We start from the raw sequence: 72,089 nt of genomic DNA, 5'->3' as shown, positions 1-72,089 counted from the left end.
AGGTTTCATAACCAGTGCAGAACTCAAACTCATGACCCTGAGAACAAGACCTGAGCTGATTTCAACAGTCAGACGCTTAACTGACAGAGCCATCCAAGTACCCCCAGAAGGTTTTTTTTCTTTAATAAAATTTGAGAAGTTGAGTATATACTGCTAATGTCCATAGTAGCACTATTCACAATAGCCAGAAGGTGGAAATATTCCACATTTCCCAACATCAGAATGGATAAACAAAAATGTGGTATATACGTACCATGGAATATTATTCAGCCTTAAAAATAAAGGAAATTCTGACATGTGCTGTAACATGGATGAACCTTGAAGATATTACATTAAATAAGTCAGACACGAAAGGACAAATGTCATGTAATTCCACTAATGTGAAGTACCTAGAGTGAGCAATTCATAAAGACAGAAAACAGAATGGAATGGTTGTAGCCAGAGGGTGGGGGGAAGAAGAGTTGGGGAGTTATTATTTAATGGGTACATACTTTCAGTTTGGGACGATGAAAAAGATGGATGGTGGTGATGGCTGTACAACAGTATGAATGTACTTAATGCCACTGAACAATGCATCTAAAATTGGGTAAAATTCGAAGTTGTGTTATATATATTTTACTGCAACAAAATGCTGTTGATTCCAAAATTCACAGTAATATGGAAGGCATAGAACAGTGGGGGAAAACTCTGAGTCAGACTATAACTGGAGGGCAGAGCTGCAGTAATTGAAACAATGCAGTACTGGAGTAAGGACAGATGCAGAAACAATGGAACTGAAAAGGAATTATAGAGATAGGCCCCTACGGATATGGCCAACTGATTTTCAACAAACTTGCAAAGGTAACTTGCTAGAGAAAGTTGGTCTTTACAACAAATGGCGCTAACATAATGTACGTGCAAATGCTAAAAAACAAAACAAAACAAAAACCCACTTCAATCCGTATCCTGTACTATAAAAAAATTAACTCAAAATGGACCATAGGGACACCTCCCAATTCATCTTATGAGGCTGGTTTTACCCTGATCTTAGAACCAGACAGACATCACAAGAAAAAACATTACACCCAGGGTGCCTGGGTGGCTCAGTCCGTTAAGCATCTGACTCTTGGTTTCAGCTCAGGTCATGATATCACTATTCATAAGTTTGAGCCCCACATTGGGCTCTGTCTGCACTGACAGTGTGAAACCTGCTTGGGATTCTCTCTTTCCCCTTCTCTCTGCCCCTCCCCTGCTGTCTCAAAATAAATAAATAAACTTAAACAAACAAACAATTACACCCAACATCCCTTATAGATGAAAAATATTCCTAAGTAAAAATTCACACAGAAGTAATTATATACCATGACCAGTTGGGATCTCAGTAATGCAAAGTTGGTCTACTCTATGAACATAAATCAATGTAATACACCATTATTGAATAAAATACAAAAACCACAGGATCACCCCAATAGACATGGAAAATGCATTTGACCAAGTTCAACACCCTTGGACTTGGTGAATCAGGGACACTCAATAAACTAGCAATAGAAGGAAGCTCCCTCAACCTGGTAAAAGTTATTTATGAACAACTCAGTGCTTGATCATGAAAGCCTGACTGCTTTTCCCCTAACAGCAGAACATGACAAGAATGCTTCCTCTTGCCACTTCTATTCAACATTGACAGAATAATCAGGCATCAAAGACAAACCAAAAATAAGGGCTCCAAATTGGAGAGGAAGAACAAGTACCAACCACTCTTTCCAGATGGCATGACCTTACATACAGAAAATCCCAAAGAACTCCACCCAAAACTGTTAGAACTAATGAAAGGCTCAGTAAGTTTGCAGAATATGAGATCAATACGTAAAAATCAACTGTAGTTTTATACACTATTGATGAATAATAAAAAAGCAAATTAAGAAAGCAAATCAATTTATAATAACATTAAAAAGCATAAACTTCCTAGGAATAAACTTGTCCAAGAATGCACAAAATTTGTACACTGAAAACAACAAAACGTTGCTGAACAAAATTAAAGATTTACATAAGGGGAAAGATACCCTGTGTTTATGGACTAGAAGATTAATATTAGTCTAATATTAAGATGGCAATGGCACCCAAAGAGATCACCGTAATCCCTATCAAAATCCCAGATATCTTTTTCTTTTTTCCAGAAATGGACAATCCAACCCTAAAATCCATATGGGAATGCAAGGGAATAGCCTATATACGTAGATTTTAAAAGAAGTTGGAAGATTCATACTTCTCAATTTAAAATTTTACATATAAAGATGCAGTGTGGTACTGGCTTAACGATGAGCATATATATCAACAGAATAGAATTAAGAATCCATATATAAAGCCTTACGTTTATGGCCAATTGATTTTGGAGAAGGTACCAAGATTCAGTGGGGAAGCAAGTTTTCCAGCCAATGGTGCCAGGACAGGCGAGCATCCATATACACAATAGAATAAAAGTGGATCACTTTTATTCTACCTCCTATCATATGTACTCAGAATGTATCAAAGACATAAGTGTAAGGGCTAAAATAATAAAATCCTTGGAATGCAGAAGTAGGTCTTCATGACCTTGGACTAGGCAATGTTTTCTGAGATGTGACACCAGGGCACAAGTGACAAAAGGAAAACATAAGCTAAATTAGATGTCACCAAAATTTAAAACCTTTGCTTCAAAAGATATCATACAGGAAGTAAAAAGACAGTCCATAGAATGGGGGAAAATATTTGCAAATCATGTATCTGATAAGTGACTTGTATTGAGACTATATAAGAACTCTGGCAAGTCAACAATTAAAAGACAAATAGCCCAAGTGAAAAATCGGCAGAGGATTTGAATTTGAATGGACATTTCTGCCAAAAAAAAAAAAAAAAGAGAGATATGCAAATGGCCATTAAGCACATGAAAAGATGTTTAACATCATCAGTTTTGAGAAACACAAGTCCAAACCACAATGAAATATCACTTTACACCCACCAGCATACCTATAAACAAGATGAACAATTGGTGAGAATGTGGAGAAATTGAAACTCTTTGTACACTATTGGTGAGAATATAAAATGGTAGAGTTGGAACGCCTGGCTGGCTCAGTCAGTAAAGCATGTGATTCTTGATCTTGGGGTCTGTGAGTTCAAGCCCTACATTGGGCACGAAGCCTCTACTTGAAAAAAAAAAAAGGTAGATGGGCCACCTGGGTGGCTCAGTTGGTTAAGCATTCTGACTTCGGCTCAGGTCATGATCTTGTGGTTCGTGGGTTTGAGCCCTGCATCAGGCTCTGTGCTGACAGCTCAGAGCCTGGAGTCTGCTTCAGATTCGGTTTCTCCCTCTCCCTCCGTCCCTCCCCTACTTGCTCTGTCTCTGTCTCTGTCTCTCTCTCTCTCTCTCAAAAATAAACAAACATTAAAAAAAAAAGTCAGAGCTACTTTGGAAACCATTTGGCATGTGATCCAGCAATTCTACTTATAGGACTGAAAACTGAAAATACATATCCACAGGAAAACTTGTACGTGAATGTACATAGGTACATTGTTCATTAGAGCCGAAAAGGAGAAACAAGTCAAATGCTCATCAAGTGATGGTAGAGTCTCAGTGGATTATTGCTCAGTCACAGAAGGGAATGGAGTACTGACACACACAAACCCTGAAAACGTTATGCTCAGTGAAAGAAGCCAGACACAGACGGCCACATACTGTATGATTCAATATATATGAAATGTCCATAAAAGCAAATCCATGGAGGCAGAAAGTAGATCAGTAGTTGCCAGGAGCTGAGGCGAGGAGGGAATGGGGAATGACTGATGGGTAAAGGGTTCCTTTTCAGGGTTATGAGAGTGTTCTAATTAGACGGTGGTAATAATCGTACAACTCCGTGAATATACTCAAAGTCACTGAACTGTATACAACAAAGGGGTAAAGTTTATGGTATGTGAAATAGATCTCACTAAAGCTGGTATTAAAAACTGGATCATCAATCTAAGTGCAAACCCAAAGTTATAAAGTTTTTAGAAGAAAACATGGGAGAAGCTTTTTGAATTTGGGTTAGAACACAGATTTATTAGAAATAGTGCCAGAGCAGGGGCGCTTGAGTGGCTCAGTTTGTTGAGCGCCTGACTCCTGGTTTCAGCTCAGGTCATGATTTCAAGGTTCATGAGGTCCAGCCCTGTATCAGTTTCTGCACTGGTAGTTCAGAGCTTGCTTGGGATTCTCTCTCTCTGCTCCTCCCCCACTTGTTCTATCTCTCAAATTAAATAAATAAACTTAAAAAAAAAGAAAAAAAATACTGCCAAAGGGGTACCTGGCTCTTGATTTCAGCTCAGGTCTTGATCTCAGGGTTGAGTTTGAGCCCCACATTGGGCTCTGCACTGAGTGTGGAGCCAGAAAGCAAGCAAGCAAGCAAGCAAGTAAGAAGGAGGGAGGAGGGAGGATGGAGGAGGGAGGGAGACAGTACACCACCAGAAGCATGGTCTTTAAAAGACTGAATAAATACATAGGTGGACTCCAACAAAATAAAAAACTCTGGGCTTCAAAAAGCAATGTTAACTGGGATGCCTGGGTGGCTCAGTCGGTAGAAAGTCCAACTCTTGGCTCAGCTCATGATCTCATGGTTCATGGGTTCAAGCCCCATGTCAAGACCCAAGTCGAGACTCTAGTGGGGCTCAGCGCTGATAGCACAGAGTCTGGTTGGGATCCTCTCTTTCCTTCTCTCTCTGCCCCTCCACTGCTTGTGTTCTCTCTCTCCCTCCCTCTCCCTCACCCTCTCCCTCTCTCTCTCAAAATAGATAAACTTAAAAAAAAATGTTAAGTGAATGAAAAGCTAGCCATAGCATAGGAAAATGTATTTGTGTATCACATATTTGATAAAGGATTTGTACCTAGAATGTAGTCTCAAAATATAATAATTAAATTTAAAAATGGGTGAAATATATGTTTTCACTTATAATTGGAACAGGAGAAACTTAACAGAGGAACATGGGGGAGGAGAAGGGGACAAAATAGTTGAGGTGAAGGAGGGAGGCAAACCATGAGAGACTCTTGAATGCTGAGAACAAACTGAGGGCTGATGGGGGTGGGGGAGGGGGGAGATGGGCATGGAGGAGGGCACTTGTGGGGATGAGCACTGGGTGTTATACGGAATCCAACTTGACAATAAACTATTAAAGAAAAAAATGGGTGAAAGAGTAGAATAGACACTTCACTAAAGAAGATGTATGAATGTCGGGGTGCCTGGGTGGCTCAGTTGGTTAAGGGCCTGACTTCAGCTCAGGTCAGGACCTCATGGTTGGTGAGTTTGAGCCCCACATCAGGTTTTCTGCTGTCAGCACAGAGCCTGCTTTGGATCCTCTGTCCCCATCTCCTTCTGCCCCTCTGCTGCTTGCATTCTCTCTCAGTCTCTCTCAAAAAGTAAATAAGTAAACTTTTTTTAAAAAAAGGAGATATATAGATGGAAAAATAGCACATGAAAAAGTGCTCAACAGGAAATGTAACTTAAGATGTACAATGAGATGCTTCTTCCCAGAATGGCTAAATAATGAAGATTGGCCACGTGTCGGCAAGGATATATGGAAGAAGTTGAACTCTCATATACTGCTGATGCAAATGAAAAATGGCTTAGAAAACCATTGGAAACACTTTAGAAAACAGTTTGGAAATTTCTTAAGGTATTAAATAGACATATACTACATGATCCAGTAACCTCATTCCTAGGTACTTAACCATGAGGAACAAAAGTATATATACTAAAAAAGACTGGTACCCAAATGCTCATCACAGCTTGTTTTTAATATTCAAACATTGGAAACAACCCAAATATCCGTCAGTAGTTGAATAGATAAACAGAAATAAATTTTATTTATTTTTTGTTTTTTTATTTTTTAAAATTTTATTTATTTTTTTTAAATTAAAAAAAATTTTTTTTTAATGCTTTTTATTTATTTCTAGGAGAGAGAGAGACAGCGTGAGCAGGGGAGGGTCAGAGAGAGAGGGAGTCACAGACTGAAACAGGCTCCAGGCTCTGAGCTGGCAGTCAGTAAAGAGCCCTACTCGGGGCTCGAAGCCACGAACCGCGAGATCATGACCTGAGCGAAAGTTGGACGCCCAACCGACTAAGCCACCCAGGTGCCCCTTTTTTTAAATTTTTAAAATGTTTTATTTATTTCTAGGAGAGAGAGAGAGAGAGAGACAGCGTGAGCAGGGAGGGTCAGAGAGAGAGGGAGTGACAGATTCTGAAACAGGCTCCAGGCTCTGAGCTGTCAGTCAGCACAGAGCCCGACGCGGGGCTCGAACCCACTAACCGCGAGATCATGACCTAAGCGAAAGTCGGATGCTTAACCAAGCCACCCAGGCGCCCCTAAATTTTATTTATTTTTGAGAGAGAGATAGAGACAGCATGAGCAGGGGAGGGTCAGAGAGAGAGGGAGACACAGAATCTGAAGCAGGCTCCAGGCTCTGAGCTAGCTGTCAGCACAGAACCCGATGCGGGGCTCGAACCCACAAACCTTGAGATCATGATCTGAGCTGAAGTCGGACGCTCAACCGACTGAGCCACCCAGGTGCCCCAACAGAAATAAATTTTAAAAACCACACTCAGCAGGAAAAGGAACGATACATGGCATGGCAGGGATGAATCTCAAAATAATAATGTCGAGTGAAGGGAGCCAGACAAAAAAAGAGTACATACTGTAGGATTCCACATATATGAATGTCTAGACAATTCAAATTAATTTACGCTGTCAGAAAGCATATCAGTGGTTGCTTGGGGGCTGAGAATGGGGAAGGGGAAAAGGGAGGCTTACAAAGGGCACAAGAAAATATTTAAGGGTGACAGATATGCTCATCATCTTGATTGTAGTGATGGTTGATGGTTTTACATGTATACACATATGTTAACATTTATCAAATTTGGTAGTTTAAATACGTGCAGTTTATTGTGTGATTAAAACTCAGTAAAAATGTTTAAGATAAAAGAAAAATTGTCTGAGTATTTGAAACAATAATTAGACTAAGAGAAAAGCATTACTGAATTCAATATTAGTGTACTTAACACTATGTAATAGCAAAAGTTGACAATCTAAATGATCAATCAGTGACCAATTAAATGCTGTTATGTCTATACACAATGGAATATTATGCAGCTATAAAAAAGAATAGGGCCATTTTCTATGTATTGATAAAGAAAGATGTCCAAGTGTATCAGTTAAGTGAAAAATGCAAAGGGCAAAATGGTGTCCTTAGTACTGTTTTGTTCTAAAACTGTTTGTATAATAAGGAAAATAAAAGAGAGAGAGAGAGAGTGTGTGTGTGTGTGTGTGTGTGCGTGTGTGCACGCACGTGCGTGCACTCGCATATACGTATAAAGATACTCTGGAATGGATATACAAGCACCTAATAACAGTGTTAACTTGGAGTGGGATATAGACAGAAGCTATACAAAAAGCTGCTAGAACTTCTTCATATTCATACATGCACATAAATATATGCATCATAATGTCAAAGGGCAAGCCACAAGCACATATTTTAATGCTTTTATTGATCACAGAGAGGATTGAGGGATTCCAGTCAAACATGGTGGAGTGCATATATTTACCTCTGTTCTTTCCCAAAAGTGCACTGTGATGAAAATAAAGAGAGGGAAAGGCATGAAGGAACAAGAACAAGAACAGGAAATGACAGTTTGGGCAGGTGATATTCATCTGGAGAAGTGGCAGCTGACCCGGAGGACCAGAAAACCAGAGGTCTAAATCGGAGGCCCAAAGCCAGGTTATTCATAACACAGAGGCCCAGGAAGAACCAGAATATATTGACAGCAAGTACAACTGAAATCCAGAATGCAGATTGAGCCAAAAGGGAGAATACAAAGCTGCTCTCTCTGTGGCAGAAGAATGGAGGGTAGCTTTCTGGAGAGGTTCAAATAGAGCAGTGGTTCCCAACTTTGGCTGCATGTTGGAATCATCTGGGAAATCTAAGAGGCCTGATGTTCATGTCACACCCAGATGTATTAAGTCAGAAGCTCTGGGGATGGCATCCACTCTTCAGTATCTGTAAAAGCTCCCCAGGTAATTCCAGGATGCAGCCCTTGTGAGAACCACTGAACAGAAAAGTCTCTGGATTTGAGGACATCAGGCATAGCTGTAAGTAGGGGCCCTGTAATGAAAATAGGGAGGTCAACTGTAAGCCTTTATATGTAACAGAGCCTACTTATCTCCCAAAAAGTTGCTGGTAGTCAGGTTTGTAATTATATTGCATCTCCTCTAGCCCATTCTAAAGAGTAAAGAATTCCTTTCTGGGAAAATCAGCCCAAGATGAGCACTGAATAATGTATGGACCTCCTGAATCACTATATTGTACACCTGAAACTAATATAACTCTGTATGTTAACTATACTGGAATTAGAATTTAAAACATTATTTTTTAAAAAAAGGAAAATGCTTGGAAGATATTGACAGCTGGGAATCCCTCAATGAAATGATCTAATAAGATCAGCCTACAGGGTTAAGGTGAGGGTTAACCCATTTGACAAACCTTGAATAGTTTCTAATGCAAGGAGCATAAGAAAACTCCTATCACATCATCACCAACCCTACTATATCCATGAAAAAAGAACAGGAAGTTATGAAAAGGGAATAAGAAAACAAAAAAGAATTTTGAGAGATAAATATGCTACAAGAAATAAAAACTAGAAAATGTTGAGGAAACTTCACCAAAAAAACAGGGATGGAAAATAGAAGAGGGGTAAGAAAATCAGAGAAATTGATCCAGGAAATCTAACTCTAAATAATACATCCCAGAAAAAAATGGAATGGAAAACATTATCCTACAAGTAATAAAAGATAGTTTCTAGAACTGAAAGACCAGCACCTCCAGATCAAAAGGGCTCACGGAACACTCAGCAAGGTGAAATTTAAAAGACTCACATCAATACCCATCATCATATTTTTAATGCATTCAGAATAAAAGGAAGTTCCTGAAAGTACCTTGGGTGAGGGAAAAAAGTCATAAAATGGACCAGGAATCATAATGGCTTTGAACTCCTTCTCAGCAATGCTGGAAGCTAGATTATGAGAAATGCCTGCAAGTATGAGTGAAGATAACTTCCAACCTACAATTCTATATTCAACCCATAAATCAGGTGTGGGAGTGGAGTAAGAACATTCTTGATGTTATAGGGTCTCAAACAACTTACTTTTCCATGCAGCCTTTCTCAAGAATCTACTAGGGCATGTGCCTTTCACCACAAACAAGGCAGAAAACCTGGAAAGAGAAAGAGACAGGATGGAAGACACAAAGATCCACTGAGGGGAGAGGGTCAAGCTATGCAGGCTCATAGCTGGGTGGCTGGCCTAGAGGACAACCAATTTTTGCAGGACAGGTGTCACAAGAAAAAAGATAAAAACTGAATAACCACTTGATTTATTTGAATATACTGAGGAAGAGATTTACATTTTTGGAGTAATCTTTAGGAAATGAAACACTTTAAAATAAACCACTTATTAATTCTGGGGAACCAAAATTTTACAAGAAAAAGAATCCTGATAGACCAAATGACTTGATTTTGAACTACAGATATAAAGGCGTAAGAATGTCCACAGCATTTCAGTTCAGCCCAGGTGAGAACATTTATTTGGAGGGTGGGAGAAGAGACGTGTGGGGGGAGGGGAGGGGCTTGGAGAGGGGCTAGAGTCAGTAGTAGCTAATACTTGAAACTGAAAAATCAAGGGGCGCCTGGGTGGCTTAGTCGGTTAAGCGTCCGACTTTCGCTTAGGTCATGATCTCGCGGTTCGTGGGTTCGGGCCCCGCGTCGGGCTCTGTGCTGACTGCCAGCTCAGAGCCTGGAGCCTGTTTCAGTCTGTGACTCCCTCTCTCTCTGACCCTCCCCTGCTCACACTGTCTCTCTCTCTCTCCTAGAAATAAATAAAAGCATTAAAAAAAAAATTAAAGAAAAAAAAACTGAAAAATCGAGACGAGTACACTTTTTATGTTCAATAAGTGTTTCCTGTTTTGTTTTTAAAGAAAGAACTGGAAGAGTTGGAGCGGACTGCATCTGAAGAGCTGGAGCCAGGATGCAGTGGGTTGAGGCAGGAGACTCATGTATTTTATTTAGGTCTTGAGGAACTTTAAGACTTTTAAAAACTATGCAAGGGCTTTGTCAGAAATAAAAACAGAAAAGAATTTAAAAGCCTGCAAACTGAGGATGTGTATTATGATCTGAGCAAACTGAGTGAAACATTAACCATCAGACAAATGCTGGTGGAAATGCCAAGGGGGTGGGAGGAGGCAGAAATCAGGTCGGTTTTGGACTCGCAGGTAACTAAATGCCCGAAGGCACAGAAACTTCATCTTACTGGTGTTTTTATTGCCAGTGACATTTAGCCTTTGCAAATGTCAACTGGCCATTTGTATTTCTGTACAACAGTTGAGTTTGTAATTTTTAAAAATTGTATAGGGAAGAAAGGTGTTGCTATTTTAAAGAACTGCCTGCAGCATCCTCTCTTCTCTAATGGCATAATTCATCACAGGGGATGGTTGCTTGGCTCAGAAAAATATCTTAAAAGATGAAGGACTGATAGTGTAAGAGACAAAAGAAGGGATGACATTGGACACAGGGAAATAAGAGGGTGCAATGTATTCTGAGGGAACTGTCATAAAACTTATGAAGACTTGATACTCTACTGTAGTGAGATGTGAAGAGAAGCATCAGCAGCAGGAATAGACATCAGGGAATCAGAAAGGAGCCAATTATGATAAACCACATCTCACGAGTATTAACAGAAATATTAGGGAAGATCTTGGGTTTCCAGAGACTGATCAGTTTGAAAAATAAAGACCTAAACTATCAAAGACCCTAGAAAAAGGAAAACTGATCAACACTCGGGTTGGGTAGGAAAATAAAATCTTGGATAAAAATATTGAATCCATCTAGAATTTTAAAATGTGAAAAAAATTTCTCAAAATGGTAATCTAGTTCTTTCAAAGCTACTCACTGAAAAATTGATCTTTTTCACATTTATTTATGCCACAACTGTTATTACTTTTTTGTGTGAGTCTATTTCTGGAGTTTTACTGATGGGTCTACCTATTCCAGTACCAATACTATCATGATTTGAAAACTGTGTATCTTTGGTTTTTAACCCCAACCTGTAATAGCCACGGGAATGAAGCCTCTATGGCCTAACCCCCTTCCTGGCAATGAGCCCATATACAGCAAATCTGGTTTTGGTTGGAATCTTCTATCCCCATCAACATTGCAGCCTATGTTCAGGGTTCCTTTGTGCAATTCCCATCATATTAAAATGACCACAGAGGGAGTAGTCCTCATTTGCTCCATAACATACCATTATCCCTCCCGATTATGAAGCATTCATAATGCTCAAGATCTTCTATTTGCACTTCCCAAGAGGCCATCTGCTTTCTCAAGGAAGAGAATTCTGGGCATCTGTCTTTAGTTCATAAAACAAAAACAAAAACAAAAACAAAAACACAACTTTTAAAATGTGGCATTGCGGCAAAATTCCTCATTTCTGGCTGTCTATCCCTCCCATCCTTTTCCTGGGTTCTAGCACAATTTTCTCCTATGTTCACTTTTCATCCAATTTGTTTTTAAGTTTTATTTATTTTTAAGTAATCTCTACACCCAACGTGACGCTCGAACTCAACCCAGAGATCAAGTTGCATGATCCAATTGAGTTAGCCAGGTGCTCCTCTTCCAATTTATTAGTTTTAAGTTTTAGGACATGAAAAGGAATTGGTCTACCATATTTACTTGTATGTTAGTAAGTCTAGGTTAAAAATGTATTTATAAATAATTATTTAAACTTTACAGTGTCAATGATTGTACAAAAAGAAACTCTTTTGAGTTCTCAATGAATGTCCACTCTTTTACTATAGTATCTTTTACTACTGAAGACTTTAAAAAACTAAATTGAAAAAGATCCACACTGGAGCACCTGAGGGCTCAGTTGACTGAGCGTCCAATTCTGGCTCAGGTCATGATCTCACAGTTTATGAGTTCAAGCCATGTGTCGGGCTCTGTGCTGACAGCTCAGAGCCTGGAGCCTGCTTTCGATTCTGTGCCTCCCTCTCTCTCTGCCGCTCCTCCGCTCATGCTCTTTCTCCCTCCCTCTCTCTCAAAATAAACAAACATTAAAAATTAAAAAAAGAAAAAGAAAAAGATTCACCCTGGCAAAGCCAACTTCACAGCAAAGGGGTAAGAGACTACATTTGAGTGGAAAAGCAAGATTCATTCTGCTGTTGGTTCAAATACGGGGATCAGTTCACCAGCCATTAGTTTTTCAGAAATGCATAAATTAGCAATGGCTTTTTCCCCTTCAAACTAGCAATAGCTATTCTTTTAAAAAGTCCTTTTAACATGATCTTAAAAATAGTCTCAAAAGCCTGTAACAAAGAGAAGCCTTGATGAAGGGTTGAGACTACATTGCTGAAAAGAATTCTCATGGAATCTCTGAACACTCCTGTTAACTCCATTTTTCTTACTAGTGTGAACTGTTATTCACATATACCAGTGCCACAGTAGCCTTTGTTAAGGATTTAAGTGGCTTACTTTATTTCTTTGATGATTACAATTCTTAAAAACGTCGATGGAAAATGTTAATGCCAAAGGATGTGTTTAGGATACATAAAAAGTAGGGCACACTGTCTATACATACCTATGTATTAGTGGGGCTTTGTTAAGAGACCAGCTGAAGCTGGCTTACATAAATAGCAGTAATGTAAAAAGACTTATAGAAGAAACATGCTCCAATCAGAGGTTTTGTTCTGTGTAGTTTTGTACAGTAAAACAGCATTCATTGAAGGAGTTAAAGACAGGGAAAACTGGACAAGACAGATGGGGACACTTGCACAAATCGGAATGAATAAACCATTAACTGGCTTTCTAACTCTGAAATCTTAGGCTTGAACATTTTGGAGGGGACTTAACACACTTCATTTGGCATGCTGAGGCTAGCAAAGGAGTTATTCTTAGGCCTCTGATTGTAAGGCTTTGCAATCTCCTTGGCATGGTGAAGCAGCTGCTTATTGGAAGGCTACTATCTTCCAAATCTATAGTAGCTCAAAAATTATTTTCCTTCCTTATAAACGTTGACACATCGCTGGTTTCCAGGAAGTTTGCAAAATTTAACTTCAAGCTAAAAAAAAAAAAAAAGCTATTTTGTCTTACCAATTCAAACATTATGTGCAAGGCGTGGTTTGGCTTCTGGAATATAAACCACACATTCCTTTTGAGGCTCTCAGTGCCGTGAGGAAGACAACAGAGCCCATAAAAAACAACTGGTGTCACCACAGCACATTCATCAATGCTGCTGCATCCCAGGTGTGCCTGGGGGTGGGCGGGCAGGCACCGTGAGGGAGTAGTTCAAAAAGGGCAAGCAAACTCTTAAACAATTAGTAATAAATTGTGAGATGGGCAGAGGCGGAAGAAAATTCCAGCCAGACTAAAAAACAGCCAAGTGCGTAAGATAAGGAGATAGAATATGGCCTTTCTGGGGACCGGCAAAAATAGGGGAGTCTTCCATGTTGTCCAACTCCTTCACATGGTGGGGGTGAGTTGGACTAGTTAGGCACTGAGGCCAGAGTACCTAAGGTTGGACTGACCTTCACAGGCAGTGAAATTTCCTTCTCAGAGGGTTATCAGACATCAAAAGCCATTAGACTTTCTAAAGATCAAATAAATACAAGCACCGTAGTGTCTGGCAGTCCATTTCTTAACATTTCTTGCAAGCCTTTAATTTCGCTAAGCACCCCATTCAGCACCTTTATTTAGGTTCAGGAGATCCACTGTTTGGGTACAGGAAGATGGGGAAGGTGCAGCAGGTTTGGGGCATGTCATGTGGTGGAAACAGCAGGGCTTAGGCAATTAGAGAAAGACAGTAGAAAGAGGAGTTAAAACCTCAGGCCCAAGCAAGGCCAGTAGATGATGGAGTCGAAGACCAGGCTATGCTATCAACCGTATCAAAATACGGCTTAAACTTACGAGCAGAATGGTCCCAGATGATGAATTCTGCAAGACTGTCATGAGAGTGGACTGCAGTTAAAAGGAAGGTCAGCTGAGATTAAAATAAAAAACGAGGAGCCTACCTTGGTAAGGAAACTGGCCTCACATGATGAAATTTAGGCTGGGGTTCTGGGTGCTAAAATCCTCAATGAATGTGGGAGATATAATCGAGACCCAGGGTCCCGATTTATATTAAGAATTGAGTGTAGCTTAGCTGGAATATCTGAAAGTAGAAAACAGTAGTATGTGTTGTAGAGGGTGGGGTGGGGCTGGCAGCGGGCCGAACAGACACCCTCATCCCCAGGGATGGAGCCCTTTAAAGGCAAGTTGGGTAGAACTTATTTTAACTTAACTTTTGATAAACATCTGACAAACCTAACTCAGTTCTGAAGGACTTTCACGTTAGCAGCCTTTGTGTCAACCCACCTTCATTTCTTTAAATATTAAATGTTGCATTAAAAAACACATTCAAGGGGCACCTGGGTGGCTTAGTCGGTTAAGCGTCCGACTTTCGCTTAGGTCATGATCTCGCGGTTTGTGGGTTCGAGCCCCGCGTCGGGCTCTGTGCTGACTGCCAGCTCAGAGCCTGGAGCCTGTTTCAGTCTGTGACTCCCTCTCTCTCTGACCCTCCCCTGCTCACGCTGTTTCTCTCTCTCTCTCCTAGAAATAAATAAAAAAATTTAAAAAAAAAACCACATTCAAATAAAGTGTGTTTACACTGCTATCCACATGGCAGTCTGGAAACCATGACAAGGCATGGAGACGGGGTTAGCAGCAGCAAGTCCTTGCTACTGTGAAGCCTTTCCTGTTCCACAGTCACAGTCCAGTGGTACTGCAGGGCCACCCTGACTGGAGCTGATCTCTTCTCCTCCCTCTAGCGGCTGTCGTCTTGATCCCTGTTCATGCTGCTGTTTCTGTTCTTACCCCAACTCTCCAAACCCTTTTGTTAGCTTTTCACTGCCTATAATACTTCCTGACCCACCAACACAATGGAAGAGCCCATCGTAGTCTAACCTAGTGCTTCTGGACCGACTGCTGCTTGTTTTTTAACTGATTTTTTTTTTTAATTTATTTTGTATTGTTTTATTTCTGAGAGACAGACAGTGAGAGCAGAGGAGGGTCAGAGAGAGAGGGAATCTGAAACAGGCTCCAGGCTCGGAGCTGGCAGTCAGCACAGAGCCCGACGCGGGGCTCGAAACCACGAACTGCGAGATCATGACCTGAGCTGAAGTCGGACTGAGCCAACGAGGCACCCAGGCGCCCCTGCTGCTGCTTGCTTTTGTCACCCGGGCAAACCAGGTAGGCCATAGAGGCTCGCTGGTGTGTACTCTCTAGCTAGCAGCTCATCAATGAATTTCACACTCCTTTACCAGGGTTTCCAGAAAAATAAACGACCATAAGCAAATCACAACTCCTCACTGCTAAAATTCAAGTCCAAACTTCTAATTACTTTATATATTTAAGACTTAGATTTTTTTCCCCACCCAGATCTCCAATTAATCCGGATTTCTTATTTCTGGCCACCTACCACCAGCCTACTGACAAAGTCTATCTACCAGGTCTGCTTCCTAATTTTGTACATTCAGTTTGGCTTATACTGCAGGCTTTAAGGATATTTTAAATGAGGAAACGGGAGGAGGGAAGAGACAGGACACACTCTTCAAATAAAGCAAATATTCAACATTTGAAAAGTTTACTGAAAACTTTTATTGTAATCAAAAAGTGACATAACAGGGTTGTAATGAATTCAGCAAATCATTCTGCTGATATTTTAGAACTGATATCAGCTTTTGCCAGGTAATTAAAAAAATTCAAATGTGAAAATTTCACAGTACAGTAAACTCCACCCCAACTAATTAATGGTGGTTAAAAATAATAGGCCCTAGCAAAACCTCTCATGTTACATGGTCACAACTCACAATTCTGTACAAAAGTTCGTGTTATAAAGCTCTGATGTAAAAATCAAATAATCAAGCAGCAATATTTTAAGTGCAGCACAGGGTCTTCCATATCATTATTTACAAGGCTTGAATCTCTTTACATTATAACAAAATTTAATACAGATGACTTAGTAATTAAGTCAATTTTTGAAATCTGTCCTTTTATACGGGGACAGATTTTGCTTTTTGGTCATCTTTCTCCTTCTCCTTTTCTTTATCTTTGCTCTTCTTTGACTTCTTTTTCTTGTGTTTGTGTTTTTGGCTTTTTTCCACTTCTCCTTCAGTGCCTGCATGCTTCTTATGCTTCTTATGTTTTTTATGTTTCTTGTGCTTTTTCTTTTCCTTCTTCTTCTTCTTCTTCTTGCTATCCTGACTCTCTGCAGAGCTGGCACTACTGCTGTGGCTTCGGGTCTGGCTGCCAGAAGGGCTATGACTCCTACTTGGACTAACACTAGGGCTGCTTTGACTCTGGCTCCTGGCGGTGCCCACCTGGCTGACTGCTGCCGGGTCCTGACTGTCTTTTGCTTTCTCCACGACTTTATCTTTCAGTTCCTTAGCAATTTTTCCTGAAGTTTCCTCCTCTTTTACAGACACGTTACTTTCACTGTCACTTTCATTATAGTCTGGTTCAAAAGCAGCTTCGTCCGTTTCCCTAGTTAAGTCAGAGGAAAGTCGGGAGGAATGGCTTAACTGCGGCTTAGGCTTGACAGCACTCTTGTCAGTCTGCCCAGTAACTTGCTCCTTTTCAATCTGGGGGTCTGGTGGGTTAAGCACATACAGTTGTTTATTGCCACCTGATTCTTTATTGTTCCTTGCTTCTAACGTGTGCTTCTCACGATCTTTACAAGGATTTTTATCTACAGACTTTGTCTCTTCACTTGAGCGTTTCGTATCATAAGTGGCTTTGTGATCATGAGGTTTTTTGTCTCTGGAGGGACTAGAACTGCTCTTTTTGGAATCTCCTGTTCCTTTTTTAGGCAAATCTCTCTCCTCCCTTGGCTTAGTCTTCTGTCCAGATGCAGAATCCTTACTTCGAGAAGGAGAGTCTTTCCTTCTAGTTAATTCATTCCTTTCGTCTCTACGTTTGGAACTTGAGTGCTCTCTGTTGTCATAGTCAATTTTTTTGTCTCTATTGGGAGTAAAGTCTTTAGTTGAGGAACCTCGAACGGAATCATGTTTATCTGAAGTTCTTGTCTCTTTGGAAGATTGAGACAGACTTTTAAAATTTCCTTGTTCACTCAGACGATCCAAGTTACTCTCTTTCTCTGGCTGAGTGCTGCTTTTCCTCTTTTCAGGGTTTTCCTTCTCCAACACCAAATGATCTCGATCTTTGGCTTTCCCCTTTTCACTAGATACAGAGTTTTTTGAACTTTTGATCTCATGCTGTGTGACTTCATGGCTAACTTCCTTGGAGAGCTTTTGAATTTTCTCTGATGACTCGCTTTCTTTTTCAGTATACTTGACTGTATTTAATGGTTTAGTGCTAACACTTTTTATAACACTGGTGGGTTTTCCTACACTTGATATAGGCTGTGTGGTCTTAACATCTTCTTCTTCAGATTCAAAGTCATCTTTATCCCATTTGGACTGAGGAACCTGAATCATAATAATAACATCTTCAGCAGGAGCTGTATTGTCATTATTATACTCTTCCATAGTTTTAATGACAGTTCGTTTTGTGTCTGTTTTTTCTTCAGATTTCCGCACAGGACTGCCTCCAGTTGAGCTCGTACTAAAAAGAATTAAAATGTTATTAATTCATGAAAAATTTACTATTACTAAACACTGATAAATAGAACTTTAAAAATATTTATTTTGAGAGAGAGCACGCATGTGCGGGGCATGTGCAGGGGAGGGGCAGAGAAAAAGAATCCCAAGCAGGCTCTGAGCTGTCATGGCAGAGCCCAACACAGGGCTCGAGCTCATGAACCATGAGATATGATCTGAGTAGACTTCAAGAGTCAGACATTTAGCTGACTGAGCCACCCAGATGCCCCTAAACACTGATAAATACACAAGAAGGCTAATAACTTAAGCATAAGTATCCTTTTAACTCTCAAAACCCAATTACTCTAATAGAGATTAAATGACAGAGATTAAATGATTTAAGTACAGGATTGTATAAAAATAAATGCTGGCCCACACTATCTACTTATTTCAACTCCTTTCTTTAAAGACAGGGGTAAACCAGCCTAATCCCTTCTTTTTCTTTTTGCTTTTTTAGAGAGGGGCAGAAGGAGGGAGAGGGAGAGAGAGAGAGAAACAGAGAGAGAATCTTAAGCAGAACCCAGGCCTTCTCTTTCCCAACATGAAGCTCAATCCCACCACTCTGAAATCATGACCTGAGCTGAAATCAAGAGCTGGATGCTCAAATGAATGAGCCACCCAGGTGTCCCAAGCCTAACCCTTTGTTAATTTATATATTACATTTTAAAAGCATAAGGATGGATAAAATTAAAGAAAATTCTTTCCTAAAATGAACATGCATACCCAGCCACCCATAATCAGATACCTGGTGTAATCCACAAGAGTTGAGCTGGATCCCTCAGTTCCAGCTACTTTTCGTCTGACCTTTCCTTTGACTTTTTCTTGTTTAACTTTGCTAGATGTAGACTCCGATTTTTCAGAGGGTTCTTTCGTATTAGATACGTTTTCTGTACTTCCAATTTTTTTACCAGTTTCTCTATTGAGCTTGATTTTTTTGGCTGGGGCAGTTGATGATGAAATCTTGTCTTTCTCAGGGGTCCTATCCATCTTTTCAATATCAGGTTCCATTTTGCGCTTTGGTGATGGTTTGACCATTTCAGTTACTTCCAGTTTAGACACTTTCATTGAAGAGGACTCAAAATCTTTATCTACACTTTTTTCTTCAGTTTTTCTTTTCCTTTTTTCTCCCTTACTATCAGGTGGCTTATTACTTTTCTCACTAGGCTTCTTGGCCTTTTCTTCCTTATTAGTTGGCTTTTCTGATTTGACATCTTTGGAATAATCCTTCTTCACTTTTTCCTCTTTGACTGGTTTTGTCTCTTGGTGTTCTTTTGCTGACTTAGAGTGAGCTTTTCTGGGGGTACCAATGATCTTTTCATCTTTTTGGGAGGAAGATGATGATTTAGGATTGTCAGTCTTTGGAGTCTCCTCTTTGGCTTTTTTAAGTGGAGGTTCAGATCGAGGAGATTTCTCACGGTCTCCATCTAGTTTTTCTTGGGGTCCCTTAGCAGGTTTTGCAACATTTTCTTTTTTGGACACAGCAGACCCATCATTTTTCCTTTTGGTCTTGTCACCTTTTGCTTTTGGTTTATCTTTCTCCCTCTTGTCTTTTTCAGACACCGATTTAAAGGTGATGGATTCTGCATCCATTGGTTCGTCTCTAACAGGGGTAGCATCATCTCTACTTGGGAGAACAAACAATGAGTCTGTTTTATTTTCTTCCCCGCTTGTAGGTTCTCTTGATTTCCTGGAAGTTTCTAATAACTCAGGGTTTAGAAAGCCTTCACTTTCTTCCCCCTTTCTTCTTTTTCTATGCTTCTTATGTTTGTTTCCTTTACCATCTCCTGGAGTATTTTCGCTCTCCTTCTCTTTCGACTTTGTATTGTCCTTCTGATTGTGACTATCTCTTGTTGAAAGCTTTTCTGGATAGCTGCCACCTAAGTTTCGACTTCTATGACTTTGTCCACCAGCATAATCTTCTCTGCGGCCTCTCGTGAAGGGAGAATTCCTGATATTAAGAGGTAAAAATCTCTCAGGAGAAAAGTTCTCTCTATTTGCTGATGGTCTAGGCTGTGCTCCGGCAGCATAACCTTTATAATACTTCTCATACCACTCTCTATATTTTCTTTCCCATTCTCGGTAACGCTCTTTTTCAAATGGGTCTCTAAAGTCAACACTCCTCCCGTAATAAGCTTTCATGTCATAAGGTGGTGGAACTTCTCTGTATCTATTAAAATATTCACGTTCTGTTTCCCCTTGAGGCACATTACGTTTATTGGGAGACTGTCCCCTAAATGCTTGAGGAGATCTTGACCGTGAATGGTATCGTCTATAGGGGGGTGACCTTGACCTAGATCGATGATATCCATGGGATCTAGACCGTGATCGGTAATTTCGGCTCTTGCCTCTGCCTCTTCTGGGGTATGGAGGTGATCGGGAATAGGAACGAGAGTGTGAGCGGCTAAATGATCGAGAGTAAGAACGTGAACGTGTTGAACCAGATCTTGACTTAGAATAAGTATACGAACTTCTTGAATATGATGAACCACTATAAGGAGATTTAGACCTAGAAACAAAAAACAAAACAATGGTTGATAGTTGAGAAATATTTACAAACTAAAATACAGACTCAGATTCTAGCATGCTCTCCTCACGGTTCCATCTTTCTTTATATCAAATTTCATCTTAGATGATTAGAGAGGCACAGTGACCTCTACTGGAATGGAATAAAGTACACAAAGATCAGAGCAATCACTTGTTACAAAACAAAAGTGAAATCTTGACAATTAGAGTGAAGCGCATTAATGTACCGTGAGTTATATGAGCTAATTAACATTCAACAAAATTAATTAAATTTAAACTTTATTTCCTATCTGGTTATTGAAGTAGGAGTAATTTCTTTGTCCTACATTGGCCAATAGTCTAGCACTTTGAAAGGAACCACAAATGTAAGCTTAAAAAAATAAGTCTTTTAAACAAACTTCCAGGGAATTTTTATAATTCAGTTTTTCTGTTGATTAAGCAATTTGTATTCTACCACTACTTCATAATTACACAGGTTAATGTTCCAGCAAGAAGCTGTAGCCTTAGGTCAAAGGGTCCTCAAAATGTTCTTTGGCTAGTCCTCTGTTTCTTTCCTTCCACAAACATTTTCCCAATTATTTCACACTATAAATAACTTCAAGGGACAAGGGCAATTTAATCCCCATAACTGCTAGTTCTACACAATAGAATTTACACTGAGACAATATTTCAATAAACAAATATTGGGAAATAAGCTACATCTCCATTTCTATAAGCCTGGACCGAATCAGAAAAATTCCGTAAGTGCAATGTTATTTATATCCATAGCTAATCCCTGGATATTCAAAGTCCCATTTGTAATTCTGTTGTGAAGGCTTGCAAAACACTAACCTGGAAAATGAGCGCCTACGCTCCTTTTGAATCTTTTTGTATTCCATCAATTCCTTAGCAAAATCATTTGTAAACTCATCTAGCTTGGACTTTTTCTTTTCCCTAGTAAAATAAAGTTAAAGAGTGAAAGTTAACAAAAACCATTTAAGAAAACTAACAAGACAAATGTAATTAGATCATGAATGAAATGAATGAAATTGCCATTAGTTTTCCACTTTAAAACTATAAATAACTAGGAATCCCTAAGGAAGTTGCTTGAATGGCTTTGGTTTAATTTTTAGGTGATTTTTCTTGTACTAGCTGGAAACACTGGAAAATGTTTCCAAAGATACCTGTTTAATGTTACATCAGAAAATGAAAGTGTATGATAATTTCACACTGAAACACTCACTCTTCTTTTAGCCGTCGTTGCTCTCTATAGAATTCTTCCCTGGACAACGGTGGGGCTTGCGTTGTTGGGATGGTATTTGAATGAGCTGTCTGCACTCCTGACGATACCCAAGGTGTTGATAAATTAGTCGGAGCTGGCGGAAAGCCTGGAGGAGGGACACTATATCCAGCAGGTGGTGGCTGGCCAGGAGGAAACTGAGGAGAAAACTGTGGTGGAGGAACACCTGGAGGGAGAGGAAGTGTATGGGGAGGAGGTGGATACAAAGGAGGGGGTGGGACAGGCACAAAAACTGGAGTTGCTGGTAGTGATGGGCCTTGAGTTCTCTGTGATCTTTCGCTGTGGTGTCGTCCGCGGTTTATACTTCTGGAGAAATAAATTCCAAGATATTATTCCTTCAAACTAACAACACCCGAGACAAGTAAGCTTGTCTTTTCTATCTGTAATTATCTTCAAACTTGCAAACAATGGAATATAATCAACTATTCAAAGAACACTGATACAATTTTTAAGGCCACTTGGAGATTGAGATGACCTGAGTTTACAGGGTCTTCTCCATAAGGAGATGCTATATTCAGAAGTTCTCTTTTGTGAAGTTCAGAATCATCATCCCTTGACAATTATCTCCGGTGACTTCCTAATCTGTCATTTAAAGGAACTAACAAGGTTAATGGCTCACCAACCTAGACCTCCCCAAAATGCCTTCCAAGATTAAAACTTTAAATGAAGAAAAACCACTTCCTGTAATCTTTTGAGGTAGGAAGTGTGGAAAGATCTTTCAACGTAGAGTTAAGTACTAGGTATTTTTATAATTTTACATGATCTTATTTTTCACCTGACATTTTATAATGAGCATTTCTCTGTGCTGTTAAAATGTCTTTGGAAACATAGTTGTTAAATGGCTTCATAGTTTTGGGGGCTGTTTTATATTTAAAGTACTTTTTACTCATTATCTTTTTTAAACACTGACACATAGGTGACACATAAGGTTACATTATTAGTTGCCGGTGCGCAACACAGAAATTCAGTTAAGTCTACACGTTACGTGATGCTCACAGTGTAACTGTCATCTGTCACCGTGCCACGCCATCGCAATACCACTGATTATATTCCCTATGCTCTTTCATCCTCAAGAAAATAAGTACCCCTTTTAATGTTTGTAATCAACAACTAAAAATCTCAGTATTTTCTCTCAATGGGTTAGGTGAAAAGAACAGTGCTGGCCAAAGTTTTTCTGAATTGTTTCTCTTAAAAGAAATAGTGGCTTCTTTAAAACATGGGCTCGTTTCTGTTAAGCTAAAGGTTCTTTAAATTCTACGTAACTGATACAGAACAGCAGCAGCAGGGGGTTAGATTTTAAGCCTCTTCAGGGGCGCCTGGGTGGCTTAGTCGGTTAAGCGTCTTTCACTTAGGTCATGATCTTGCGGTTCGTGGGTTCAAGCCCTGCGTTGGGCTCTGTGCTGACTGCCAGCTCAGAGCCTGGAGCCTATTTCAGAGTCTGTATCTCCCTCCCTCTCTGACCCTCCCCTGCTCATGCTGTCTCTCTCTCTCCTAGAAATAAATAAAAATACTAAAAAAAAAAAAAAAAGATTTTTAAGCCTCTTCAGAATCTGAATTAGTAAACATTACCTTCTATTAACATGTGATCTAGTAACAAAGTTACTGAGCAATTCTCAATGGAGCACTAGAACACATCCTTAATATTTTTGTTATAAAGTTCATATGGAGGCCTTTACCCTGGTGGCGAGAATGACCTAGATAATAAGACCTACGGCTTACTGTGCAGAATAACATGGCTTTTGCCTGTTCAGGGAAGGAGCCCCGAACAATCTCCTGGTCTCTTCTTTTGGAAAAAAAAAAAAGGTGGGAGAAGACTTGGGACAATGGAGTCCAGAAGAGAGGTAAATGCAATTCTTCTTCACGGCTTGGGAGGTAAGCTAGTTAACTTTGATCTTAAATTAAACTGACATCTTAAATCCTATCTGAGCCTTAATGACTTCCTTCTACCGTCAAAAGAGTAAATGCAGGCTAATATTCTGCTCCGTGCAGGAAGAAAGTAGTCATTGGGAACAATATTAAAGATGCAGCCTAAAACCATCATTTAAAATACTAAACGTAAAAAAAATAAATAAATAAAATACTAAATGTAATCTGTTCTTCTCTAGGCCTCAAGGCTAACTACTGAGGACTTAAGTGAGATAAGAATAAACCAAGTAACCTCCCTCCCTTGCCACTGCTGTGCTTTAATTTTTTTGTCTTCTATTTTTCAGCACTGTCATTCAGCAGTGTCATTCAAAATTTTTAACAAGCATACCTGTAGCAGCTCCTCTCCCCTCTTCTAATTTGCTGCGGCGGAGAAACCAGATATCCAAGCTTATTGGAACTGTGTGGAAAGAAAGATAAAATGGGCTTGAGTATGACATACAACCTCTTAGTGTGTAGGCTTTAAAAGACACCTATTTTAACTATTCTAGAAAATTTTCCCTCTCCCTGATCCTCATTCTGAAACTTGCTCCAGACAGAGGAGAGATGAGAAAGCATTACATTTAGTAGAACTAATTTTCCTGGTTAACTACTGTGACAATAATTAAACCTCAATATACAATATTTTCCACAATATGGTATTTCATTTAGCATCCTATAAGTGACTGTGAACTTGTTACAGAAGAAAGGAAGAGCCCTTCTATCTGCTGGGCACCGTGCTGGTGAGGAACTAGCACTGCTCCAATTCTGCAGATGAGGCAATGGGGCTGAGGAGTAAAACCGCATGCTCAGCGTCATGGCGCTGCTAAATGCAGGGGCTGGGATTCCAACTCAGGCCTACCTGTCTCCAAATCCCATGTTCCTTCTACTGATATAATCTGCTAAGTCTCTCATTTAGCCTATTTGTCTAAACAGAAAATTTGATTTATCTTTAAACAAAAAAAATCATAGTTTTAGAATAAAAACCAGTTTACATAAATACGTAAGCCTGTTATATAGACTATAGATACAAATGATTCCATAGACAGAAAGACAATAAACATACTAATTTTTAATGCCATAGAACATCTTATAAAGATCATAATTCTTTGTATTTCACAGGGCAAAAAATCTTATAGATTTTAATATGCAATAAAAATCTCATTAACAGATCATTCAAAATGAGAAATTCTATTTTGGTAGCCTTTAATCTTAACATGTGTTAAATTAAAATTTGAAAATTCATTTAAGGATAGGAAAAAGGTGGGGTGCCAGGGTGGCTCGGCAGGTTAAGCGTCCAACTTTGGCTCAGGTCATGATTTTACTGTTTGTGAGTTCGAACCCCCACATTGGGCTCTGTGCTGACAGCTCACAGCCTGGAGTCTACTTCTGATTCTGTGTCTCCCTCTCTGACCCTCCCTCACATTCATGCTTACTTCTCGGTCTCTCTCAAAAATAAAGGATAGGAAAAAAGTCAATCTTTTAGTACAATAAATGATTCAGTATTTCAAATACTCCTTTCAAAGAAAATACTCCTTCAGTTAATCTTATCTATTCATGAACTGAGATACTGTCAAGATCACTCTGTTAACACATGAAAGTAAAAATGGGCTCCTAGGTGGCTTAGTTGGTTAAACATCCAACTTCAGCTCAGTCTTAACATGTCATATAAAAGGGGGGTTTATGATAAAAAACATTCAGCAACATACTAGATTATAATTCCCACTGTCTAGTTTGAAAGCAATCATCTGGAGATTATTTTAAACATATACTTACTGTTCCCAACCTGGTCGACCACCACCCGGACGAGCAGTATTTATTCTTACTGGACCTTGGAAACAAGAATAGTAGGTAAAGATGAAATTGCATATTAAATAAAGTTAAAATTATTTTTTAAAGGAGAACATGTTCAAACCAAAATGACTTTACTCACCAGTTGTGGGGATCAATTGTCCATGCAATAGTGACTGTCCAAGCAAAGATGGGGTTCCAAGTACAGGCACCTGATAACCCTTTAGGAAAAAAATATAAATAAAAAAGAAACAGTTAAAAAGAAAAAAAAAAAGAGGGAGAGTTAAAAAAAAAATCAAACCAAAATCAGAAAACTGAAAGATAAATTTTCAAATTTAAAGCCAATAAAACGTACCTTCTCTTCCATAAGAGCAGTAATCGCAATTGAAGAGGTTCCCTTTGAATGTTCTGATGCAAGGGCTGCAGCTGGCAATATTTTATTATCAGAGTCCCTAGAAGACCAGAGAATTTGCAGTATGTGAAAAATTCATCAGAAATGGAGTAAGAGTAAGCAAACTACAGTATACAATTTAGTAAGTCTGTTCACCCACCACCTGCATGAAGATAAGTTTATGAAAACTTTTGGGTTAGGTGGAGAGCTCTTTGGACAAAAAAGTGATAAGGAAAAAAGAAGGAATATCTTTAAGAAGAACCATCTATAATAGATGGGAGAGAAATTAGTTTTAAGAATAAAACTTAAAAAAAAAGAAGAAAATCAAACTGTGGGACCAAAAGAATACAGGATTAAGAGTCCATTCTATTTCCAGCCCTGCCACTAAAAAGCCAATGAATTCTGACAAGGTCTTAAACATAAATGTAAAGGTCCCAGTCCTCAAGATTTTGCTTTAGTATGTCTGCAGAGACACCTGGCATCTATTTTTTTTTTTTTTTAAGTGGTCGATTCTTTAAGGATTTATGAGCCACTGGGGCACTTGGGTGGCTCAGCTGGTTACTGTCCACCTCTTGGTTTCAGCTCCAGTTGTGATCTCAAGGTTCATGAGTTCAGGCCCCACGTTGGGCTCTGCGCTGCCAGCGTGAAGCTTGCTCACAATTCTCTTCCTCTGCCCCTCCCCCACTTGGAGTCATGTGCACTCGTGCTATCACTCAAAAATAAACAAACATTTGAAAAAAAAAAAAAAAAAAGAATTTATGAACCACTGGACTACATGTCCAAAGATCTTTTTCATGTCCAGAGTGGTAGGATTAAAGTGAGTTCTCATTAGTCTTCTAAATAATTATGCTCCAAAACAATTACTGTTTCTTACTTCTCTACCTCCACCCATGTTTTATCCCCTCTTCTCCACCTACCCAAATTGTACTTAGTTCTGCTCAAATCTACTAATACCATCAGTATGACTACAAGTGAATTTTCTCTTGTAGTATTTAATTCAACATTTAACAGGGGTTGCTGGCAACTTGTATAGATCCTGACCCTGGTATGCTTAATTTTTTGCCAAGTGAAACTCCTTCATTTGCCTGTTCTTCCAATGAGTCGTCTCTTAAAAGTACCCATTTAGCAATGGGTTACTTTATGGAGTCACCCACCTTACTGAGCACTGTGGTTCACAAGGATGATACATACTGGTCACTACGACAACTACTTAACTTAAAGTGATAAATAACAATGAAAACCCATATTCCTGATCTCACTTGTTTCCTGATAATGAGAGATATACAGACTTACCGGAAAGGTCCATCTGGTTTTTCGGAGTGCACTGAGATGGACACTGTCGCCGTTATATCAGGTACAGGAGCCGGGACAGAAGATGAATTTCCAGGCACAGGAGGGGCCAAGGAAGACTGATTAGAAGTTAATGCAGACATAGAAGGAGCTGGGTGAGCTGATGAAGATGTCACTGGAATCATGAGAGGATCCTGTTGTCTTGATATTGGAGATCTCATCAGAGGTTGTAGGTTGCGCTGAATGAGTGGTCTTGGAGGTGGTACTGGGGGTGGGGGTGGGGGTAACTGTTTTCGTAGTCTTTTTGTATAACCGGTTTCATTTTTGAAGTTATTAACAGCCTATAGATACCAAACAGAAAGATGCAGGAAAATGTAAGGTCAAATTTACTTCTACACAGTTTAAAACATCAAAAAATTTTAAAGAATTTTCCAAAAGGGATACAAAGTCAGTTACCTGCCGTAAGAACTTATTGGCAATTAAAGCGTCAGGAGAAACGTCATTCTGATGGCATGTTGGACATGTGTGATCGTCCGATTCCAAGAGTGCTGTTCTTATGCCTGTGTAAAATTTTTAAATATTACATTACTCTTTCCAAGCACACGTTACTAATCATTTCTAAGATTAAGAAACTTAGAATTACAGACTCTTGGGGGCACCTGGGTGGCGCATTCAGTTAAGCGTCCAACTCTGGCTTAGGTCATAATCTCATGGTTCGTGGGTTCAAGCCCCACGTTGGGCTCTGTGCTGACAGCCAGCTCAGAGCCTGGAGCCTGTTTCGGATTCTGTATTTCCCTTTCTCTCTGACCCTCCCTTGCTCATGCTGTCTCTTTCTCAGAACTAAATAAAACATAAAAAAAAAAAAGTATAAACTCTTGCCTGATAGCACTCCTCTGCTCTCACCTCTCTCTACCTTAAAAACAGAAGTCATGAACAGAATTTAAATAAAAATTTAAACTGAGAGAAAAAGCACTCTTTCCAAAATACTACTACTCTCTGTTTAGCTAAAAATAGTATAGGGGGAAAAAAATAGAAGATACAGTCTACAAGGGTAAAAAATGTACATGGTTAACAGGTTTTTAAAAAAGCACCAGGAGGAGGGCGCCTGGCTGGCTCCATCAGAAGAGCATGTGGCTCTTGACCTCGGCGTCGGGAGCTTGAGCCCCACATGGGGTGTTAGAGATCACATTAAATAAATAACTTAAAAAAGGGAAAAGGGCATTATAAAAAACAGAAGCATTATGCAGGCAAGGAAATCAAGAACACCTACAGCACAGTAGAGGAATAACACTAAGTTAGATTCACTGATTACGCTTCAGTGTAGTAAAAATTCAGTAATGAAGTGGTTTGTTAAATATAAGACACTCAGAAACAAATCTTAAGTGACCTCTTCTGGGTTCTGGTCTTCGCTGAAGAGGCCCCAAACTAAAGATTTATATTCCAAAGCTATGTTTAGAAATGCAAAAGGCCAGAACTGGATTAAGCTGTGCAATTTTCAGATGACGCCATTTTCATCTGGGTAAGAAATAAGTGGCAGAAAAAAACCAAGTACTAATATAAAGGATCAGGAAAAAAAGTTACAAGTAACTACATGCCAAATGTTGGGTAGTATGTTTACAGAGAGCAGTTCTCAATTACACTTAGGAATTTTAGAATAAACTATTTTCCCACAATCTGGAAAAGGGATTTAGGTACATTTAAAAATATTTCCAGAATATCTAATGCCCAAAGGGCTTTCAAAATTCTGCATGCCATTTAAAATGTGTAGGAAACAGGGGGGCACACCTGTGGCTCAGCTGGTTAAGTGTCTCACTTCTGCTCAGGTCATAATCTCAGTTTGTGAGTTCAAGCCCCCCATGGGCCTCTCTGCTGTCAGCACAGAGCCCACTTTGGATCTCTCTCTGTGCCCCCACTTTAAAAAATAAAGGAAAATAAAATGTGTGGGAAACAAAAGTTCTACATTTTATAAAACCTCAGTAGAGTCACTCTAATGAGGGTACAAGAAATGGTCAATTCTAATATTTAAAAGGACAAAGAGGCTATTGTTTAAAGGAAAAAATGTAGCGACAAAAACAGTTCTTGCTATTAAATGTGCACTGATGAACTGATCAATTATCAACATTTCATACTGATTAAAACATACAGTGTTCCTCAAGAGCCTTTCCAAATAAATACACATATTCTAAAGTGTGTATCTTTGAAGTTTCAACATTTCTTACATTCATCGCAATAACTGTTTCCACAGCAGGGAATAACAACAGCATCAGTCATAATATCTTTGCAGATGAGACATAATAATTCATCTGGGATAGGATCATCTTCTTCTGAAGAAGAAGATGGTTCCTCTGGTAAGAAAGGTGGTTTTTCTTTCTTCCCAATTGCATATGCTTCTCTGTAAAAGAAGGTTTTACTGTTTTAACATTGTTAAGAAAGCAAAGTATTACCATGATAGTACATGTTCTACTATACCATAATGGGAACTTATAATTCAGTAGGATGCCAAATTCGTTTACACAAGCATACCACCTTCCAAAATAAGGGAGTAGTTATGAACATCCTTCCCCTAAACAACAAAAAGACAAAAAACAAAATCCTAAACAAGTATAACAAAAAAAAGCAAATGCTATGAAAGTGGCCAAAAGGATCTTCAGAACCCACAACTCTAGAACTGAGGGCCAGAGAATAAAGGGACACATTCAGCGCCACAAGTTTAAGTGGCAGAGACAGGATTTGAACTTGGACATGAGAACACCCTAACCACAATTTTCTCTATCCTATCATGATGCCAGGGCAGGGCGGGGGGATAGACCAACAGTCCCCAGAACCTGTGAAGGTTTTAGACATCATGCTGTAAATGGAAACTGGTGCTGACATTATACTATCGAGGGGGACAATTCAAGGGAAATATCATACCACCAGTCACACCAGTAGCTAGAACTGACTTCAAAACCAGGGGTCTACTTCTAATTAGTATTTTTAAAGCACGATTAATCTATTTATAGACAACTAAGAAATATTAACGACTTCAATGATTAGAGTATGTGTTACAAATATATAAAGTTAACACTTCAGTCACTTGGGGTCCATTTTCTGGCAGGAAAGCATTTTGCAGAAATGCTGTATATTAAACATATTGAAAATAAAAAACCAGGGACGCCTGCATGGCTCAGTTGTGAGCGTCCAACTTTGGCTCAAGTCATGATCTCACAGTTTCTAAGTTTGAGCCCTGCATCAGGCTCTGTGCTGACAGTTCAGAACCTGGAGCCTGCTTTGGATTCTGTCTCCCTCTCTCTTTGCCCTTCCCCTTCTCGCGCTCTCAAAAATAAACATTAAAAAAAAAAAACAACCCTTTAATTTAGGGAAGTAAAAACCAAAATACACTATTCTCAGACTTGTCACCACTGCTTCCAACACCCACATCTTCTCTGTAATCAGGCAGATTTGTAAAACACAGGAATTCCTAAGTAAATTCTAGCTCGTTCAGGAACAGAGTGTGTCGATCTCAATGCTGCAAATGAAAGCATCTCAGCTGGACAGAGGAGGGTACCTTAGGTGTGTTATTTGTGTTGCAGCTGCTCCATAGACATCACCACGACTCCAGAAATAAGTATCAATTTGCTTATGCCCCATTGTTCCCAATTTGTGAAAGAGGAGTCTCCCACTGCCCAAGAGAGAAAAGAAAGAAAAAAAAAAAAAAAAAAAAGGAGAACAGAGGATAGAAAAAGAAACAGAAGAAGAGTCTAAGTTGCTTATCAGTGGTGTTAGTGGAGAGGGTGAAAGTTTCATTTTAAAATATTTGGGCTCCCATTTCCCCAGTATTTGCTGTGTGTCTGGCACAAAAGGTCTTTTTTTTTATACTTCAGCATTCAAAAACAATGAAGTTAATTATTAGTTACGGTTCACAAGAGTGATGTTAATTTTTCTGACACAAACTTCTATTATATTAAGATGAAGCGGTCTGCTCTTAAATTGTGTTCATAAAAATCATCCATTGCAACCTAAGTTGTCTGGAAGCACGTATGAAATGTCTGAATCAGAAACAGCGTTAACAGACGGCTCTAAAATGAACCACGAGACACAGGATGGTGACTGATCAAAAACAGATGGGGGTGAAACGGAGAAAGTGAGCAGGGTTGGGAGGGCAGGAAAACACTAATCCTTATCTGTGAATGAAAACAATCTATTTACTAAAGCACATACTCAAAACCACGAAATCTCTGCAACATCATTCCATAGCATAGCCGTTTTCATCACCCTCACTTGCCCACTACCCTGCATTTCAACACTACAGCATGAGGCTGAGGACAACTGTGTTCTTTTACATATTCTCTTCGTGAAACTAAGAACAAGGACATTCTTATTCTGTAAATGGCTGTTTCTCAAGGTATGTCCTGAGGAGGCCCTTACTTCATAACCCCACCAGAGGACTTGTTAGAGAATACAGTCCAAAGGGACAGTTAATACTGTGCTCCATGTCATGTGAATCCATGACTGGCGAGGGTAACCACAAAGGTAATTAGATGGGTTAATAAGAGCAGATAAAATGAGAAGCTGTCTAGTTGAACTATACTACTAGGTTTTCAGGTCTATCCACTTCATTAAAAATTAGCTCCTAAAATAAGATCTGAAAACACGTTCAAAATAAACATTAAGCTGTAGGGTATAGCACTATAGCTCATCTGAACTAATGGGGTTATAAAATAAACATATTTTTTTTTGGAATTTTAAGACTCACATGGTACATCCAAACTTGTTCAAGAGGACTCAGCTCTTCATTTATTCTTGGCACTTGAATTTGCCCTGACACCTTATAGAACTTTTATGCTTAAGCCTTCTGTTTCTCAGAAGGATTAAGACATTGGTCTTTTTCACTTAACAAATGTAGATAGCATATAGGATCATGTGGGAGTTATGTATGTGAATGAGGAAGAAAGCAGGGTATGACAGAAAAAGAAAAAATTAGAAGCCCACAAGGGAAGTGGCACTCGGTGATAATAAAAACCCCCAAATCCAGTTTAAATTTGCATTTAATGGAGCAGACTGCAGCCTCTCGTTCTTCACACAGAAATGCAACACATGGAGACCAACAGTCTTGCTATATCATGTTCCCAAAAAAATCCAAGTAGCCAAGTCGCGAGCCCAAGCCTACATAAAACACTAGCAGCCAGACAGGCTGTGGCCTCACAGGTCATACCTAACTAGAATACTTACGCATCTATAGTCGGTATTGCATATTTTCCAGTGTTGGTAAGCATTGCACCTTTCATATTGGGATCTTTTACTTCCATCATAAAACTTCTGGGAATACCAGTGCTCTTTTTAATCCTAGGACCAGATTCAAAGTTTTTATCCTATTTGGAGGGGAAAGGAGAAAGGACGAAGAAAGAAAGCAGTTACCTTTGTTTGATATTAGCTAACACGCAATGCTTATTAACTGCTTATATTATTTATAATGCTCTACATATATGACTTCATTTAAACCTGTAATAGAGAAGGCAGTATTTCCAAAGAAAAATACGATAGCTAAGAAATCATTGTAAGAAAAATGGACTTACTCCGTTTGTTGGGCAATTCTTAATGTAATGGCCAGGTTTACCACAACGAAAACAGGTATAAGATGGAGGTGGTGGGCCTAGAGGTTTCTTCATGTAACTGAAAGGGAAAGAGAATTACATGTAAACAAAACCGTGAGAGAATAATGCTTGTGATTGGGGCAGAAAATCCACCCCAATGTACCTATTAGTATGAAGCATTTATGGACTTACTTGATTGGGTCGTATTCATGGCCAGATTGCGACATCATTGCTTTAATTTTATCTTCTTCAGAAGCATTGGCTTCAGCCAGATTGGCAGTCTGTTTAACAGGTAATTATTTGACACACACATTAGAAACACATTTAAGACCACACAGCCAAAGACAACACCACTCATCCTGTAAAGAGCAGTATCTAATCTTCCATAAAACCTAAAACTGAAAGCTATTTACACATATAACCTAGAAGAGGCACCAGGAGTTCCTTAGGTCATTACATGATGTTTGGGTGTCTGCAGGGCTGAAGAAGGTCTTGCTGTGGGCACTCAAACCTTAGACCCTGTTTGTACCTTACATTAAGATTTGCATAGGATTCCTCTAAGAGTTAAAAACAGATTAAGGAAACACTTGACATTTTAAGCCTTAAAAATAATTCAAGTGTCATTACATAAAGACTTTATACTTACAACTTGGAGGGAGGGTTGTGGGTAAAACAATTGAACATTTTGCAGATGACATTAAGTCAGAAGGCTCTTTTCAATTTCAAAGCAAGTGCAAAGCACATGCAACTGAGCACTCATCATTTTAAATCCGACTCTCCAAAGTTTTAGGAAGTTAATCTTTATGATAGTATATAGAATAGTCTAGATATAAGCAGGGTCTAAGGGAGTGAGTCCTGACAACTTGAATCTTCAAGCATCTAGCACTCACATCAGCCATTCATTGGGTTTTATCTTTACATTCATCCACAAAACAAGCAACCAGTTTTAACATTTTATTGTAATTTTATATACAAAGAATGCTTAACATTAACAGAGCTTAGAACAACAGCAACATTTACAGAAAACTGGATTACAGATGTTGAACAACTAATTTGTTTGAACCCAAACATTAATTTACAAGTAGTTAAAAAAAATCCCCCAAACCTCCAAAATTCCCCAACTGCTTCCCACAAAGAAACAATGGTAGGAACAGACCAAAACTCAAATAGGGTCCTTACAGCACATAAGAATTAAAACCATGAACTATAAACTGCTTAAGATGTAAACTCTATGCTAGACCACTTTGCATTAGAAAATTGTTAAGAGAGGATGGTTTCAGCCCACTTCGTGTTTTAGATTCATCAGTTTTAATGTTTAGTTTCCCCAGAACAAAAACTTAAAAAGCTGTATCTGTTACTAGGACATTTTTTTGGGATACATTCTAGGGGAAAAGGACACAACCTATAACAAAGCCAAGGATAAGATAGGGACAGGACTAATGGAAAATCTACCTAACTCATGAATCTTGGTTGCTAAGTCTGGTTTTACTTTCTGATAGTAGGGAAAAAAGGATTTTTGGAAAACTGGAAGACTTCCTTCTTAGTCCTCAAAAGTCTGCCTATTCTGTAATTTTTTTTTTAAAGGCATGATTTGCAAGCTACATCTATTGTTTTAAAAAGTAATCCGTCACTAGTGCTTTCCCAAACAAAAGGTACACAATGTTGAGTAGAAAATGCAAGCAATTTTATCGCAAAACACGGCATGTACAATTATTTCAGGAGGTAACAATCTGCCCCTCTGCCAAACATACACATTGGTATATTCCTGCAAACAGCTTTATACATTTACACAATTCACTGTAGTCTGTGTTCAAACAAATTAGGTTGTTTAAAACTTTTTCTAATGCAGACAGACTACAAGTCTAGAGCATAAAGAAACAATTGTAACACATTTAAAATGTTGACCTTCATGAGATCAATTCAAATATTCACGAAATAACCGTGCAATTGTCCATGTAAAGGAAAGCTTCTATTTTGGCTGCTTAAAGAAAGTCCACATAATTTACAGCCAAAACCAGGGAATTCCTTCAGAACTTTGTTAGTTTCCAATGTATAATTAAACAAAATGTATTGGGGGGGAAAAACAAAAAAACCAAACACCAAGTTAAGTGTAGCTTCATGTGTTTCTTCTGTCTTGAAGATGACCAATACTCCAACATTATGGTGAGGCTGACAAAATACTCCCCCTATCTTCTCAAAGCAGCAACTACTCTTTACAGGATAGTAATAATGTGTACAATGTTGTGCAAAACATATCCTCCCCCAAACTCTCTTCAAACAATTGTTCCACATCTATAAAATACATGTTAGAAAAAGATTTATATTTGCAAGAATATATATATATATATATATATACCTTTGTAAGCTGGGCCAGAGAAATAGATGCAGAAGAGTCATCAATCTGTTCACAAAAAATTAAACACACATTCAAGTTCCACACTGAAAACATCTGAAAGTGATCATTTAGTCCCTACTGCCAATTAATGTTCAAATATTGGGCATTTTCTTAGAAGTTTTCTAAAGAATGTTATTCCCTATTTTAAAGCTGAAATTGCAGCTCACCCCACCTTACCCTTCTCCACATATTTCACACATATAATAAAGGCTTAAGTTGAGGAAGACTCAACTACAATTAAAAATTAAAAACAGGGTAAAAGAGAAATATATCACAGAAAATATGTTCAGAGCAGTGACTGAATATCCCATGTCTATAAACAGTCTCTAAATCTGATAATGCTCAAGGCAATATACACTATAGAGAATAAGAATCATTCTAACTTTCCTGGAATGCCATTATATAACATGTAAAAACAAGCAGCTCTTTAAAGGCTCATATAATTGTTTTAATAAAACGGCTTCCACATAATTGCTACTTTTTTCTATTTTTTAAAAGTATGTACTGTTCAGTCTGAGTAAGTTTGTTTATTCTCCCATACAAAGCATAAGAATGGCTTCTTGCCAAAGAAGCCACAATTTTATCAGGGCAAAGATGTTAAGCCAAAAAAAGGAAAACCAGAGGTAGCGTGGGGCAAAGACAAACAGGACTACTGGAGGAGGATGAACTTTAATGTGTGGAGACTTAATCAAATGGAGCAAGTATTATATATTGAGGAATAAGATTTTAAAAATGTATTTTCAAATGTTGCGTTTTAAGATGTTTCATTATTTGATCCCCTGAAATGATGTTAGTATCAGTTTTTAAAAAGTGTGTGCCTATATATACACACACAATACCGTTACCATCTAACTCTAAAGATATGATTTCCCTGTTAAGTGTACCAAAAATGAAAACATTATTTGCTTCCTATACAGTAACTGGGTTGCTTATTCAACACATTATAAACTTCTGATGCATTATCGGTCAGAGCTCTTGTTTAAAATGGAGAGGATGTAACGAAATGTCTGGATCAAAGAAAAACAACAACCCAAGGGAGTCTTCATCAGGTATTCTTCAAATATTCCAGAGAAGTAAGAGTATTAAAATAAAAGCAGCATGACTTACAGCCCCAAATAGAAATGTTACCAGTTTCAATATGAAGTTCTTAGCACAATACCTACCACAGTAGGAGTTCAATCAATAAAAATCATGTTGGCTAAATTTAAAATGTATCTTATAAATATCTTAGAGTTTTAAAAGTTAGTTTAATGGATAGTATTACTGGGATGCTTACTTCAACAAAAGGTTCTTAGCTCCCCACTGAGGGGCTGCAGAATTCATAATGCACTAACTCCACATTCCTAATATGCAATCATATAATTCACCAATGTGCTCTCATTCTCATCTAGCTTTTAAGTGTTCTTTTGTTACAGAACTAATCTCAAAGGAAGCTTAAAAAAATCCATAAATACCCCTTTTTATCCAGAATAGATTCTGATCATCTTAATCTATTTTGAAAAGGGTTACTTTTGCATTAGCTAGGAATTTTTTTGACTTTAAGTAACAAGAACAAACTGCTGTCAAGCATCAACTATACTGTTTCTAATCAATGAAAACAATAACCCTTCAAAATAGCCCATTACTATTTAGAATATGAACACTGATCATTTCCTTTAAAGAAAGCAGTTATATTAACTTTCTTAAAGTTAGAACTAAAATACTAACATTTTTTGTTCTTCCCACTATGATATATGTTTTTTTGTTCTTATGCCAGGCCTTCTTTTAGTTTTCTTTCGACTTAGTATTAGTATTGAATAAAGTGGTTTCAGATAGTCAACATCTGTATCACTGTTTTCCCCACCAATTATTCTAGCACCTTAAATACCTTAAAGTCCATGAGAAAGTCAAATTTACCACAAATTGTGAAAGGCGTCCAATAGTTTTCTACAAAAAGCAAGGTACTAGAAATCAGTGAAAATTGCTAACAAGGGTTTTAAAATAACTAGGAATTTATATGTACTAAGCAGCAATAAATGTATTAACTCTCAGATTTTAAAAATGCACATTAAAAAAAAATTCATCTTCAAAAAAACTGATCAATGCATACTGTGGACATCATTAAAATTAACCCACTTCCACACATCTAATTTGTGGTCTTGCTTCTGAGAAAGAATCTGAAATATTTTATGCCACTTATACTTGCTTGAAATTAAAGGATCCTACAAAATGCAATTCTGATATTTAGTAAACAGGAAGAACATATAGCTTTGGAATACCAACATGAAGGATGGCTACATAAAACAAGCTAAGGAATACAGACAGAAATAGCCATCCTTGATTATAGTTGGCCTAAGTTAACAAAAATGTACACACATTTACTTTTATTAATCGGAAATCTGGTTTAGTGGCTCTATCTTACTTGGCTTTTGTGAATGTGTACAAGAATATGTGATTCCTAAGACGGCATTAATTATGCTTAATGAATATATTCTCTCATCCTACATGCCAGCATATGTACCCCAAGCAAATAAATGTTGGGGATATTAAGTTATCTAATGTCTCCATTTTAGACAATTCTACCTAAAAATTAAAGCCACTTTTAAAGTATTAAACAAAAAAAAAAGAAAAGAAAAGAAAAGAGAAACCTAAATAAGCATAAAATAAACTGCTTCTTATAAGTGTAATACAGACATGCCAGGGAACACACAAGGCTAAAAGAATGTTAACTTTATTTATGAACATGTGATTTGTGTTTATACACATGCTAATAAACAAAAAGGAAATAATTGTTTTCAAGAAATAAAACTTCATCTGAATTAGTTTAAATACTATATAAAAGTACTTTATACAAAACGTGTTACATTAACCACTACAGTCACCAGGATAGTCACTCTGATTTGTGCTAGCATTTGGATACATAAAATCAGTTTTAAACCAATCACCAGCAAAACAGAAACTTGGACAGTTTTCTTTCTTTTTTTTTTTTTTTACAGCATTATGCTTTAAAAACCAAAAAAAAAAAAAAAAAAAACCAAAAAAAAAAAAAAAAAAAAAAAAAAAACAAAAAGAAAAAAAAAACAAAAGAAAAAACCAAAACCACCAAAAAACCAAAAACAAACCCAAAAAACAAAGCAAAAAAACCCCCCAAAAACAAAAACAAAACCCCATATACCCAAGAGGGTGGGAAAAAACCCAAATCACTAAGTTTTGATCTTTGAATCACTATATTTAGTTCCATGAGAACTAAAGGCCATACTTCAGCAAACAAGTCCAAAGTTCAGATATTCTATATTAATCATGTTTAAGATGCAATGATCCAAGGTTAGTGAAATGCCTGATACACAATTAAAGATCAGTAGTATTTAAAAAGGATAAAGTGAAACAGCAAGCAATACCCTTGAATTCTAAATGAAGATTTCAGACATCTTGTATTGTGTACAAATCAAGCCTGAGCAGTAAAATGTTTAGAGAACCATCAAGTTTACAGAACTCAGTTACTACAGACCTACGTTCTCAAACAAATGTTTCACCCCGGAATACCACTACCATTTACTTAAGAGCTTCAAGTCAACATGGTGTCATACTTTAGCTATGATAATAAAAATTAAGATACTATTCCACTTAAGGGGAGTTACCTTTGATAAGCTATAGCTTTCAATTCGCTTATAATTAATGCAGCATTTTAATATCTTATAAGAGGGAAATATTTTATTTTGGAGAACTAAGCAGCCTAAAACTGGAAGACCTTGTATTAAAATTTTAGAACAATGTACTGAATTGTATAAATCATCACGGAGACATTTATATACTCAGGGGCCCCAATTTCTGGTCTCACTTTTATAGTACAGATATGAACTAAGAATAAATGCTTGAAATTGCCAAATAAAGCAAAACTAAATAATAAAGCTGCATCAGAAATCTTTGGAAAGCTCTTTTCTATGTGTGTCTGAACTTGGAGAAAGCATCAAACTTTCATATTAGCTTTGCATGTTGCTAATGCATTTTTCTAAAGCCATCAATTAGGCAGGGAAAAAAACTAACAAAAACTAAGTGATACAACGTGAAAATGGCAAAATATACACTCCAAACATTTTTTTTATTGCAAGAAACAAAAAGCACACAACAGCCTGTACATACATACAAAATACTAACTATAGACAGACAGATGTAGAACATGTTATCATGTTCATTAGTGTAAAACCTACATGGTCTAAAAAGAATCATACATTAACTGTACAACACAGTGTCATACAGGGAGAATGCTATCATATTTAATATGAAACAGCGTTTTGGGGGGCACAAATTACCCATTTCTACAAAGTAAGTGTGCAAATTATGCCACATATATCCATATTCAACTGAGCTGTCATCAAAATACATTTTATTTACAATATGTACTATGATCAGTTGATATTAAGTTCTAAATGATTCACTTCACTGCTACATTATAAAGGTAAAAGCAATGTGTAGAAAAAGTGTGAGATTGTGTTTTTACATACTGCTTTTGAAGTTCCCATCACTGGTTCAGTTCGACTTCTACAAAATAAACAAAAACAAAAATAATATTAATTATGAGTCGTTACTTATGAATTTCTGTGCTACAACATCTTACACACGTCTAATTACATCTTTATAAACACAACTTTTCTTTGTAGAAACATTTAAAAACAGCCAATTTCCAAAGTAATAAGTACACTACTTTGATTAATCTTTACTGTCTTTAAAGAGTTTAAGACATACCTGTGGCTAAACCCCCCCCCCAAAAACAAAAAAACAGAACAAAAAAACAACTCCGTACCAAGGAATTCTTGAATAGGTGTATCCAAAGTAATAAATACATTACTTAGATTCATCTTTACCACCTTTAAACAGTTTAAGACATATCTGTGGCAAAAAATTTTTAAAAAGCCCATACCAAGGAATTCTAGAATATATGGGAAACAATAAATGTTTTCTCAAAGATAGCATGAAGGTCTTGTTAAGAAACTTAGTTATTTCTTAATAAGCTGAACAACCAAATTACATCATTCCCCACTTTTTTAATAGGTAACAAATATAAGCTTTCACAGATCAGATTTTCTTGAAAGAAGACCACTGTTAACATTTATATAATTTGGATCCGAGAAACTGCTGTGCTCCAAAAACTAAGTTTCAAATCCAGAAAGACAGGCTTATAGTTACTTTAATTTTTAAAAAAGTCTCAAAACAATGACCAAAGTTAAACAAGAACTCTAACTTTCAGAAAAACACAGTATACTCTGATAATATTTTGTTCAAAGAATGAGTTTCATGGTTATGAAGAAATGAACAGATTGATTTTTTTCGAATACATAGAAATAAACCCCAAGAAGAAATCCTTTTAAAAGTCCACACAAGAAAGGGGATGGGGATTGAGTTCCTAAATAACAGTGCTTAAATGCTTAGTTGAAGTTGATGCTGTCCTGACTACAGATGTTAGGGAGCATCTGAAAGGAGTTTCTAAGTCTGCATGTGATTTGGAAATCCTGAGACTAAAAAAAAGCTTTCATTTTCTAGTATTTGCTCAACAAACTTAGAGCCATTTTATAAGGCAAGTATATTACAAAGGCAATCTCACACACAGTGAATTAACAGGCAATTCTGTAAGAGGCAACTTATTTTCCCATGTACTTCAAATAATTGTTTCCTAGTATCCAAAAAAAAAAAAAAAATCAACTGAAACCTACACGTTTACTGTTTTTAAAAAGCACTTAGTAAATTAAAATGTAATTTCACACCAAATTCTAGGAATTATTTACTTATAATTTTTTAAAATTACACAGTTAAAAGCACATAGTTCACTTGGTATTTATAGAAAAAAAGAAGCTATTCAGGTTTTAAAACTGTTACTACACGGAAAGTATTACACAAAAGGATCTCCAAATGCTAGGATAGGGAGTACAACTTGATAGCAAACTAATGATAATCTTAGCGTGAGTATTTGTCCCTACAAGGTAAAGCTCCAAAAAGTAACTATTTTACCTCAATTCCAAGAACACATTCCATTTCCTAGGACTGGGAAATTCCAGAATTTTTCATTGGCCGAAAGCAGAATTTGCCAGAATTTCAAATCACTACCCCTTTTCACATTATTATAATTCTATCACCATTAAAATTACAAGCAGGAAGGGACTAAGTTTTAATCCTGCTCCTTTCCTGAATTTCTGACACTCTAGACTAGTGCTAAGATACTGCAGTGTTCTTACTCCAATAATGGACATCTATCATGGGGGAGGCACTGTTCAATTCTTACAGCTTTCCTCTGGAGTGAGGTACTCATATCCCTAATACTATTTTGAGGAATACACTTTGAGGCTTTAGGGAACTTACCCAAAAAGTCACACAACTGGTGGGAAGCAGCAAATGGAATCAAACCTAATAAGCCTGATTCCAGTCTGTGCTAATAAATCCTACCACCTTTATAGCCTCCCAACAAAAGCCCCTTATTGAGAAGCAAATGTTAGCATTACTGAATATTGTTGATGCGGTCAAAATACTCACGGCAAATCTCTCAACACACTTGTGTAGTGAAAGAACATCTGTGTATTTTTGTGTATATATATTTGTGTAGTGAAAGAACAGTAAGAAACAAAAGTGTACAAATAAAAACAAAAGGGTACTATGCAAATACTTCTTCACTGATTTGAGCATCATTTTGTTTCTGTAAATATTATAAAGCAAAAAATTCCTCCGGATAGCTCTTACTACTAACTGTAGGTTAAGTTAACTGGGGGGAAGAAGTAGGAAATAACACACCCATCCTCACCATTTTAAGGATTAAGAAGACAAACTTAATAGGGTAATGTAATGAGTTCAGTTCTAAAATACTTGTTCTCCTCGCAAAATAAAAAAGTACTTTGAGGACTTAAATACAGGAGATTTGATAAACACTCACATAACATATGTCTTGCTTGTAGACTTAACACCTCCAATAGGAATTCTTCTAACAATTACAGATGAATTCTTAGGAATTAGAGCATTATCATCAGTATATTCTGTAAAAAAGATAAAGAGTTGAATTTCTCTTTGATGATTTGGGTTAAGTCAGTCCTCAAGAATTAGAAAACTTAAACCAAAGATAAGTTTTGTGGAAAATGAATTTAAATTTAAGAGAGCGTTTTCCTTGCCTCTAGATTACGGATATTGTCAGAACAAATATCCACAGCCATAAGGAGGTTGTCTTCAAAGAACACCAAATACTGCCAGCAGGTTCTTTGGCTCTGGTGCCTCTACCTCTGTGGAACCCCAAATCACAGTAAGACTAAGTCACTCCCCAAGTTAGCCAATAATGCTGAACATGTGAACTATGAGAAAAAGCTGTAATTTAAATGAAGACATTCTGTCTCTCCTTGCCCCTCAACATGAGTATTACTAAAAAGCACAGACGAAAGAAATTATGACATGTTTTGAATAAAGAAAAAAGGGTTTTATAAAAAGAATTAGTAGTGGGATGCAACTTTGGATAAAATGTTGATTCAAGGTATCTGTAGGAACTGAGGCTTGAGACTCAAAGAATGAAAAGCCAGAAAGATGTGCAAAAGAGCTGGACAGAGTGTTTAAAGACAGAAAGAAAAGCAGGTGGGAAAAAAATCATTAAAAGGCCAGATAATGAAAGGAAAAGAATGACCTGAACTACAGGTCACATATTCATTTATATTTTGTTTCTAAGTACAACAAGAAGTCACTGAAGGATTTTAAACAAAAACGATGACAATTTGATTTACATGAATAACAAACAAACAAACAAGACAACTCTGGTATCTATGTGGAAAATGAACCCATAAGGGAACAAGAGCAGAAGCAGAGGGACTAATGAGGAGGCTGCTGCGAAGTCCCGGTAAGAGATGACGGTCTGTGCTGGGTAGTGACAGGTGAAGAAATGGAGAGAACCAAAATATTCTGAGGTAGAACTGATAAGGCAATCAATGGATTTAATGGTGGGGTGGGGGGAGGGAGATGAAAGGTAAAAGAACAATCAGGCATAAGTAACTGGGTTCCTGGCTTAAGCAACTGGAAGAACAGTGATGTCACTTTATGAGAACAGGGAGGATGAATGGATCCTATTTTCTATTCTTTTAATTGTCTTTTACTTGCAATACTTATAGAAGAACGAAATTAGAAGAGAAACTGGACCAATTAATTATGGGTAAAAAGATTTCTTTTTTTTTTTTTATTTCTAGGAGAGAGAGAGAGAGAGCATGAGCAGGGGAGGGTCAGAGAGAGAGGGAGTCAGATTCTGAAACAGGCTCCAGGCTCTGAGCTGGCAGTCAGCACAGAACCCGACGTGGGGCTCGAACCCACGAACCACAAGATCATGACCTAAGCGAAAGTCAGACGCTTAACCGACTAAGCCACCCAGGTGCCCCGGGTAAAAAGATTTCTTGCAGAAGGAATCTGTAAAATTACCAAAAAGAAAAATAACCCACTACAGGGAGACAGATGCAAGAATGTACCTATCTCCCGAATCACACAATAAGGCATTAAGGCTCTCTCTTAAGATTACAGAGTTTACTTGCAGTGGATGACTACCTCTGTTCTTCCAGTTATTTCAATTTATCACACATATAACCATTTTAAGCTTATTTATATATGTGTGTGTGTATGTACACACACAGATATAATTAATTTTAATCATAACACCATTATTTCCTGTTACAAACTAAATTGTTCAAGAAAGGGTTGTTTTCAGTATATTTCAAGTAGTAAACCGTATGCGATGCACATTCCTAGATTCAGGCATACTATTAAAAGACTATCATCATCGCTTTGATAGTTCATGATATTCCCAAATGTCAAGCAAGCTGTGGGTAAGAAAAATGGGAAGACGGGGGATGTTCAAAAAGTAAATTCTAGAAACAAAACTCAGGGTCAAACAACTTGACAAAAATGTTTCTGAATACATAACAAAAGCATTCACTGTAGTTTTCCGCAATTTATTAATCTGATCAGCATGATACTGTGTCAGACTAAAAGTCAGGTGCCCCTACATACCAGAAGCTCTGATTTGACTTTTTAAGTACCTGAATTACACTGGTGACTTCCTACCCTTAAAATACCTTACTAAGTAGCCTGTTAAGTTCAAAAAACCTTTTCCAGGTTATCAGGGTAATTTTTGATCCAAAAACATGAAGACCTGGATTTTGGAATGAAAAACAAGATGAATCTGAGAAATGGATAAAGATAATAAGAGTCTTTTAAAAATATTTCATTCTCAGCTTTCAAATCTTTCACTCGATTCAGAATGAAGGTTTGTTTTGTTCTGTTTTGGAGGGGCAGGAGAAACTGAAACACAGAAAAACAATGTGAAAGCTTTAAAAAAATTTAGGAAGGCTCATTTAGCATTTGTTTTGAAATATTTATGTCTAGAAATAAAGGAACCAAGACTCTTAAATCTAAATCATGAAGTTCTGATCCAAGCATTTTGGTCTCATCAGATATAAGGGTCCTAAATATGGCCAGACTTCCAAAAACTCTATGGAATGTTTTATAGAAATGTGATATATTGGGTAATTTAAACATGAACTCAAATAAATTAAAGTGATCCAGTTTAGCATCCTCTCCTGGGCAATCTCCTAACTATGAGGCTATAAACATTAATTTTGTACTCTCTAATTCACTGGATGGTGCTAAAACCCAACCCATTCTTACACAAGTGCCTGTGACACTGGACGTTATTTCCCCTAAAACTCATTGATTATCCTCTGTACTACTATCAATGATATCTTTTCCTCTCCTAATCTGAGGATTGAACAAAATGTACATGCTCTCCCCAGAAGCTCCCTCTCTTAACTTATCTAACATCAAAGCTTTCTCCAATAAGGACAGTTCACACAAACATATACAATAAAAATAAGCTGCGGGGTAGAACACTTCGCTGGTTTTTAGGGTTTGTAAAAATTATACATCATATAATTTCCTGGCTTAGAAAAAAAAATAACACAATGCCACAAAACCCTTAGATTTTTGGACAAGAATTCCATCAACTATTACTTACTCCAATCTAACAAAGTTGTATTCAATGATTAGATGGAGAAGATGGACAAGTCAAGTTCCAAATGATGAAATCATTTAATACTCCAGTAAAAAACAAAACTTGGCTAGTATATGATTAAAACTGTCTTTGTCTTCTTTACTTTCATTTATATTCTTTCCTCTTTTATTTATGAGTATTATTAACATATCAACCTGTCCTGAAATTCTCATAAATCCATCTGTTCTATGACGTGTGATGGCAATACTTAAGGGACACTTTTGGTGGCCTTAAAGAAAGAGTATTTCTTTTAAGGTATTTTCTTGAATATTACTTTAAAAAGATGTTTCTCAACGGTTCGTGATGATCAGCAATTTTTCCCTTTCCTTAAAGTGGAGGATTCTACACATAATTACAATTACCAAAGCTTCATGTGAAATATGCCTTAGATAGGACACTTTAAAGGGGGGAGGGAGTGGAGAATATTCTTTTACATGTTACCATGTAAGTAAATAAAGCTCTTCTTTAGTAAATATTTTTGAGTCCTGCCAGTAGTGCCATTCCTTAACATAATACAATTATACTTATGTCTGGATATAAATGGAAAACAGCTCTTTTACAGGACGAGATTTACTCTATTAAAAACAATAGGCTGCGGACGCCGCCTGGCTGGCTCAGTTGGTGGAGCCTGCAGGACTCTTGATCTCAGGACTGAGTTCAAGCCCCACACTGCACATAGAGATTATTTAAAAATACAGTCTCAAAAACCCCAAACTTGTAGAGGCTAGAAATGAGGGGACTTCCCCCTGCATTTCATCTAAAAGAACCCAAGTCACACCTTAAGCCAAAGTTGGTGATTAAAAAAAAAAAAATTTAGTGATCAATAAAATACCCTAAGCCTAATTAGCCATTCACTTTATTTCTTCTCATCCCATCAATAAAACTCGAAACACTGACGTACTGAAAACTACACATCAGCATTACAGTATCGAAAAAAGAAGCCAAAACAAATGCAGAGCCATAATCTAAAAATACGGTTTATCACACTGTCATATCCAATGTTAAATTCTCAAAATTATAAACCCCCTTTTAAAAGGGGAAAGAACTTAAAGATTCCCATCAGTGACTTGTTTGATGGGATTTTTTTGATGATGGGACTTGTTTGATGATGGGAACTCATGCCACAGCAGCCTACTATTTTCTGTATCCTAGTAACAAAATAATCATATAAAGTCTAGCCATTACAACTTTAAAAAATAAAAGCCTTTTACTTTTGATCTTTACTAAACTGTTTTTTTTTAAAGAGTACCGTGATGAACTAAGATTTCAGCCACTTAATTACTGTATTACTAATTATGGAATTTACACACAAAAGTGGTGACATAAGAACATATCAAGTTCCAAAAGCAATTCCAAAAACATTCAAGACAGGCCGGATTAAATCCTCCAAAATATTTAAATGAGGGTCCCTTCTCCACGACACAGGCAATTCCAAAACAAAAATAAACTAAGTACACAAAAAAACAGGAAGAAAAGGAGTACAGAAAACTGGCCACCGAACCCCAAACCGCTGTCAGGTTACAAAGTTAGAGAGAAGGAGCTCCACTCTGCGTTAACAAAAAGGGAAGCCCGCATATGCTCTCCTCCCCTCCTTCCGAGAAAAAAGCAAGTTGGAAAACGCCACAAGGCAAGCACCCCAAGAGCCTGGACGTAACACCCCTCGGCCTCTCCCACCCGATTCCTCGTTATAAATTAACATTTGGGAAGAATAATCAGACAGCCACGTTTTTGGATTAGCCTCTTACCGATGACCTCAATCACGCAGAAATCACACAAACCAGTTAAACTCCCAGGCCGACGGCGGCAGCCCTCGGGTCTCCATGAAAGTTGTACCCAAAGTCCCAGAGAGACGTAATGGCGGTTAGGCTCCTGCCAGGGCCTAGCACCACCAGTCTCTCTCCGACCAGCGAATTATCTGGAGCCCATGTGGCTCTTACCTTCTTTCGTCTGCGCGTTGGTGATCTGCAGGTCGCAGTCGGCAGCTTTCAACTTCTCTCTCCCCATAATCTGCTTCTTTAAATCGCAGAGGGAGATGTGGAGCCCATCAAAGGTGACGGTATCATAGTTGAGTTTAGAGGAAAATTTATAATGCACACAGGACATGGTGCCAAAGGATTCCTAAGGTTCAGCGAGGAGACGTGGACACTCTCAATATATGTATATTTATAAACTTAAGAGCAAAATATGTACACACAGAAAACACTCGAAAGACACCGAAGGACCCTAAGGCTTCAGATTAAATACCCCCCCCAACCACAAGCAGGGGTTCGTAAAAACAATAATCCAGAACCGCCCCTCCCGCCCCCGGTACTCAGAAGCACTTCATACGGGAGGAAGCGGACGAGGACGGGGAAAGGGGAAATCGAGAATCCGCCAACGGGCACAATGTCACCCGGCTGGGTCCCCCTCGCTCATGCTAAGGGCCGGCAGGAGACGGGGGGCAGGCGGTGCAGTCAGTAGCGGTCAGTCCACACGTTAGAGTCCAAATGACCCCGCGGGGTCAGGGGTCCATAGCGCGGCCGCACCTCCCGGTTGGTCTCTCTTTCCGTGGATTGGGGTGACCCAGGCCCCGGGAGAAGGTTGGGGGAGAGGGCCTAGGCCCGGAGTCCACGAGCGGCCTCTCGCCTCCTCCTGGCTTCCGGACGACCGGCGTCAGCTTCCCCAGGCCCAGGCCCCCCCACACACAAACCCCTGTCGCCTGCTCCCCGGAGGCCACGAGCGGCCCGCGGCCTAGGCCAAAAACGCGCGGTCGGCGGAGGAGAGGCCTTCCCGCAGGCCGCCCCCGGCTCCGCCTCCCCCCGCCGCCGCCGCCGCCGCCGCCGCCGCCTCAGACACAAAGCCGGTACTAGGCCTCAACTAGGCCTCGAAGCACTTCCTCACCACCCCGGGCCCCAGCCAGCGGCCGGGTGGCTTTGGCGGACCCTGGGGACGCCGCCGAGGCTCCCCGACGCTTCCTCTCGCCGTGTGCTCCGCGCGTCTCTCGCCTTTCGCTCCCGTCGCCTTTAGGCCCCGAACCGCAATAGTAGGCCCGGAAACGGCCGGGCAACGGCAAGGGCTTCGGGGCTCTCTTTTTGTTCTGCCCTCCTGCCGCTCTCGGGCCCTCACCCAGCGCCGGCGACACCTCCAAGCCAGGCACTATGGCGGACGCGGCCTGGCTTCGGGCGAGCGCCCCACTCCGGGGTCTCTTAAGCAGGGATTGCACGGGCGGCGCGCGCGAGGCGGGGCTGGCGTGCGCGGATAGGCGGGTCGGGAGGCGGGGCCTGTGGCGTCACAAAGCGCACCGGCCCGCCCACGTGACCCCGCGCTTTGTGACTTGGGAGCGCGGAACCTGAACCAGCCCGGAGAACGGAAGAAACCATCCGCCCCGAGAGGGAGGGGGCGCTGCGCGGAGGGCCGGCTCACCGGGCGGCTCCGGGAGGGGCGCGCGGATTTCAGCTGCTACCGCGCTGGGTAGTCTCCACGGCAAAGTGGAGTGCCTTGGGGTGGCGGGTTAATTCCCCTTCCCCGCAGTCCCCACCAACTCCCCCAAGCCCCCCAGTTCAAGTAAACATTATGGTTGCTATGCAGTGAACTATGGTTGCTATGCAAGCGCCCCCTAGCCTTCCCTTCCAACAAACCCGCTACCTTAAGCTCCTCTGAAAGTGGAAATTCTGAAGCATCGCCCCCCTGACTTGAACTGACCACCCCTAGATTTGTTGAGCTCTTTCTATGTGCTAGGCACCGGGGGCTAAGGGCTTTGTAACACTGCCCGTTCTGGGGCCCAGTTGTCTTGGTTGGAATCCTAGCTGTGGGACTCTAGATTGAACTCCTTCGTGCCTCAGTTTCCTTGGTTATGAGTGCAGTTTAAAAATTGCACTCGGTCTACCGGGTTGTTTTGGATTAAATGAATGAATATGTTTCCATTGTTTAGGACCACGCCTGGCATATGGTTCAATGTGTCTCACATGTAGCTCAATAAATGTCATTTTAACAACATCAACAAAAACCCCTCAGTGCTTGGCACTACCATTATCTCCGATTTATAGATGAGGGAACTGAAGCTGGCAATCAACAACTTTCTGAATTCGCAGAATAAGGGGATGCCTGCTCTGTAGCAAGGTCCGAAATCCCGTTCCTAATTATAAATGAAGGGAGCTGTGCCGAGGACCCCCTCAGTGGATTGGCTTATTTTTTCCATGGGGGAATGGGGAAGTTATTACATCCATAAAGTTCATACTGTAACAAAATTGCATTCGTAAACTGCAATAACCACTGCAATTTACGATGCTTTTTTCTCATCCTCTCTGGACTTTTATAGGCTTGGGGTCAGAGAAGTTAGTCACTGAGAACAAGATCACACAGCCATGATGGGATAAAGTTTGCCAGGGACTTCCTAAATACATACACCTGGTCCTTACTGAATGTGGTTCGTTTATTTATTTATTTATTTTACATTGATTTAATTTTGAAAGACAGAGAGAAACCGAGCACAAGCTGGGGAGGGGCAGAGAGAGAATGAGACACAGACTCCAAAGCAGGCTGCAGGCTCTGAGATGTCAGCATAAAGCCCCACGTGGGGCTACAACTCACAAAAGGTGAGATCGTGACCTGAGCCGAAGTCAGACGCTTAACCTACCGAGCCACCCAGGCGCCCCTTACTGAACTTGGTTTAAATCAGTCATTGTCTTGTCAGGAAAGTCTTCCTGAGACCACTTTATCCAAATAGAATGGCCACCATTCTCTATCTCTTTACTATTTTATTTTCTTCCAAGCATTCATTACTACTTGACATGGTATATACTTACTTTTTAATTTTTTGTTTCCCAACACAGCTGAGAATAGGGATTTTATCTCTTTTGGTTATGCCATATACCCAGCTCTTAGAATCCTAGCCTCGGGGTGCTTGGTGGTTCAGTTAGTTGAGCATCTAATTCTTGATTTTGGCTCAGGTCATGACCCTAGCTAGAGTCGTGGGATTGAGCCTGGAGTTGGGCTCCAGGCTGATGATACAGACCTTGCTTAGGATTCTCTCTCCCCCTCTCTCTCTGCCCCTCCCCTGCTCAGGCTTCAATTCTCTCTCTCTCTTTCAAAATAAATAAATAGAAAAAGAACCCCAGCCTGCATATAGTGGGCACTCAATAAATTAAATAAGTACATTTTTATGTGGTCCATAGAAAAATCATGGCAGTAAGATTTTGGCAAATCAAGGGCAGCCAAGGAGACACAAATACAATTTAACTTAACCACATCATTAGCATGAGTGCTTTTCACATATAGCAAATTGCTCCTGCCTTTATCTTCTTTGGTAACTAACCAAAATTTTCATGCTCTTGGGTCTATTTCAGAATGGCTTCTTTTCTGGAAAAATCTGTTGAATGAAAGGGGGAACATTACATCTGATGGAAGAAAAGGTGGACAGGAAAATGATGTATTGTTATCTGTATTCACCACTCTAAAGTGGTAAATCTATATTCTTTTCACTACTCCTTGGCGATCACTACTCCTTGGCTAACGCTGAGCTTAATTCAATGCTAATTTAATCAGCCTGATAGAACTCTAAGGGGACCACATCCTTAGGGTAGAGTGGATTAGCATCCTGCTGGAAGATGAGTATGTGTCCTTAGAAAGGCCACACTCAGTGTTATGATTTGTTACAATGGTTCTCCTCAGCCAAGAGCCCTTCACAAAGCTTTTGGAGACCTCACTGTGTATCATAGCAAACAGGTCAAAATTCACCCACAGCCAGCATCAAATGGTGCTTGTGATGGGATTTCATTCAGTTGCTCACCTAACTGACAAAATGTTACATTTGGCTCATTTCATTAAATCCCTTAACGAATCACAACTTTAAGTTTCCATTGGTAATATGGAGTTGCTCTCCCTGCCACTTCTCGCTCGCCCCCCACCCCCACTCCAATATTCCGTAAGCCCTAGAAGGGCCCTTTGTTCAGTACCTACCTTTCCAAGTTTCTTACATGTAGCAACTCTGGAGCTCCCACCTCCTAGGATTTTAAACTTTTGCCGTTCCCAAACCCACTGTACCGTCACATCTCCACCAAACACATGCACTTAGATCTCCTACCTTATTTTAGTATGCCAAAATTTCAGTTTCAGTGAACAGAATTGGGAGACGCAAGAAACTCTGGCAGTCAGCTGCAGGATACTTGTGCTACCATCCAGGCTCCTGAAGTTAGAATGGGCTCTGTCCTGCCCAGGCTACTGTATATACTTATAATCTAATCCCATCAAGTGCCCCAAAGCCCATCAAGTGTCCCTTCAAAGTGGTCGCTTTACCAGATTCTGAGTGTGGCCTCCAGGTTGTCAGCCCAAATTCACAAAAGAGAGATCCTTTATATCACCAATGCATCTTCCCCAGATGGTTGATTACCTTTATATTTTCTTTATTTAATATCGAAGCCTGCAAAAAGTTTTGCATTTGAGAGGGAGAGAGAGAGGGAATCTTGTTTTTTTTAATGTTTATTTTTGACAGAGAGAGAGAGACAGAGTGTCAGGGGGAGGCGCAGAGAGAGAGGGAGACACAGAATCCAAAGCAGGCTCCAGGCTCCGAGCTATCAGCACAGAGTCTGATGCAGGACTGGAACCCATGAACTGTGAGATCATGACCTGAGCCAAAGTTGGATGCTTAACTGACTGAGCTGCCAAGGTGAGCCAAGAGAGACTCTCAAGCAGCCTCCATACTACTGCAGAGCTTGATGCAGGGCTCAATATCATGACCCTGGGATCATAACCTGAGCTGAAATTAAAAGTGGGTCGCTCAACTGATAGTTACGCAGGGCCCCAGGTTTTGCATTTTTATGTAACAAAGCCCATCGATTTTTTTCCTCATGGTTTTTACCTTTACTTGTGTATGGTAAAAAGTAGTTCCTAGCCCACCCACCTTAGATATTTCTTTATGTTTCCTTCCAGCTTATGTATGGACATCATAATTTTAAATTAAACTCTGTAATTGATTTGAATTCTTTGTTTATAGGGTAAAGCAAAAACCATTTTATCCCTTTTTTAAATTGTGAAATATATTGTTAATAGAGGGGAAAAACGCAAAATATGCATTACGGGTTTGATGCAAGTTATACATGTTTTATAAAGGGAGTTTATATCTTTTGTTTTTTATTATTTTTAAAAATGTTTATTTTATTTTGAGAAACAGAACCAGAATGCAAATGAGGGAGGAGTAGAGAGCAAGTGATAGACCCAGAATCTGAAGCAGGCTCCAGGCTCTTGAGCTGTCAGCACAGAGCCTGATGCGGGGCTGGAACCCACGAACTGTGAGATCATGACCTGAGCCGAAGATGGACGCTTAACAGACTGAGCCACCCAGGCACCCCTATCTTTTGTTTTTTAGCTTTTATATTTTATGGCATTTCCTAACAGATGGAATGATTGTAGTTTTTATAAGATTTTTTTGCAACAGTTTACTTGAAATTTTTCATTCTCTCTTCTTGGCAACATTTTAAAGCACATTTAATTTGCTTAAGCTGAAGGTTATTGATTGACCATATCAACTGATTTTTTTTGTAGATAATCTATAGTTTCCCCATTATTTGGTTATTTATTCATTCAACACTCATTCAATTGGCAAAAATGACAATACCATATGCAGGAGACAGAAGTCAGTGGGATCCCCTTTGATCCCGGGGGGCTACACTTTGGAGCAGTGATTTTGGGAAATGCTTTGGCATTTTCTTGCAGAGTTGAGCATTGCTTTACCCTATGAATCGGCAATTGCGCTCCTGGGTATATACCCAAGGCAAAATCTGACTCATGTACTTACATGAGAATTTCATGGAAGCGCGCTCTCTTTCTCTTTTTTTGGTTTTATTTATTTTTGAGACAGAGAGAGAAAGAGCATGAGTGGGGGAGGGGCAGAGAGAGAGGGAGACACAGAATCCGAAACAGGCTCCAGGCTCCCAGCTGTCAGCACAGAACCCGACGCGGGGCTCGAACCGACAAACCGTGAGATCATGACCGGAGCCGAAGTTGGACGCTCAACTGATTGAGCCACCCAGGTGCCCTGGAAGCTCTCTTTTTAATAGCAAAAACCTGAAACAACCTGAATGCCCATCATAGGGGAATGGATAACTGCATTATAGTCTATCCAGACAGTGGAATATTCTATACTGGTGAAAGTAAATAAAATACCAGTTACATGTAACGACATGGCGAGGGAATCTTTTTAGCTGTTCTTGAGTCAAAAAAATAAGTCTCAGAAGACGGCATAAAATACCCTTCTTATGAATTTCAAAAACAACTAAAAGCAAACAATACATTATTTAGCTAGGCATGCAAATGTAACACATCTGAAAACTGGCAACCGGGAGATGCAAAATTCGGGATAGTGATCACCTCTGAGATGGGAAAATGAGATGGGTAAGGAGCCCCTAGGAGATACGAATTATTAGCAATGAGCTAGCTTGGGTGGGTTTCGGGGTAGTCGTTACTGTGCTGAAAATAAACAAAGGATACTTAAAGGGAATCATGTACAGAACAATAAGAGGTCATGAGATTAGGATCATGATTAATGCATTGATGTGCCCCTGAGATTTCATCTCTCCTTCCTCCCCATCACCAGCAAAGAATCTCACAGCCAGAAAAAATGAAGTTCCTTTCATAGAAACAAAAAATAGGTTAGCTCCCTAAACTCTTTTGCAGCATTGAATGCCATAGCTGTAAATAAAATTCGTGTCTAGCTTATACTTTTGTAAGTTGGTTCTAGTTTTCTTGCATCGAGATCAGGAAGGGGACCTGCCCATCAGACCCCTGGAGACCTGGGGACCTGGGACCAGAACGTGCCACCAGTGACTTCTCTTTATCCAGTGACTTTTTTTTAAAGATTAAATTTTTTTATTATTATTTTGGGAGAGAAAGAGCATGAGTTGAGGAGAAGGGCAGAGGGAGACAGAGAGAGAGAGAGAGAGAGAATCCCAAGCAGGTTCCACATTTAGCACAGAGTCGGACACAGGGCTTGATCCCACAACCCTGGGATCATGACCTGAGCTGAAATCAAGAGTTGGATGCCCAACCAACTGAGCCACCCAGGCTCCCAAGATTTTGTTTTTAAGTATTCTCTACATCCAATGTGGGGCTTGAACTTACAACCTTGAGATCAAGAGTTGTATGTTAGTGACTTCTAACTCCACTCCACCCCATAAAGTTCAGACTCAAACCCAGGAATGTTTTGAAGGGGAGGGGTCTCATAAAAAAGCCAGGGGACATTATAGATAGACACATGCCACGCTTGCTTCTCCTAGAAATTCAAGGGCTCTAGGTAAACACAAAGGAGGAGCAGGAATGGGAATGCATTGTGCCAGAGCAGAGGGCAAAGCACAGATCATCGGACAAGGCCCTTCTCTATCAGGTGAATGTGACCTATTTGTTCATTTCCCCAAATACGAACCATGTAATGAATGCCGGCACATACCAGGCACTGTGCTGGGTGCTGGGCAGTCTGTGGTGAACAAACCAAAGTCCCTCGCTGTAGGGAGTTTACAACAAGTAAAGGATTTTAAGAGGCTCCAAAACTTGCTGTGTGACTTTGGGAAAGAAACTTAACTTCACTGGCCCCTGGTTTCCTCCAGGGCCTGTTTCATGGGTCCTGTGTGATTGTGTCTTGTGTAATGCTCTGCTCTTGTCGTCTTGACACTCCTCGTCATTTTCATTTTCTTTTTCACTTTGCACCAAGTCCCTCAAATTCTGTAGCTTGGTCTTGGTTTCTTGACTTGTGAAACAGAGTTAAAATAGTACCTTCCTAGAAACAGAAACCAGGGGTTACGGGACAGGGAAGTGAGGAGATGTTCAATGGGTACAGAGTTTCATTTTCGTAAAACCAAAAAGGAACACAAGAAATTCAAGCGATCTGTCACATACCTGCGTGAATATGCGTAACACCACTGAACTGTATACTTAAACATGGTTAAGAGGGTGAATTTTATCTTATGTGTAAAGAAAAAAAAGACAAAAAAAAAAAATAGAACCTTCCTTTTAAGGTTGTTAAGACAATTCCATGACAGAGCCTGGCACAGAAGCACCATATACATGTTGTTTGGAAAATAAATTCAAGCCACAAATGCTAGAGAGTTTTCTTTGAAGTTGAAATGCTTCCAACTCGGATAAACATAACAACAAAACAGCTAGCGTTTGCCACACGCATTTCCTGCTCACCACCCTGTGCCAAGTACTTTTAATGCAGACTTCCTGAAATCCTCTCAGGGCCCCTGTGAATGGGTCCCAATGGTATCTCTATTTTATAAATGCAGCCATGAGGTTCAGAGAGGTGAGGTCATGTGCTTGAGGTCACACTGGAGCAGGGATTTAAAAAGGGGTGTGACTGCATGGGAAGTCTCTTAACCACTGACTCTGTTTTATTGCCAAGGCATCCTACAGAGGGGCCCGTGGAAGGGTGCCCTGTCTTCGGGTACCAAGAGCAAAGCCGGGCCTCTGCCGACAGATTGTCCGCTGGCCCTCCTCCATCTGTCTTCCATTTCTCTTCTACTGTCTTTGATCCTGCGCTTTTATCTTGTCTCTCCTCCTAGATGAAGTTCCCAGACCTCCTCAGCTGCCTCATCTATGTCTTTCGTAAGGCACCTGGCAGGTGCTGGGTAATTATTTGGGAAGCCCCAAAAGGACTCTTGATAAGTGGTTCTGCTTGGCTTCTCCAGCAGTAACAAGCTTGGCCGATTATAGCAGGGCGATGGCTTCGAAAGTCCCCTCAGATTCCTGAACCTCCCTTGAGGGAGTGCAAATGGGGACGCTTTTCAGGCTTTGTGCATGCCCCTTCCCGACTCTGCTTCCCGGATCGCCCCGATCTGATAGGCTTGGCACCGTGTTATGTGCTTAAGGTGTCTTATCTCATTTCACCTTATCGTGACTCTGGGAGGTAGGTCTGATTCTTTTCCTGACTTTACCTAGGAAGACAACAGGCCCCTCAGAGAGAGGAGCCCAAGGTCACACATTGCCCGGGTGAGGCCAGGGTCACGGCGAGGAATGATGGAGCCAGGATTCAACTCCAGTTGGTGAGCTTACGCTGCCGGTCAGGTGCTCCTGGTGGCCTGTGTTACACCTGTGCCCGTCTCGGGGACACAATTTGCCTTCAGTTTGCCGGGTTTCCACCTGGAGGACGCTGGCCCGGAGGACGGGGGGTGGGGTGGGCACGAGAGAAAGCGCTGATGGCAAAGGCTCTCGTTCATCTCCTAGATACGGGTTGTTCTAGGTGTGGTTCCTGGCTGGCTTCTAGCACTCGGGACACGGCAATGACTGTGACAGGCAGAGTGTTTGCTATCCTGGTGTCAGAGGGAGACAGTAAACACCTAGATGAGCAAAGGGAGATAGTTATGGAGAGCCATGAGTATTATGAAGAAAATAAGGCAGGGTTAGCCAGACGGAGAGTGAGGGGGGAGGGAAAAGAAGGGAGACTTTACACCGGATGGCCTCTGTGAGGAGGTGACCTTGGAGCTAGCATTTGAATGACGAGAGAGAGCTAGCCGTATGAGGTGCCAGGGGAAGAAGTTTCTAGGTAGGATGAATGGCAAGTCTAAGAGGCTTGGGGTGTGATACACGAGAGTCCAAAGGCTGGTGTGGCTCAAGTGTGGACCACGATGGGGGAGGGGGGGTGACTGGGCTCAGGTCACAGAGATACTCAGGGGCCATTTAAACAAAATTGTCTGAAATGTTTATTTATACTGAGAGAGAGAGAGGGAGGAAACAAGTAGGGGAGGGGCAGAGAGTAGGAGAGAAACAATCCTAAGCAGGCTCCGTGCAGAGCCTGACACAAGCCTCAGACCCATAACCTGTGAGATCATCACCTGAGCTGAAATCAAGAGTCAGATGCTTAACCTGCTGAGCCGCCCATGTGCCCCCCCGCCCCCATACTAACAAATTTTGATTTGAGAGAGGAATGTCCTATAGGGGTATGAGAACGCAGGGCCATCATATTTTAACGTTCAGGGCAATCCGACTATAGCCAGTGGTTCTTACCATCCAAGCTGCAGCTGAACTCTGCCTTCTGAAACATCCTGGAAGTTTCCAGGAAACTGAAGGAACTCAGGATAACGTGGTGTTGTCAGGTGTGGCTTATTTGAAAGACCGAGAGGTTGGGTGACACATCCCACCATGGCTCATAGCATCTTTCACTCTGATCACATGACCAGGGGTATGGCCTCAGACAGGTGGAGGATGAACCCAGGACAGCTAAACAACTCCCTGAGGGAGCTAGAACCTGTTCCGCCTGACATGCGGGCTGGTGACATAGATCTGTCAGGAATGGGTCAAAGGTGATCCTAATAGTCTAGTCCTAAGACTTGGTAGAGAGCCAGTGAGTCAGGAGAAGGAAGACAGGGTGGAGAATGCCTGTACGGAGCCTGTTCCAAAGACAGAGTCTGGGGAGTCTGATTCAGCAGATCCTGGCAGGACTTGCACGTATGTGTGATGCACGGACAGGATTGAGACCCACTGCGTCCCAGGAGCGCGTGGCTGAGCGCACGGATGCAGGCAGCGCAGGGCCCCTGGCCACAGCCAGGCTCTGCCGCTTCCGGCAGGCGGGCCCAGAGCGAGTGGGCTCACCCTGCCCCAGCTTCCTTCCTGGCAAATGGACAGACAGTAATAGTACCTCATTCCCGGGCTGTTGCAAGGAATAAAGCACCGAGGGCAGTCCCTGCATAGACACGGGCCACAGTTGCCCTATTTCATCGCCCTTCGGGACTGCCTTGTGAGGAAAGTATCATGATTATTCAGATTTACAAACGAGAACTGAGGTTAAGTGACCTTTCCAAGGTCATAGTGAAAGTGTTTTATTTCAAAACAAAAAGGCGGGGAAACCAAAGCCAAAGCAGAGTCCATTCCCAAATGCTCAAAGGATCTGGGGTCCGATGGGCCCGTATCACCCTTTGCTCTGTAGACAGGAGGGAGAATAACACCTTTGTTGTTACTGGAGGTGAAATGTGGCAGTTAAAGAGTGAGGCAAAATTCTGCTCCCAGGCACGGCTAACCTCCTTCCAGATGGATCCTGGGCAGATAACAACTATAAACTCTGGACAAAATGCAACACCCTCCTGCCCCCACCCCATACAAAGCCGAACTGTCTGCAGACACTGGGGAACAACCCAAAACTGGGAGGTGCCAGAGGGATGTCGGCAGTTGGAAGAAAGGGACAATACGGGTGAGTGTCCTGTTTTCAAAGGCCGGGCAAAGCCGTACCAAGTAGGGGGCGGCTCAAACGCAGCCTCTGGGTGTTCAGTACGGAATCCTGGAAGAGGAAGACCCAGAGGAGGGGAGCCCCAAATTCTCTATATGAGCTCTGTTCTCATCTCTAGCAGAACGCTCGTATACAGGCTTAAAGCTAAGCAAATTGAACCGATATTTCAGCTGCCACTCACCCCTGCGGAGGCAGTCTGCTATTCGAGCTTAGCCAAATTACCTGCCTGCCTGGGTGGCTCAGTCAGTTGGGGGTCCAACTCTTGGTTTTGGCTCAGGTTATGATTTCACTGTGGGTGGGTTCAACCCCCACATCAGGCTCTGCGCTGGCAGCATGGAGCCTGCCTGGGACTCTGTCTCCCTCTCTCTCTCACTGCCCCTCCCCTGCTCACTATGTCTCTCTCAAATACAAATAAATATTTTTAAAAATTAAAGAAAAAAAGAAAAGATAAAGGATGAGACCAGCTGCGATATACTGATGTGGAAGGATGTTCAAAATATGTACTTGGGTGCAAAGCAAAGAGCAGTGTACAATATGTTCCCAAAGTTATTTATATATATATATAAATATGTATATATTTATATACATATAAATATAATGCTCAAAGGGTCTACAAACTGGTAATAGTGACTGTCTTTTGGGAAAGGAAAATAGAATTGAATGGTTGGTCCAGTGATGTAGAGGAAGAACCACTTCTTTTTTCCCCCTTCCTATTTATTTATTTATTTATTCATTATTTATTTATTTGAAGGGGAAGGAGGGGCAGAGAGAGAGGGAGACACAGAACCCAAAGCAGGCTTCAGGTTCCCAGCTGTCAGCATAGAGCCTGATGATGGGCTCGAACCCACAAACCACGAGATCATGACCTGAGCCGAAGTCAGCTGCTTAACTGACTGAGCCACCCAGGTGCCCCTATACTTGTCTGATTTTTGGCAAAGACATATAATCATGTAGCAACCACTGTAGTCAAGATATAGGGTATTTCCATCAACCTCCAAAATTCCTGTGTGCTCCTTTGCAGTCAGCTCCTCTCTATGCCCAGCCCCTAACACCCATTGACCTGTTTTCTGTTCCTATAAATGAGCTTTTTCCAGCTTACCATGTAAATAGAATTATACAGTATGTTGCCTTTTGAGGCCGGCTTCTTTCACTTCATATATTGCATGTGAGATGCAGCCATTTTGCTGTAACACCAGCAAGGTCATTCCCTTCTGCTAACTGAGCCACCCAGGCACCCCAGTCTTTTTTCTTTTCTTAAGCTCTTCTAACAGATATGTAGGAGTATCTCATTGTGGCTTAAATTTTTTCTTAATTTATTTTTTAGGTAAACTCTACCTCCAATGTGGGGCTCAAACTCACAACCCTGAGATCAAGTCACTGAGCCAGCCAGTGTTTTTCTTGTTGTTGTTGTTTATTTATTTATTGAGAGAAAGAGAAAGAGAGAGAGAGAGAAAGAGAGAGAGAGACAGACCATGTGCACACAAGTGAGCAGGGAGGGGGCAGAGAGAGAGGTAGAGAATCTCAAGTAAGCTCCATGCTGTCAGTGCAGAGCCCAAAGTGGGGCTCCATCCCACAAACTGTGAGATCATTATCTGAGCTGAAACCAAGAGGTGGACACTTAACCGACTGAGCCACCCAGGTGCCCCCTCATTGTGGTTTGATATATATTTCCCTAATTGTTAAAAGTTGTGGAGCAACTTTTCATGTGCTAATTTGCCATCCATATATCTTCTTTTCTTTACAGCATTATTGAGACATAATTCCTATACCGTAAAGTTACCTTTTAAACATATGCAATTCAGTGGCTTAAATATATCCACAGAGGTAAGCAGTCATTGCCATTATCAATTTCAGAACATTTCTTATTACACCCAAAAGAAACCCTTAAGCCCTTAGCTGTCATTCCCCAATCATACTTGCCTGACCTTTACTCTTTCTGCCCCAGCCCCACCCCAACCACTTGTTTACTATTTTCTGTGGGTTTTTCTCTTCTAAACCTTTCAGATAGATAATACCATCATACAATATGTGGTCTTTGATGTCTAGTATCTTTCATTTCGCATAGTGTTTTCAAGGTTCATCCATGTTTTCAAATGTGCTGGTACCTTATGCCAAAAAATTATCCAGTTTTTTAATGGCAGAGTAATAAGCCATTGCATAGAGTTTTGTTTTTCCATCCATCAGTTGTTGAATATTTGGATTATTTCCACTCTGGGGCTATTATGAATAATGCTATACGAACGTTCATGTTCTTGAGCCATAGGAGTGGAATTGCAGGGTCATGTGGTAATTCTATGCTAACTTCTTTAAAAAATTTTTTTTAATGTTTATTTATTTTTGGGAGAGATAGAGACAGAGAGAGAGAGAGACAGAGAGAGAGAGAGAGAGAGAGCTGGGAAAGGGCAGAGAGAGAGAGGGAGGCACAGAATCTGAAGCAGGCTCCAGGCCCTGATGCAGGGCTCAAACCTATGAACCATGAGATCATAACCTGAGCCCATCAGTTGCTTAACTGACTGAGCCACCCAGGCGCCCCTCTATGCTTAACTTCTTGAGGAAACACCAGACTATTTTCCACAGCAACTATACTGTTTTACATTTTCATCTGCAATGTATGGGGGTTCCTGTTTCTTCACATCTCACCAACATTCGTGATTGTCCTCTTTTTTGATTACAACCATCTGGTGAGTTGATATAAGGTTCTATGTTATTGTGGTTTTGATTTTCATTTCCTTGATGACTAGTGATGTTGAGCATCTTTTGTGCTTATTGGCCATTGGTATATTTTCTTTAGAGATATATGTATTCAAATCCTTTGAATATTTTTAAATTGGGTTATTTGTCTTTTTGTTATTGGAATTATAAGAGTTCTTTATATAGTCTGGATGCAGGTTCCTTATCAGACATATAACTTGAAAATATTTTCTCCCATTATGTGATTTGTCTTTTCATTTTCTTGATGATGTCCTTTGAAGCACAAAAGCTTTCATTTTGGTGAAAAATTTTCTTTCTTTCTTTCTTTCTTTCTTTCTTTCTTTCTTTCTTTCTTTCTTTCTTTCTTTCTTTCTTTCTTTCCTTTTTTTGGTATGATGCCTAAGAAATCATTGCCTGACCTATAGTCACAAAGATTTATCCCTGTGTTTTCTTCTAGAAGTTTTATAGTTTTCACTTTTATATTTAGGTCTATGATTCACTTTTAGTTAAGTATTGCACATGGTGTGAGGTAGGGGTCCAACTCCACTCTGTTTTATGTGTGATACCAGCTGTTTCCTCATTGGGTAGCCTTGGCACTCAATGTTGAAAATCAATTAGCTATAAATATAAGAGTTTATTTCTGAACTCTTCAAATCTATTCTATTGATCTATATGTATCCTTAAACCAGTACTTCACTTTCTTATTACTGCAGCTTTATAGCAAATTTTGAAATAACTAAGTGTGAGCCCTTCAACCTTGTTCTTTTTCAAGATTATTTTGGATATTCAAGGATATGAATTTTATGATTAGCTTATCAATTTCTGCAAAAATTCCTGCTGGAATTTTGATACAAAGTGCACTGACTCTGTCAACCAGAAGTATTGCCATATTAACATTATTAAGGTTTCTGATCTGCGAGGACAGAGTGTCTTTCTATTTATTTAAGTCTTCTTTATTTCCAACAATGTTTTGTAATAGTCACTGTACAAATCTTGCCTCTTCTGTTGTTGAATTGATTCCTAAGTATTTTATTCTTTTTCATGCTACTGTAAATGCAATTGTTTTCTTAATTTCATTTGCACATTGTTCATTGATAGTCTGTATCTTCTTTAGTGAATTGTCTTTTCAGATATTTTGCCCATTTTTAAACTGGGTTGTTCATTTTCTTATTATGGAGTTTCACTGTATTTTTCATATGTATATATAAAATGTGTTTTGCAAGTATTCTCTCCTAGTCTGTGGCTTGTCTTTTCACTTCCTTAATTTCATTTTTAGATTATTCATTGATAGTCTATGTATCTTCTTTAGTAAATTGTCTATTCAGATATGTTAACCTTTTTATTATTTATTTATTTATTTAAATGTTATATTTATTTTTGAGAGAGAGATAGAGACAGCATGAGCAGGGGAGGGTCAGAGAGAGAGGGAGACACAGAATCTGAAGACAGGCTCCAGGCTCTGAGCTAGCTGTCAGCACAGAGCCCGACGCGGGGCTCGAACCCACAAACCGTGAGATCATGACCTGAGTCGAAGTCAGATGCTTAACCGACTTAGCCACTCAGGCACCCCATGTTAACCTTTTTAAAACTGTGTTGTTCATTTTCTTATTATGGAATTTCATGAGTTCTTTGTATTTTTCTTGTATATAAAGAATGTGTTTTGCAAATATTCTCTCTTAGGCTGTAGCTGGCCTTTTCATTTTATTCATGTCTTTTAAACAGCACAAGTTTTAAAATTTTGATGAAGTTCAATACATCAAATTTTTTTCTTGTGGATTGTGCTTTTTCTGTATTATCTAAGAAAAGTTTGAGTAAGTCAAGATAACAAATCTCTTATGTTTTCTTCTGGATGTTTTATAGTTTAAGGTTTTACATTTAGGCTTATCCTCCATTTTGAGTTAAGTTTTGAATATGGGTCAAGGATTATTTTTGTTTGCATATGGGTTTGCAATTGTTATAGTACTGTTTGCTCACTAGTCTTTCCTTTCTTCCCTGAATGCCTTTTGACTTTTATTGAGAGCAATCAATTATATATATAAATATGTAGAAAATGCATACAACATGTTCAGCTTAAAAAGGAATTATATACAGAGGTGACTGGCTGGCCCTCAATTGATGGAGCATGTTGACTCTTGGTCTCAGGATTGTTGCATCAAGCCCTACATTGAGTTTAAAGATTACTTACAAATTAAAAAAAAGCTCTGGGGCACCTGGGTGGCTCAGTTTGTTAAGCGTCCAACTTCAGCTCAGATCATGATCTAGCAGTCTGTGAGTTCGAGCCCCACATCAGGCTCTGTGCTGATAGCTCAGAGCCTGGAGCCTGCTTCAGATTCTGTGTCTCCCTCTCTCTCTGCCCTTCCCCCACTCATGCTCTGCCTCTGTCTCTCTTAAGAGTAAGTAAATATTAAAACAAATTAAGGGACACCTGGGTGGCTCAGTCAGTTAAGCGTCTGACTTCAGCTCAGGTCATGGTCTCGTGGTCCGTGAGTTCGAGCCTCATGTCAGGTTCTGTGCTGGCAGCATGGAGTCTGGAGCCTGCTTTAGATTCTGTGTCTCCTTCTCTCTCTGCCCCTCCCCCGCTCATGCTCTGTCTCTCTCACTCCCCCCCAAAAAAACATAAACATTTTTAAAATAAATAAAAACATAAAATAAAAAACAATCTAAAATGTTTAATGTTTTATTTCTGAGAGAGAGAGAGAGAGACATCATGATCAGGGGAGGGTCAGAGAGAGAGGGAGACACAGAATCTGAAGACAGGCTCCAGGCTCTGAGCTAGCTGTCAGCACAGAGCCTGATACGGGGCTCGAACCCACGAACTGTGAGATCACGACCTAAGCCAAAGTCGGACACCTAACCGACTGAGCCACCCAGGCGCCCCAAAATAAAAAGCAATCTAATAAAAAGAGTATGTACAGTACTATTCATGTCATTCTCCAAGTATAGGCCCATTCTGCTCTCCCAAGAGTACTGATCATCTTGATTTTGCAATAATTCCCCTTGCTCTTAAAGATTTACTATGCATTTACGTGTACTTAAATAATTTGGTTTAGTTGTGACTGTTTTGAAACACTATTATATAAATGGAATCTAACAGCATATTCTTTAAAAAAATTTAATTGTGGTAAAATACATGTAACATAGGATTCACCATATTAGCCACTTGTGAGTGTACATTTCACTGGTACTGAGTACTTCACAGTGTTGCACAAACTTCACCACCATCCATCTCCAGAACTCTTTTCATCTTGCAACACTAAAACTATACCCACGAAATAATAACCCCCCATTCCCCCACCCCACCCCCAATGAATTCTTTTGTATCTTGCTTGTTTTGTTCAATATGTTTGTGAGAGCTGTCTGTGATATCCCTCATACTGATGTAGCTCATTCATTTTCATTACTACATTGTGGTGTTTCTCAAAATCAGGCCATCCAAGAAGTCAAAAGTATTTTCATACTCCCAACTACACATACATAGTATATAAATTTGCCTGAGAAGTTATTTTTCTTCGTTCTTTCACTAGGGTACTGTGGAGCTTTCCAGAAACTACATGGTGTGCAGTATTGCAACAGACTGGATACAGAAGCAGATTCAAGAACTCATTTATCTTCTTCTTCTTTTTTAATGTTTAATTTTAGGAGAGACAGAGAGAGAGCGAGAGTGCAAGTGGGAAGGGGCAGGGAGAGAGAGAGAAAAACACAGAATCTAAAGCAGGCTCCAGGGTCTGAGCTGGCAGCACAGAGCCCAATGTGGGGCTCGAACTCACAAACCATAAGCTCATGACCCGAGCTGAAGTTGGACGCTTAACCAACTGGGCCATCCAGGCGCCCTGCTCATTTATCTTCCATAAAGGAAGACATAAAAGAGATTTGCAAAAATGTAAAATAATACATAATTCTTGCCAGTATTTTTTTAAAAAACAAGTTATTGTTCAGAACAATATAATATGTTATATATGTATTATTTTAGGAATGAATTAATACATACGTATATCAAAAGTTGCTCGGTTCAAATGTCTCAACAGGAAAATGCATAGAGATATAACCCGTGTAAACAAAAGCTCTTTGCGAGTAGTTGGTAGATTTTAAGAAGTGAAGAAGTCCTGGGACAAAAAAGATTGACAATTCTGCTGTATCATATTCATTATGTGAATATGCCACAATTTATTTGTGCACTCTACTGCAGATGGACATATGGGATGTTTCTGACAGCATTAAGAACAATGCTCCTGGGGCACTTGGGTGGCTCAGTTGGTTAAGTGTCCGACTCTTGACTTCGGCTTGGGTCATGATCTCATGTTCGTGGGTTCAAGCCCTGCGTTGGGCTCTGGGCTGGCAGTGTGGAGTCTGCTTGGGATTCTCTCTCTCTCCCTCTATCTCTGCTCCTCCGCACTCATGTACTCTGTTTCTCTCTCTCTCAAAAATAAATAAACTTAAAAAAGGAACAATATTCCTACAAATAACCTTGAATGTGTCTCCTTGTGCCCATCTGCATGAGGAGAGGAATTGCACATCTTGAACTTGAACAATGTCGTACTGTTTTCCCAAGTAGTCACTTTGCTGTGCTCCTACTGGCTCTACATTTACAACATATAGGATGAGTACACGTTTACCTTTTTTCTTGCCCACTTTGCAGCTATACGATAGAGATCTGCTTTCCATTGTGCGCTCTTTTGTGTGTTTGGAATTTTGTTCCATGTGCATGTGCACTTATGAAACTTACACTATATGTTTTTAAAAAGAAAACTGTGTCTTTATAAAGCCACTTTAAAGGAAGTTTCCTTACCGTTATGTTGACAGCGCTCACATGTATTTTCACTGAAAAAAAATATCCTCGGAAAAATAAGATGTGCCGTCTGTCTCTGAGCACCATATGCTTGGCAAATACAGGTGGATGGCAGAGCTGGAATGTTCATCCCTGTGTGTCTCTTTCTCTCCAGGCTCTTCCACTTCTCTTTAGGACAGCATGGTGACAGGCAGCAGAGCTTTTCTTGTTTTATCTTATTTTTTTAATTTAATTTTACGTCACTTTCACAAGAGGATGCTGCTGATGGCTGCCCCCTAGTGGAATCCTGTAAGACTGCTCCCGCCGGTTGTAAGACACTCCCTCAGCCGCGCTGAGCTCTTCCTTGCTGGAGGGCGAGGCCCCAGCTCTGTATTAGCATCTACTTCCAGAGAATAACCAATTGATAATCCTCAGTAGCGCGATGACATGCTTACCCCGGCTGTATAAGTACACTCTTGGGGACTGATCAAGGTCAGCCTGTTACAGCGTGATCGCTTTGGTTACAAGCTTGGCTTGTGGCTATCAGATCGAAAAGGCACAACAGGCTTTAACGCAATACAGTTTCTCAACCTCAGCGCTCCTGACATTTTGGGCTGGATGATCTTTTGTAGTGGCTGGCTGTCCTGTGCATTCTAGGATGCTTAACCATGTGCTGGTCCTCTACTCGTTAGATTTCAGTAGCATTCTTTCCCATTACTGTCATTACAGCCTGTAATGTCCCCAGACATTGCCAAATACCTTGTGGGGGACAAAACAGCCCCCAGTTGAGAAGAAGGAGATTCAGCGTGCACAGCTTTACCTCATCAGGAGGGCCAGTGGCACCCATGCAGGTCATTCTTCTGATCCCCTCACCCACACGGCTGCAAGGACAACAGCCAAGCTGTGCATGAATCACCTTTATACAGAGAGGCCATATTTATCCCTGGTTTTGATGCCATATTAGTCACGCGGGCCTAAGTCTTGTATGTGGATTCAGAGAGCCTTGGTGCAGGTACATTACCACATAGCAGGAGAAACGCTCACAGCATTCCATGTTTATCTCAAACCTTTGTTTTCCAAAAGAAACTGCCCCGTGGGAACTCAGGCCTGAGATTGTCCCCGGGCAGGCCGGCCTTAGCCAGGGCTGGAAGCTAACTAACACTTGACTTCTCTACAGAGCTGTACCCAGCAAATTAGAGTTGGTGTATTAAGTACTTCTCTCCCTGCAGAGATGCTATTCATGCCCCACCCCCGCCCCAACCCCGCCAAAAAGAGAAGGGGGGGGAGGGGGGGACCCTCTGTGTCAGCCCTGGCCTGCACAGCCTCAGAGCGGCCTTCAAGCCTGCTTTCAGCCACCCCTCCCCCCATCCCTACATTTCAGATGAATGTCGTGGGGCCATCAAAATATCTAGGCTTCCAGGGTGCCTGGGTGGCTCAAGCATCCAACTTTGGCTCAGGTCAGGATCTCACAGATCGTGGGTTCCAGCTCTGTGTCGGCTCTGAGCTGACAGTTCAGAAGCTGGAGCCTGTTTCAGATTCTGTGTCTCCCTCTCTCTGCCCCTTCCCTGCTCATTCTCTGTCTCTCTGTCTCTCTCTCAAAAATAAGCAAACAACTAAATATTAAAACATTTTTTTTAAAAAAAAGGCCTAAGTTTCTGGAGTGCCTTGCAATAACTTATTTCATTTGCCCCTTCACTTAAAATACTCTGCTTTGTGTCATCTACACTGTCCCGGTTATGGTAGATATGGTACATCTAGAAACATCTGTCAGCATGCTAGAGACATCTTGGTATGTTCCCCTTAAAAAAAAGAGTTTGGGGGATATTTCACAGGCCATGATCCCACCCCAATGGGACACCAAAATTCTTTCAAGAACTGGAGGCTTCTTACACTGGCTGGAAATGTGGCCAAGAAAATTCTGGAAATCTCAAAGAGTTGTCCTTTCTACTGGTAAATGCGTTGGAGATCCTTACTTTACCTGCCCCACCCCCCTCCCAGGACCATAAAGCTATTCGGGAGAAACGCTCTATCTCTTCCCCACAGTTTAGGTTGCTGAAAAGATAAGTCACAAACTTGAATTTACTGATGGCCACTGGGGACCCTGCCGGGAGTGGAGTTGTCTCTGACAGAGTTCCTCGCGGAGCAGATCTCAACACCGGGCTGTGAGCGCAACTGGCGTATTTGGCGATTGATCCCAGGAAGCGCCAGTAGGGAATTAGGGTTATGAGACGCGGGAAGGAAGTCAGCCAATTAGGAGCGTTTTGTGGGCACCTGAGGTGTGAACCCCGCTGGGGACTTTGGGAGATTGCGTAGAACACGCATCACGCGGGTGCCTGGGTGGTTCAGTTGGTTGAGCAACCGATTTCGGCTCAGGTCATGATCTCGGGGTTTGTGAGTTCAGGTTCCTCATTGGGCTCCATGCTGGCAGTGCTGAGCCCGCTGAGGATCCTCGGTCCCCCTCTCCATCTCTGTACCTCCCCTCCTCTCTCTCTCAAAAATAAATACACATTAAAAAAAAAAAAAAACCTTTAGAACATGCATCATGGAGTTATCCTGACCAAAGTGATGGGGTATTGGTCTCCCCGTTTTCATCAGCATTTGAGGGCACACCCAGCTTCTCTTGCAGGTGGGCCAAGTGGCCTCAGTGGCCCCAGGATAAGAATCACAGCTGCTTGCAGTGGCTGCTAACTCCCTCCGACTTCCTATTAGGTTCCTCACTCTATTCTGTCACCCATCCCTCTGGGTGGGGACCCATCATCACAATTTCTTTTTTTTTTTTAATGTTTATTTATTTTTGAGAGAGAAGGAGAGACAGCATGAGCAGGGGAGGGGCAGAGAGAGAGGGAGACACAGAGTCCGAAACAGGCTCCACGCTCTGAGCTGGCAGCACAGAGCCCGATGTGGGCACCGAACCCACAAACCGTGAAATCATGACCTGAGCCGAAGTCGGACACTTAACCGACTGAGCCACCTAGGCGCCCCTATGTTTATTTATTTTAGAGAGAGAGACACCCACACAGAGACAGAGCACAAACATGGGAGAGGAAGAGAGAGGGAGACACAGAATCCAAAGCAGTCTCCAGGCTCTGAACTGTCTGCACAGAGCCCAACTCAGGGCTTGAACTCATAAACCATGAGATCATGACCTCAGCTGAAGTTGGATGCTTAACTGACTGAGCCACCCAGGTGCCCCCATCACCACAATTTCATAAAAAAGATCATCCAAAGGGGTGTGGGTGGGATAAGCTCCATGTCTGTGATTTCAGCTGGTCCTGAGGCCATATTTTATCTTTATTATCCATTCTCTCTTTTTTTTTTTTAATTTTTATTTATTTCTAGGAGAGAGAGAGAGACAGCGTGAGCAGGGGAGGGTCAGAGAGAGAGGGAGTCACAGACTCTGAAACAGGCTCCAGGCTCCAAGCTGGCAGTCAGCACAGAGCCCGACGTGGGGCTCGAACCCACGAACAGCGAGATCATGACCTAAGTGAAAGTTGGATGCTTAACCGACTAAGCCACCCAGGCGCCCCTTTTATTATCCATTCTCAAGTCTCCTCGACTTTTTGGCCAGCAATTTTTTTTTTGTCTCATCGATTTCTTTTTATTGAGATATACCTCACAAACTATAAAATTCGCTCTTTGAACACGTGCAGCGTCGTGGTTTTTAGTGTACTCACAAAGTTGTGCGACCACTCCCACTATCTAATTTCAGGACGCCTATATCACCCCCACAAATATCACCACAAGGGGTCACTCCCCACTCACTTCCCTGTTTGGTCCCCACCCAGCCCCTGGCAGCCACTCATCTGCCCTCCTGTCTCTGTGGACTTGCCTTTCTGGAAATTTCACGTACACGGAATCAGACACTAGGTGGCCTTTTGTGTCTGGCTTCTTTCTTTCTTTTTCTATTTTGAGAGAGAGAGACAGCATGAGTGGGGGAGGGACAGAGAGAGAGAATCCCAAGCAGGCTCGGCGCTGTCAGTGCAGAGCCCGATGAGGGGCTTGAGCTCATGAAACTGGGAGATCATGACTTGAGCCAAAACCAAGAATCTGCTGCTTAACCGATTGAGCCACCCATGTGCCCACCTCCCTTAAAAATTTATTTTCTAATGTTTATCTATTTTGAGAGAGAGGTAGAGAGCAAGCTGGGGATGAGCAGAGAGAGAGGGAGACACAGAATCTGAAGGAGGTTCCAGGCTCTGAGCTGTCAGCAAAGAGCCCAACACGGGGTTTGAACTCACGAACCGTGAGATCATGACTTACCAACTGAACCACCCAGGTGCCACCCCCTCCCATTCGACCTTTTTTAAGTTTATGTGTCTGGCTTCTTTCAATCAGTATATGTCCAAGGCTCATCCCTGTGGTCGATACCATGTTCCGTTGTGGCTGGGTGATTCTATTGTGTGAATATACTATTTTGTTCACCCATGTATGGTGGACATTTGGGTTGTTTCCACTTTTTGGCTATGTCGGATGCTGCTGCTAGGAATATTCATGCACAAATTTTTTGTGCAGACAGGTGTTCTCATCTCTCTTGGGTCTCTACCTAGGCGTGGAATTGCTTAGTCATAATGGTAGCTCATAGTTTAACTTTTTGAGAAACTGCCAAACTGTTTTCCAAAGCAGCTGTGCTATTTTGCATTCCCACCAGCGATATACGAGGGTTCTGATTTTTTCACTTTCTCACCAACACTTGTTCTTCTTTTTTGATTATGGCCATCCTGGTGGGTGGGAAGTGCTATCTCATTTTGGTTTGATTTGCATTTCCCTGAAGACGAATGATGCTGAGCATCTTTTCATGTTCTTATTTTGGCCACCGGTTTTGCTTGTCTGGAGGTTTAGCCTAGATCTTCATCCCTAAGGGCTCGGAGCTCCTGGTTTCCAGGCCTGGAGGAGGCTGGGGTTGCCGTAATTGCCTCTTCATGGTGAAAATCGGGCACAGGAGCACAAAGGGGCACCCCAGCAAACCCTCAGAGCGTCAGAACCCTCTCCTCTGTCCTCACTATGTAGCATATGTAGCAGTGACCCTATGTCCTAGTGAAGATGACAGTCCATTAGCTCAGCTAATACGGTACCTGCTTTTCCTGCCTGCCGGGCTGCTGGCGCACGGAGCCCACGATGACCAGGCAGCAGCTTTGCTTTAGGTCAGTGAAATGGTTAGCATGGCAGCCGGCAAGGCACCCTTCCCCTAGGAATCCAGGCCTTTAGTTCAGCGGAGCTTCAGCTGCAGGGAGAGGAAACACGGGTTCCCTAAGTGGGTCACTGGGTGTGAGGGCGGAGGGGTAATGATGCTACTCTTGGTTCTCAGATCCATGCATTAGACCTTTATTATTAGGGACACACTTCCATGTAATGGCTACTGAGGCAAAGTGCATATTGCATCTTGAAGGGCAGCACTGTGACCCCCCACCCGGTGTCATCCCCAAGCTGGTGTCTTAGCTGTGCTTTTATTTTTTATCTTTAAATTTTAGGTTTATTTATTTATTTATTTATTTATTTTGAGAGAGAGAGAGAATGCAGGGGAGGAGCAGAGAGAGAAGGAGAGAAAGAGAGAGAGAGAGAATTCCAAGCAGTCTCCGCACTCCACACAGTGTGGAGCCTGACATGGGGCTTGAACTCACGAACCATGAGATCATGACCTGAGCTGAAACCAAGAGTCAGACACTCAACCGACTGAGGCACCCAGGTGCCCTAGCTGTGGTTTTAAGAAGCCATTTCTGTGTTCTCTCAGGCAGCTTCTGAGCCACGTGGAATGTCATGTCCACGGTGGCCTCTCTATCATAAAATAGGAGTCCCTTGGCCCAAGACTTTGTTACCCAAGATCCCATGATGGAAAACCAGAAACTCTGTGAGCCTTTTGTGTCTGGCTTCCTTCTTTCTTTTTCTATTTTGAGAGAGACAGAGACAGCATGAGTGGGGGAGGGACAGAGAGAGAGAGAGAGAAGGAGAGAGAGAATCCCAAGCAGGCTCTGCGCTGCCAGTACAGAGCCTGATGTGGGGCTTGAGCTCACAAAACTGGGAGATCATGACTTTAACCAAAACCAAGAGTCTGCTTTTTAACCGACTGAGCCACCCAGGTGCCCTACCCCCCTTAAAAATTTATTTTCTAATGTTTACTTAGTTTTGAGAGAGACAGACAGACAGACAGAGCACAAGCAGGGGAGGGGCAGAGAGAGAGGGAGACACAGAATCTAAAGTGGGCTCCAGGCTTCCAGCTGTCAGCACAGAGACCAACTTGGCATGAGCCCTTTCCTGCCCATAGTGGCCAGCACCACTTATCTGAAGGCTCACAGGCCTTTAAAGAGGTGATTAAATTAACATGAGGCCTTTGGGGTGGGCCCTCATCCAATCTGTGTGTCCTTAAAGAAGAAGGGATTAGGATGCACAGACACCAGGGGTGTGGACAGAGAAAATACCTTGTGAGGACACAGCCAAATGGTAGCCATTTGCAAGCCAGGTGAGAGACCTTAGAAAAACCAGCCCTGCTGACCCCTTGATCTTAAACCACCAGCCCCTAAAACTGTGAAAAATTAAATTGCTATGTAAGCCCGCCGGGTGTGCGCTAT

The 72,089-nt window shown here is 40.5% G+C and overlaps 1 protein-coding gene across 2 annotated transcripts; it reads right to left on the bottom strand.

Annotated features, from left to right (window-relative positions):
- Window positions 1–15,686: 15,686 nt before the first annotated feature.
- On the bottom strand, window positions 15,687–48,117 carry RBBP6 (RB binding protein 6, ubiquitin ligase). Of its 2 annotated transcripts, XM_039234444.1 has the most exons (18): window positions 46,822–48,117; window positions 41,750–41,849; window positions 39,336–39,372; window positions 34,816–34,860; window positions 32,652–32,740; window positions 32,442–32,538; window positions 32,098–32,237; window positions 29,106–29,278; window positions 27,343–27,446; window positions 26,890–27,227; window positions 25,561–25,657; window positions 25,348–25,426; window positions 25,191–25,245; window positions 23,767–23,835; window positions 21,456–21,818; window positions 21,065–21,166; window positions 18,456–20,216; window positions 15,687–17,675 (listed from the first exon to the last, which is right to left on the bottom strand). In XM_039234444.1, the coding sequence occupies exons 1-18, from the start codon at window positions 46,985–46,987 to the stop codon at window positions 16,106–16,108; spliced, it is 5,385 nt and encodes a 1,794-aa protein (XP_039090375.1). In that variant the 5' UTR covers window positions 46,988–48,117; the 3' UTR covers window positions 15,687–16,105. The 2 variants fall into 2 exon arrangements, with proteins under 2 accessions (XP_039090375.1, XP_039090376.1); XM_039234445.1 differs by lacking the exon at window positions 21,065–21,166.
- Window positions 48,118–72,089: the final 23,972 nt, after the last annotated feature.

This window comes from Hyaena hyaena, unplaced genomic scaffold (genome assembly GCF_003009895.1).
Source record: "Hyaena hyaena isolate Hyena2069 unplaced genomic scaffold, ASM300989v1 scaffold_88, whole genome shotgun sequence".
Taxonomy (NCBI): Eukaryota; Metazoa; Chordata; class Mammalia; order Carnivora; family Hyaenidae; genus Hyaena; species Hyaena hyaena.
Note: the sequence above shows the minus strand (reverse complement) of the source record. Positions and strands in the feature narration are given on the sequence as shown.

Excerpts from the sequence above, each read along its gene's own strand:
- RBBP6 (XM_039234444.1), bottom strand. The coding sequence starts at position 46,987 with ATGTCCTGTGTGCATTATAAATTTTCCTCTAAACTCAACTATGATACC. Across the intron at positions 34,861-39,335 it reads TGATGGGAACTTCAAAAGCA|ATTGATGACTCTTCTGCATC; the intron begins GTATGTAAAAAC and ends TTTTGTGAACAG. Across the intron at positions 17,676-18,455 it reads ACTCTTGTGGATTACACCAG|TACGAGCTCAACTGGAGGCA; the intron begins GTATCTGATTAT and ends AATTCTTTTTAG.